The 72,089-nt window shown below is 40.2% G+C and overlaps 1 long non-coding RNA gene across 1 annotated transcript; it reads right to left on the bottom strand.

Moving 5' to 3' along the window:
- Positions 1-19,483: 19,483 nt before the first annotated feature.
- On the bottom strand, positions 19,484-41,611 carry LOC134297177 (uncharacterized). The gene is made up of 3 exons (XR_010003939.1): positions 41,453-41,611; positions 37,450-37,578; positions 19,484-19,703 (listed from the first exon to the last, which is right to left on the bottom strand). It is a non-coding gene; the product is annotated as an uncharacterized LOC134297177 (long non-coding RNA).
- Between the last annotated feature and the right edge of the window lie 30,478 nt (positions 41,612-72,089).

Raw genomic sequence — 72,089 nt, 5'->3', positions numbered from 1 at the left:
GTATTATAGAAGAACCCCACAGAACTCTTCCTCTCTCTCTTTTGACCACCCACATTTGTGCATCGTCTCTGTGATATAAAGAGAAACCTCTTGCCAAAATCCCCAATCCAAAGCACATTGGCCAGGATCAATTCTTCTCTTGAGAAGAAATGTGATATAATGCGGCAATGGAATGAAGCTAATTAATGAAAATTCAGGTATTTGCTGCAGTGATTTAAAGTTTTGCTGAATTTGAGGTTTTCTGCCAATGCTTTCTGGGTCAGAGATTTAGATAAATTAAAGGCATAAATCAACTCGAAGTCGGTTGATAAATAAAATCTTTTTATTCCTGCTTTGTTTGGTGGATTCAGCCCTTATTACATTAAGATTATTTCTTAACATAATAAGAGCTGCCTAATTCATCTTATTCTAGAATCCCTCACTACATCAAATCATAATGTTGATGTTTGATACCCACATGATAATTTGTGCTTTGAAATAGATGATATGATGAATGCACAGTCCCTGCAATCATCCTATGTCCTCTATTACAACATGATTTTCTTACAGCAGGAGTGGGAAATGTGGTCTTCTAGATTTCAATTCCTTTGGGATTCCACATTAATTCCCACTGGAAAGCCATATGATTCATATATTTGGTTTGGAGATAAGAGTTTTGGCAAGCAGAGGTGCAAATTTAACCTGTAGTTACATGTCAATGAACCTAAGCCTGGCTTGACAGCAGTACGTGTGAAAAAGATCTTGGAGTCCTTGTGGACAACAAGTTAAACATGAGCCAATAATGTGATGCGGCAGCTTAAAAAGCCAATGGGATTTTGGCCTACATAAATAGGAGTATAGTTTCTAGATCCAGGGAAGTCATGCTACCCCTCTATTTTGCCTTGGTCAGACCACACCTGAAATACTGTGTCACATTCTGGGCACCACAATATAAAGGTGATTTTGACAAGCTGGAATGTGTTCAGAGGAGGGTGACTAAAATGGTCAAGGGTCTGGAGAACAAACCTTATGAGGAGCAATTTACAGAACTGGGTATGTTTAGCCTGCAGAAGAGAAGGCTGAGAGGAGACATGATAGCCATGTATAAATATGTGAGGGGAAGTCATAGGGAAGAGGGAGCAAGCTTGTTTCTGCTGCCCTGGAGACTAGGATGCGGAACAATGGCTTTAAACTACAGGAAAAGAGATTCCACCTGAACATTAGGAAGAACTTCCTCACTGTGAGAGCTGTTCAGCAGTGGAACTCTCTGCCCTGGGGTGTGATGGAGGCTCCTTCTTTGGAAGCTTTTAAGCAGAGGCTGGATGGCCCTCTGTCGGGGGTGCATGAAATGCAATTTTCCTGCTTCTTGGCAAGAGGTTGGACTGGATGGTCTGTGAGGTCTCTTCCAACTCTATGATTCTATGATTCTATTCTATACATAAAACAGAAATACTGGAATGCAAAATGTAGAAAGGAGGGATAGCATGACAACCAGAAGTTTTGCTCCAGTTAAGGAGGCTTGGTTTCCAAATGACATGTAGTTTGATCCTGGAGAATCCAACACTCTGTTATTCCACAGTTCACTCTACCAAAATTCATCTTCTTTCTCAGAAGCTTCAAATTCCTGATCATATCAATGCTGTTTTAGATGGCATTGCCAGAAAAAGAGAGAAAAACGGTGGATGCAGAACAATGCTATAATTAAGTGAACAAAAATACCGGGTAATTCTTGAAAACCCTAAAATATATAAATCAGTGTAAAATGCTTTGATTGCTACCATTTTCAGGAAACATCTGTGAGAAGATGAGTAAGCTTACTCAAAGCTCCCCAGGGACACTATAAGCTTCTCCTAAAAATGAGCCGCCGCACAGGGCTTGTCTTGCCAATAGTGTTGTTTTTGGCACGGTTACATTGTGAAATGTTCCATACCACAGGGGGACTGTTGAGCACTGGTCATTACAGCTGACAAGGCTGGTGGAAAGGAGGCATAAAATTAAATACTGTACAAATGCAGATGTGACTAACAGCCTTCTAAAACATTTAATTGGCTATGAGGATCGGTGAAAAAAAATGCCTGCTGTCAACACTGCATCTGCTTCTCATCGTTTGTTTGTTAAATAGGGAGTGCGGATTTGACGGCAATTGCACAGACAGAATGTTTGCATGTTTGTGCAAAAATGTCATTCTGAGCAGCAGTAATCCTGTCATCAACAAAGAGGAACATCTGCAGTGTGAGCCTTTTTGTTTGCCTCAAGACCACTCTGACTAGGGCAGCGGGTTTTGTTCTTCAGGAAGCCATGTCCATAATGATTTTGCCAACCCCCAAACCCCTGGAAGTTATGAAGGAGACTTGGAGAGAGGTGCGTAGGGCACATGTTCACCCAATACAAGGTGTTAACCAGACTTGCTGTATTTCACCATGATCACACAAAATAAAAATGTGCATACAAAACTCCCCAAGGAAGACTGGAAAGGATAGGCCAGCTGTCTGATAAGGCAACATGGCTGTTGTGGTGGGAAAATGTATCAGGGGCCATCTATACTGAAGAATTAATGCTGTTTGACACCACTTTAATTGACATGTTGTACAATGTCTTCTTAGTCTTCTCTGCCAAAGAGTGCTGGTGCCTTATCCAACTAAAAATCCCAGAATTCCATAACATTGAGCCATGGCTGTTCAAGTGATGTCAAATGGCATTTATTCTACAGTGTATATGTACCTTCAGTTTGAGTTCATCATGTTTCTCAGAATCCCTCCCACATTCTCACCCTGTCCCAACTTCCTATCAAGTTGTAATACTTTTCTCCATTTCCTGCACAGAAATATATTTTTTCAAATGTTCCTTTTTAATACACATTTCACCTAGCGTATGCCATTTTTTCCCATTGACAGAAGCAAGCTAATGCACATTTTTCAAAGATACACATTTTACTCCTGCACATTTTTCAGAGGTACTCATGGTATTGTGCCCATTTTTTCTTTACCAGAAAGAAATACATTGCGAGCTTCCGAAATATATGGATGTTGGGGACAAGATGCACTTTGTCCTGTTGCCAGTCTTGCGATGGATATTCCCAAAGGACAATGAGAAGTCAACATATTTCTTTTCCATCCTTATTTGGATGCTACAGATCTTCTTGCTGAGGAATTTTTAATAGGCTTTGCTGGAGAGTAGGACTCCCAGTCCTACAGTCGGAAAGGCATGATGTGAGGAAAAAGAATAAGGAAAGAGATTTGTGGTGAATAACTCAAAGCAGCAGCAAATCTATGCAAGAGATTTCTGGATGAAGTGGGAAAGGTAATAAAAATGGCAATATTGTACAATATGAGCTCCTTATCCACAGGGGATAAGTTACAAGACATACACATCATAGATACCTGAAAAAGTGAATAATAGTGAAGCCCATATTTTGAAGATGTTTGAGGTGAAATTGGACCGGAGGACTGAGGGCCCTTCCACACAGCCATATAACTCAGAATATCAAGGCCACAATATTTTCTTTGAACTGGAATATCTGAATCCACACTCCCAGTTCAAAGCATATAATGTGGGATTTTATTCATCTGTGTGGAAGGGGCCTTAGGGAGGCCCTGGATGGGAATATTTTTGGAGCATGACTAAATGAAGCCGTGGATATCAAATCTATGAGTAAGAGGCCATACTGCAGACTGACTTAAACATCTATGGTAAAACCACATTTGGAAGACTGCATACAATTCCAATAGCTCCACCTTTCTCTCTTTCCCCAATATATATCATAAAGCTGGAAACCTTGAAATGGCATTGCTGGTGGAGTCCTTTTTCTGCAAGAACAGGCTAAACCTTGGGAATTATTAATTTAGAAAAGGGAAAAATAGTGGTAGGAAAGCATAATGACCCATTATAAAAATAAGGGCAGCATATAAAGTTAAGAGAAAGAGTGGACATCATGATTTCCCATCACCATCCTATCAATAAACTAGGGGGCCTTCCACACAACCCTATATCCCACAATATCAAGGCAGAAAATCCCATAATATCTGTTTTGAACTGGGTTATCTGAGTCCACACTGCCATGTATTCCAGTTCAAAGCAGAAAATGTGGGATTTTATTCTGTTGTGTGGAAAGGGCCTTGGATTCCTCCACTAAAAATTATCAGCAGCAATGAAACATATGTTGATTGTATACTTTTTGGGAGATAAAGATGTATTTATTATGATTATTATGATTATTATGATTATTATGATTATTATGATTATTATGATTATTATGATTTATTGGAATCTATATGGTCACAGTATCTTAAAAATGAAGAAAATAATAGCGTAAATTGAGTGTAATGTACAACCAAACTATTCATTTGAGAAACACTCTCCTCATCTCTATCTTTGATGGCAACAATGAAAAGCATTTGCATACAAATCTTATCTCTATTTTTGAGAGTTGCCTGGAAGGAAATTGCAAAATTTGGGAAAACTTTGCAACACATTAAGATGTCAGCTTTACAGTGTTTGGTTTATTGCGCCACGTGAAAAATTAACTTACATTTCACAACTGATAAAGGGAAAATAAATAAAGATTGTGTTGTCGAAGGCTTTCATGGCCGGGATCACAGGGTTGTTGTATGTTTTCCAGGCTGTATGGACATGTTCTAGAAGTATTCTCTCCTGACGTTTCACCCACATCTATGGCAGTCATCCTCAGAGGTTGTGAGGTATGGAGAAACTCATACCTCACAACCTCTGAGGATGCCTGCCATAGATGTGGGTGAAACGTCAGGAGAGAATACTTCTAGAACATGGCCATACAGCCCGGAAAACATACAACAACCCTAAATAAAGATTTTGAGTAAAAATCTGGTCATCATTTCTCCTCTAAAATACAGATCAGATTTCAACAACTGGGTCACCAATAAATCAGCTGAAGTTTGGGAACACTACTTTTTGACACAATGATTTACAATTGGTAAGGAAGCCCGCTGTGTTTGGATTTTATATAAACATGTTAGGTGTAAGGTGTGAAAGACTACATGATAGTTGATTTATTAGGTTCATTAATTGTGGGAAGAGAAAGATGCATTGATGTTTGAAAATGTACAGAAAATCTAAATATTTTTAAAGAAAATAATTAGCAACATATTCAGCTAGATAAGAGAAAATACTGGTTTAAAAAGACTGGTGTTCACAGAATCATAGATTTGGAAGAGATCACAAGGGCCATTGAGTTCAAGAACATGACATGCAGAAATACACAAAGTGCTTCCAACCAATGACCATCCTGTTGTTTGCATCCACGTTTTGCAGGCGTATAACAGGGTTGGGAGGATAATAGTTTTATAAATTAGCATCTTGATATCCCTATGAATGTCCCCATTCTCAAACTCTCTTTGCTTCATTTTAAAAAAAGCTGCTCTCACAGAGCTCAGATGGTGCTGTATTTTGGTGTCAATGTTGACTTCTGTGGAGAGGTGGCTGCCAAGGTAGTGGAAATGGTAACATTTTCTAACATTACACCATTAAGCTGTATTTTTGGCATTGCAGAGGGATTGGTTGATTCTTGTTGATAAAAGACTTTGGCTTTCTCAGTGTTTAGTGGGAGGCCAGGCTTTTTGTATGCTTCTGCAAAGAGTGGCTTGTAGGTCTTCTTCTGAATGAGCACAGACAACATTATCACCAGCATATTGGAGTTCTACAAAATACATTATTGTGACCTTGGTTTTGGCTTTCAGTATGCTGAGATCAAATAGTTTTCCATCTGTCTGATAGTAATAATAATAATAATAACAACAACAACAACAACAACAACTTTATTTGCACTCCGCCCTATCTTCTCGAGGGGACTCAGGGCAGATTCCAACATACAATGGCAAATGTTCAATGCCTCCATAAATAAACAAAAACTGACATAAAATCCCAGAGAAACCCCGCATATAAAAATAACATTAAAACTTAACATCAAATCAAAACCCAACATCAGCAAGCCAAACCTAAACATCAATAAAATAAACTACATGCAGTCAATAGATGATTTCCACACCAGTGGGAAGCTTCCCATCAACAAGGTGCTGTATCATAGCAACATATGTTGAGAGAAGGGAAATCAAAATGACAAAAGGTCTGAAAAAAAAACTTTTGAGGCTTAAGGAGCTGAGTTCAGTTTGGAGAAGACAAGATTGAGAGGTGACATGATAGTCATCCAAAGAATCTAAAGGGATGTAATGTAGTTGATGGAGGGAGCTTGTTTACTGCCGCTCTAGAGATTAGAATGAGAACCAGTATACTCAAGTCAAATAAAAGTGGTTCCACTTAAATATTTAAAAAAAACACAAAAAAACCCTCCTGTACTGCAAAAATGGGTCAACAAAGAAAAAAGACAGCATTGGAGTGTGTTGGACCCTCCTTCTTTGGAAGACTTTCAGAAACTGGAAGGGCACCTTTCAAGAGTGCTTTCGTTGTATATTCCTGCATGGTGAGAAGCTGGACGAGATTATCCTGGTGCCCTTCCAATGCCCTATTATTCTAATAAATAAACCACCACTGAAATGTATTGACTGTCAACCTGCCCCTTCAAAAAAACAAAACAAAAAAACAACAACCAGAAAGCAGAGATAAAGCACTGCATTAATGCATTAAGATGCGTGTCTTCCCTGCATAGCAAACACTACATACAGTAGCTAGGCAGGAAAAAGCAGCAGTCATAGAATATTATGAAGCTAAATCTGTCCCCTAAGCTTTGCCATGCATTTAAGACATGGGCAAACTTCCTCACATTTAGCATTATGTAAATTCACCCGTACTGTTGTGTTAGTATTTCAGACTAAGAGACTGGTATAGAGAGCATCAGCTCCTTCCTGTTGCTTTCTGTGGTGCAAATACCCTTCAGTTCCATTAATGCCTCAGAAACGAGGTGGAAGGAGGGCTCAGATCTTGGATGAAGCATGAGATACTGCAAGAGAATGCTAACCTCCTTGAAATCCTATTTTCCTGATCTGACAGTAAAGTGTTAGATCACAGGATCAGGCAATGTGGGGTTAACGTAAGCAATTTTCTGCAGTGGAAAACAAAATTAATGACTTGGATTCCAAGTTTAGCTGTGAAGCCTGCTTCTTAAACATGTTTGGTGATTAATTTTTAATCCTCTGCTGATAAAGTCCTGCACACACAATAATGTGAACATTAAGATCCTACTCATTTTAAGCTATTAATCTGAAGCGCCTTGTTTATATTAATGGGGCTTATTGTGCCTATGAAAAGAAGAGGGAACAATAGTCAAAAAGTCCACCCCCAAACAAGACAAATGCGAAAAGGACAATGCTCAAATGAAAAAGATTCTTGTACTTCTTTTCTTTTTTTCTTTTTGAAAGAATGAGCGCTCTTTTTTTTCCCCTTAGGTAATAACAAAGGCACTTTGGTATTAGTCTCCGGTCTAAAAGGAGCATATTCATGCTGGCCACAAAAAAGACATTAGTTCTGTTGCATTAGAGAAAAACATTTCTTTTCCACTTTGTGTATATTAAGAGGTTTTTAAAAAGCAACCATAAGACTTATGGCTTTTCATCATTGAATCAGCCAAGAACGGGATAAAAAGAAGCCCATTTTATTAATAATTTACCAAAGGATGTTATTTATAGCCTGCATTGTGAGCAAGCAAATTGAAAGTATGCAACAACAAACAAATCATTAAAAGTCCTGAAAAAGCTCTGAATTGACAGTTATTTGTGTGTATCTAATGTGTAAGCATTAAACAAGCAGCAAGAGGAGGAGCAAGAACACTGTTTCCAACATAGGCTTGAACCCCAATCCAATGCTATGGGCATATTTTTGTGTATATGTGTAGAATTTTATAATCCAAGCCTGTGCTTGGACTAAAAACGGGATCTCCAGCTAAAGTATCTCCAGCAAGGAGCTGTCCAAACTCTTTTTGAAGCCATCCAGAGAGGCACTTAGTTCCATGGTCAAAATGCTTCCTTTCAATGTATGTTTATTGAACTGTAGATTTTTACATACACGCATTGATGACTAGAAACAGAACTCTACAGTTCGATACACAACTGTCCTGTGTGCTGCTAAATTCTGTGTGAAGAAGCAGTGTTTAAAAAACGCTGTTTACTTCCTTTTTACCTTTTGCAATTATGTTTCAGTTGCATCTTTTAAAAATTATTGTAAGTCCTTGTGAACCTCATTTTGGGAGAAATATAGGATATAAATTCAATAAATCAATAAAAATAAATGATATTTATAGCTTCCCTTTCATCAGAAGATCTCAGGGCACTGTATAGTAAAGTCAGCTTAGGATAATAAATAACAATGTCAACAATTTTAAAGAACTCACAATAAACCCTTTATCACTTAAACCTAGATGTTTTAAAACTAGTTGAATCAATTAAAATAATACCAAACAGAGAACAGGTGCAAACTATAGCTTGTAATGTGGTGAGACCTTAGAGCTCTATGGCTGATCATTCCAAATGCTTTTCCGTAAACTGCAAATTCCAAGATTGAAGCATGGCTGGCAAAGCAGAATTATAGCAGTATACAGTGGGCCCTTGGTATCATCTTGTTTGGTTCTAAGACCCCACAAGGATACCAAAATCCATGGATGCTCAAGTCCCATTATATACATTGTCATAGTAACATGGCATCCCTTATATAAAATGGTGAACAACTGAAATGAGGGCTGGAAAGAGCCCAAGGATCTGTCATATGGTGGGAAGTTACAGTAGGGTATGCCCACATCTCATTGTAGTACTCAACAAAAGGCAAAATGAAGCTTTGTTTTTTGGATTTCTTTCCTGAATAGTTTTGAACCATGTTCAGTTGAATCCATGGATGCAGAACCCATGAATATGGAAAGTTGACTGAAGTTATGTAAGCTCCAGATTACTTCACTGATTTCTAGGTGCTCAGTGGTGGAGGATACCACAACTCATGCTTTCCTCTGGCCTGAAACCAAACTTATACCATATTTTCCAAACAGGGCAACCGTTTCACACACAAAGATTGTCCTCTGATTTGTAAGATGAAAGGCCCCTTAGTCTCTAAGAATCTGTAATCCGGAACTGCATGTCTTCCGCATGTACACTATTTGATAGAGTTTGTACTAAGATCTATAAAAACAGTTATTTCAGATTAATCTGAGAAGCTGTACATTTTTATCAGTAAGGATGACCTGTCTATTAACCAGCAGCATGAAAATATTTGGATTTATTTTTAAAAGACCAGCTAATTATCATTTTCAAAACTAAAATAAAAATTGTTCAAAGGAAGGTTAAACAATCCTTTAATTACAGATAATCTTTGTTTAGTAGACTAACAGCTGAGATGGCTGAACACATATAACCTAACATTTCCTCTATTTTGGGGAGAATGCATATGATCTGGAGGCAAAGAACTTTAAGGAGTGGCTTTTGGGGCAGCTAAGAGTTGTAACCATTTTCTTATCAAGCCAGATATATTATTTTGGGCATTATATAATAGCAGGCCTCTTGTTTTCTCAGCCCTAGAAGATACCAAGGGACTACTATACTTTTAATTCTTGGCTCCTATTAGAAAACTAGTTTGCACTGATATCTTGCAACGTGCTCAACAACAGAATGATCAATCAGAAACTGTAACAATGGTAACAATCAACTCAATTCATAGCTTATCTCTAATGAAAAGAATGCTTTATTTAACATGGTATTGCATCATGACAATCATGGCTGGTTAAAAATTAACACATAATTTCCACATCGTCATCATCATTTCTCAGATTCCATTCTTGTAATATATAATGTGTAATAATGACACTAATTGTGGTCTCTGTCGCTGTGAAATCACCAGTTTAAAATTTTTCTTCACAGCTTAAAGAGAAAGAAAAAAATTTCTTCACAGCTTAGCAAAAAGTAGAGGAAGGAATGCAAGCTTTATCGAAATTTTCTTTGATTTCTGAGAATTATTGGGGCAGAAAAGCCAGAAAATTACTAGAGATTATAGGAATGAAAACTCTTAAAACTGTACTTTGGAGACACACCTTACTGTGATAGAGGACTCAGGTATGTCAGTAGGGTGAAAGCAATACAATCAGGAAATCGGACTACATATAGGTTTAGCCTTTTGTGGAGTGACTCAGTCAAGGAAGCCACACAGCTCTTAATTTGCACAATATGAACCGGTCTGTTTTTGACTGGTGATCATGGAGGTTTCTCATTTGTAGGGTCACCATAAGTCAAAGCTCAATTGATTACATATATTAACAAAGGCCCTAAGAAGTGTGAGACAGGTAAAGGCATCCTAATCTGCATGGCCTTTTGGAACTTGTATAATGATACAAGTATTAAAGACATAGGTCAAGATATGCAAATATATGGATAGGGACCATTGAGAGCAGCTCATCACACTCTTCACGGCCGTGTCTGAAGCTATTAGCTCTGCCTTTTTCCCCTGAATATTCTAGAGATATCATTACCTATGTTTATCTCCTTTGGGGAGGAGAAATCACTGGAGACTTAGGGGCCTTATCACACGATGGAAATTCAACATCCTAGGATGCTTCTACTCCAGTTGACTCATGAAGCCCACACTGCTCATCACATGACATAGCCTCATTGCTGGCAGGGGTCCATGAGTCAACTGGGTCAAGAGCATCGTGGGGAGCCTCCCCACATTCCATTTGGAACAATGCAGCTACCACGGGGGAAACCATGTGTGATGGGGAACCGTCAGCTGGCAGCGAGACAGGGCATGAGGCATTGGGATTGCTCCCCCCCCCCCCAATTCGCCATGGAAGCTAGTGAATCACAGCACTGGATACCATCAATGTGATGAAGTTCTTGCAGTGCTTAGTAATGTTTATTGGCATGCTTGCAAAAAACCCAGGTTTGAATAGGTTGAAGCTTATTTGTCCCAACCTCACTGCCATGCTCTTTCCAGATCTCTATTTTCTGTTTCCTCTTTTGCTTTCTCCACCCTTGTACACCTTCTATCTATCTATATTAGTTTGCTCAGGTTTAAAATGTTGGGGAATATAAGATACAGCAGTGTATCTCATATTCAAAACAATTGGTATTCACAAGGAGAAGGTCAACAACAAAAATGCCACACCTCAACACACACAAATGGTCTTGTTGGTCTTGTGTACATTTGAGTTATTCATAGGAGGTTTACCAGTGCCTTTCTTTCTCTGAGGCTATGAAAGTATGACATGCCCAATGGGTTTCCGTTCTGAATTGCGATCTCCGGAGTCCTAGTCCAATACCTAAATTATGACAGCACACTGGATCAAGTAGAAAAATAAAGCCAACCTAGGATGCATCTACACTGCAAAATGTAGTTTAACACCACTAACTGCTCAGTGGTATAGCATCCTGAGAATTATAGTTTGGTGAATGACAACAAACTTTGGCAGAGAAGGCTAAAGACTTTGTAAAACTACAATTTATATGATCCCATAGCTTCAATACTTCAAAAACTCAAAAGGACAGAGGTGTGCAGCTCCAAACCTCTGAACTCCCAAGTTCTTCAATTCTCACATTAAAATACAAAAAAGTGGGGTATGTATGAAAAGGGAGAGATGCTCAAATTGAAAATTGTAACATCCCTGCAACTGCGGTAACCTAAATGCACTCTGAGTTTTCTCAAAGTGCTTTCATTAAGGCTTGATATGATAACAAGAGGAGCTAGGTCAGCATAATCCAATCTCAAGCAACACAGGTTTTCAACAGAAGAACCTTTTTTAGGATCCTTGTGTGATAATGTTCTAAGTTATGCTTGGACTCTTAGAGAGACAACTTCTCAGGATAGACAGACATTATAAAGTTGCTATCTTTGACATCAAAACCCTTTGTCCTTCTTCCCTCAATGTTGTTTATCTTCCCTTCTGCTCCACTCTCCCCATTCTAACAAATGGCTTCCCATCACCTAACTCTCTTCCTCGGCCTTATTGGCTTCAAGACATTTCCCTCCCAGGATTGCTACAGTCTAGTTCCCATGGACATAGCCAACATTGCATGTTATTAGAATTATTTGCTCATTATGGAAATTATCTAGTGGGTTATTAAAGGCTTGAGCAGTTTAGGGATGTAAAGGATGCTTGTGAATTTTCTTATTCTCAATAGGAAAAAGATGGGCAACTGCCAGGAGATATTACAAGGTTTCAAGAGGGTTTTCTGAAGTTGCCTTTCTTGTGCAAAGGATAGCATCTATGGGGCAAACAGGATTTTTAAAAACAAGTTCTTTTTTCATGATCTTCTTGTGGAAAGAGAAATCACTGGAGACTGGGTGCTTAGCACAGACAAAACCTTTAGGTTTTACATTCTTGTTCCCAAGATCAAAACAAGCTAAGATTTACATCCTTGCAACAAGAATGCACACAAAGCTAATTTCCCACTTGGAAGCACTTCTTTTAAATTCACTGTACAGAGAGGAGGTTTGATTTCCTTATATTGTTTGCATTTAATGCAAAGACTTTCTGTACCCCTTTGACTCATTTAGTGTTTGACTGTACTCTCTGCTCGTAGGGCTCTTGTACAAGCCTTTAATAATGGCAGGAGATGCAGTTATTCAACGTTTATAGATTTTCTTGGAACGAGAAGTTCTATAATGTTTGGCTTCCTGCTTTTCCTGCTTGATACACCTAAAAATAACACAACTCAGAATTGGCATAGTTAGAATATTGTTTATTTGTATTCTACTCAACCACAGGAATACTATGCTTAGAGTGGGGTACATCAGTGCTTCTCAATGTATCTGATGTGGGAGACCAGCAATTCTTTGTTTTCTAATGTGCAGGAACATGTAACATATCTATGGCCAAACCTTTTTTCTTTCTTTCCAGGACATACCATATGGTTTCTGGACTGGCATGAGTCCAGAGACCACCACTTTGGAAAACACTGGCTAGCAGTAACATTAGAAAAATAAAGATATAAGACTTCCATATAATTCAACAAAAATCATAATTCAAGATTTAAATGATTGAACATTAGGCTAAATATTCTAGGAGCCAGTGTGGTGCAGTGGCTTGAGTGTTGGGCTATGACTCTGGAAACCAGGGGTTGAATCTTGGCTCATCCATGGAAATCCAGTGAGTAAAATCAGGAAAGTCACATTGTCTCAGCCATAGCAATAGCAAATCTCTTCTGGACACATCTTACAAAGTAACTCTATGATACAATAGCCTTAGTATTGGTGTAGGTCAGAAATGTTGTGAAGGAACACAACAACAAAGGCTAAATAATAAACGTATATTCATATTAAAGATCCCACTAATAATTTACACCAAGAGAAAAAGAATTAAATGCTAAAATAAAATCAGAAAAAAATCATGTAATAATTCACACTAAAATCTAAGAAAAAAAGAGATGTTAAACAAGAAATTATGGCCACATTTGCATTTCTGCCAAAATTTGGTTTATTCCCAGTTTAATACTAACCTGTATCCTTTTTCAAGGTTATGCATTTCTGCAATTTTGATGATGTGTCAGGGGAAACTGTACTTCACTGAAATTGAACATTTTGTATGAACCTGTTCCAATGTGACGAGATCTGAAAATGACAACCACATGGAGATTTTTCATAAGTTCCCAATGTGTAGGACATGGCAGAATCCACATTCAGAACAAGATTTCCCATGTGTACAAGGTAGATAAAAACTCAGTCATCTGAGATCCTGTATAAGTTTATGATGATGAAGCTATGCTGCTGACACAATGTGCAATCATCTTAGTGAATTGCTACAATTTACAAGGAAGCATTTTGGAAAATGTCCCGTTGGACATGAAGGATTCCCATTGTGCTGAGCATATTGTGTAATGTAACTCTAATGCAACCTCCACACTGTTGACTCCGCTCATTCAATAGTCACCATGGTGTGCTACATCACTGCTTCTGAATCCACATTGCACACTGGTGTGATTCAAGTGTATTTGATTATGAGTTGATTTCCAATGTCAGCCATCATGTTGCTTTGCCCACATCACTACTGAATTGGAAAAACGAGTCATGGACTCAGAGGCCAGGTGGAGAAGTGGTCATGCATCATTATTATTATTCGATACACAACAAGATTAGTACACAGCAAACAAAATAATTATGCTGGATGTTGTATTGGATCACATGTCGGACACTTCCCAAGTGTCTAGGACTATGTGATGTATCGGCGAATAATGCATGCAAATCCAAGTAGGGTGGCCTTTTGCAGCTGACAGATGGTAATTTTGTCAGTACTGATTGTTTTTTAAGTGCTGGCCAAGGTCTTTAGGCACTGCACCCAGTGTATCACCACTGGGACCACCTTTACTGGTTTGTGCCAGAGTCTTTGCAGTTCAATCTTTAAATCCTCATATCATGTCAGCTTTTCCAGTTCCTTCTCCTCAATCCTGCTGTTGCCTGGGATTGCAACATCGATGACCCATACTTTGTTTTTTTTTCCATGAACTTGAAGTCAGGAGTATTGTGCTCCAAATCTCTGTTAGTCTGAATTATTATTATTATTATTATTATTATTATTATTATTATTATTATTATTATTATTATTATTATTATTATGTATTACGTATTTCTTATCTGCCTCTCACTATGTATAGACTACCTAAATGAATTCTCACTCCAGGAAAACTCCATATTCTTTTCACCCTCTGCCTCTTCCTTCCATTTTAGTTGACTTGATTCCATTGGTACTTTAGGAAGATGAGGAAATCACAACAACATATAGCCGATAAGCCAATTTCCTGGACTAACACTCACAATTTATTTCTCAAAATTACATTATCAGTAAAGCAACTGGCAGCATTAACAACATTTTTGCTCATTAATAAGAAGAGAACTGGAGAAAACTATGCAAAACCGAGTTTATGTAGGAACAGAATGTTATTTAGCATGGCTAATGGTGGTTTCCTGTTGAGTTTTAGAGAAGTACAAGAAAAATGGACATAATTATATTAATCCTATAATTATATTAATTTTTGCATTCTACTTCTGTGTTTGATAAAGTCTTTTGCTAATATAGGCAGAAGTAGCTATTATGGTTGAGCCTTCTGGCTCCGGTACTGGGAGACGGGGTCGTAAGATTCCTCGAGAGTCAGACTCTTTTGAGGAGCGAGAAAGGAAACGGCTCCGGGACTTATTTGCAGAACCAACAGATGAAGATTCCTTTGAGGGTTTTACCGAGGGAATGGAGGAAGAAATGGTTAGCTCAGAGGAGGATGACATGGAATGGACTCGTGTGAGGGAGGATTTGGGTGTCACCGGCAATGTTAGCATGGGAGGCGATTGGCGGGTTGCAGGATCAGACCCATGGACGGGTTGGAGGGATGGAGCGGGATCCACAGCTGGGGATGCTGTGGGGCGTAGTCAAAGGTGTTTTAGCTCTGATGAGGATGATGATGATGAGGCACCTGGAATTAGGATAGCAGCTGACAGCAATGAGGAGTTATGAACTGGGATAAAATGGGGTTTAGGATCAATGGCTAATTGCGTTGGGCAAGGTAATCTGGACGAACGCTTGGGCTCTTGTTGGGGAACTTCCTGAAGACGGGTGTGATTCGTTGCTGGATACGTAAGTTACCAAGGACACTGGGCATAGACGGCGGGAGGAACTGTATGGGGTTTTTCTGTGAAACTTGTGTTTAATCTTGATAGCTTGAACCTCCGTCGTCTTTTTGACGGACATTAATTACCTACTCTGGATTGACGCTGGACTGACTGACTGACTACGACCTTGGACTATCCCTTCTGTGGCTATCGGTGGAACTCGTGGAACTCTAGACGCCCGCACTTGGCTTTCGACCTCGGACCGGACTGGGACCCCGCTGACCGCCGTGATCCTGATTGATGTGCCTGGACCCGGATTTCGCTCGTTGCACGGAGGAGTAACAGCCTGAGTTACTCATCTGTAGCTTTTGGGTAGCAGAGAGGAATCTGCTGCCAGCTTTTGGTGTTCATTTTGACCTTTGTTTACCAACTTTTGTTTGTTTAAATTGCCAGGCTGAAGTAAGCACTTTTGATTTAGTCCGGATTAAACTCCTGTTTAATCCAGTTTATTCCTTCGAACCGTTTTAATTCAAACGGAGCTGTTTCTGTTACTTTTCACACTGAAGACAAGTGTTTGCCTAGTCCTTTGTTTTCTACGGGCATTTTTTAGTTCTGTAACTTCAATAAACTGTGTTGTACTCTACTTGGTGGCGTTCTGTCTATGACAGTAGCCATTAGAGGTATATGCATTTAGAGATAGGTATAACGATAAAACTACTATCAATGGTACCCATAAAACCTTAAGCCATTATAAAGTATACAGCGCTCACTAATTTTTTTATTGCACACATATTGCCTATAATAGAATAAATGTAAATTAGATGTGTTGTTGATGAGCATCTTGCTTATTTATAACAGATTTAGCATGGACAAAAATGTAAACATGTTTTGCACATATGATCTGTATATTTACATCTGCATTAAGTTTCTATGAGCATGTTTATCTGCTTATTAATCTTGGAAATAAAGCCCTAGCAAATGGATCAGGCATTTGAAAATGAATTGAGGAGCTCTGAGAACAGTTCCCTTGAAATAAGATTCAATAAACATGTTGGGTTGTAAATCTAAGCTCTTTTTTCCTGGAAGAATATCTTAAAGAGAGCCGCTATAGAATTGTAAAGAGCATTCTGAAACAGGCATTTAAACATGGAAATATAACTCTGAGCGGTGCTGTTGAAGAAAAGCCATCAAGCTCACAAATCAGGAACAACATCTTTTCTTTAGGTTTTTACATTTTAATTCCTAGAACACGTTACATTAGCTAAATGGCTACTCCTAGCAGCAGATAGCAATTTTCTCATAAATTGCATGGTGTTTTATTACGAGCACAATAAAACCGGGCGAAGAGTGGTTGTGTTAGCATTAGAACCTTTGTTTAACAAAATGTTTGAGATTACTTAAAGGAGGCACAGCCAAGGAGAAAGGTATTGTGCACAGCACACTCATATTATGGGGTGTATTATTTCCAGAAGATAAGGCCGGCTATAGATGCCACTACTAATGTAGTCTTCCATCAATGCCTACTCTGCTAGAACAGTGAATGAAAATGACGGATCTACAATTTGCATCCGCCTTCCAGTCCATCAACAGAACATTATTAAAACCAGCGAGCCAAAAGCCCATTAGAACAGCTCTCACGTATGAAACAATGCATAGGTCTGCTTGTTCCCCATTTTTATGCACTGCTCTAGGACTATAAATATTCATTGTAATGTAACTGAAAATTATTGAAGTGAGAAAAAGAGAAACAGGGAAGCCATTTGCTTCAATTCATAAACAGCATCTGTTGGGAAGTTATTCATAGATTGCTTCAGGGCCTGCTGAGCAGTAAGCCCATGGAAAAGGATGCCATTGCAAGCAAATTGGCCCAAACTGCAATGGAGATGCTATTAAACATGATTCACTGACAGCCAGGGAGAATGATCAGGCAGGGGGTTGTTTTATGTCTTCTTTTATCACTGGGACACAGAAGTAGCCTCCAGCCAAAGTCTCACACAGTTCAAATTAGAAAAGCAACCTTCTAAGTCTATTAAGGCCTAACTAGCGGTTAGAAAAAGTTGCATGAAGTGATATTATGGATTACTATAGTTGTTTATTTGTCTGTACCTGAGGGACATGCAAAATGTTTCCTGTGAAGCAGATCTGACCTTTTTTCTGCTGTGTGTGTGTGTGTGTGTGTGTATGTGTGTGTGTGTTTCTGTTAAAAGAAACTGAAATGATTGCTTAGAAGTAGACAGCAATCTAGTCTGGAATAGATGGCAAGGGAATCGTAATTAATACACTAAATAGTACAGACTCTGGAGCAAAAATGTGAAATTGTGCACAGTGAAAAATATGCAGAGAGAGAACATGGAGAAATAAGATACCTAACCCAATTGAACAGGGGCCTTTCCAAGGGACCTAAGCTCTATTGAGAACTCAGTGCCCCCCAAATCTATTTATTTATTTATTTATTTCAGGAATTTACATGCTGTCTTTCTCCAGTGGACTCAAGGCAGCTCACAACATTAAAACATACACTACAATATAAAACCAATAATTAAAATAACCCAAAAGAGTGAAATGGATGCTCTCTTATACAAAATTGCTATGTATCATCACGTTTGCAGATTACACCAAATTCAGAGGGATAACCAATACTCCAAAAGACAGGAGCACTTTAACTGCAGGAGAGAAGGCTGAGAGGAGAAATGATGACCATGTATAAATACATGAGGGGAATCATAGGGAGGAGGGCGCAAGCTTGTTTTCTGCTGCCATGCAGACTAGGACGCGGAACAATGGCTTCAAACTACATGAAAGGTTATTCCACCTGAATATTAGGAAAAAGTTCCTAACTGTGAGAGCTGGCCAGTGGAACTCGCTGCCTCGGAGTGTGGTGAAGGTTCCTTCTTTGGAGGCTTTTAAATAGAGGCTGGATGGCTATCTGTCAGGGTGCTTTGACTGCAATTTTCCTGCTTCTTGGCAAGTGGTTGGACTGGATGACCCACGAGGTCTCTTCCAACTCTATGATTCTGTGATTCTATGAACCTATGATTCTATGACTTGAATGACATTAAAACAGCTTTAAAATCATGGGTCATGAAGCAAAACCCCATATCTTTCCAAACTGGTTTTGATGCCTGGGTTAAACAATGGCTCAAATGTGTACAAACTGATGGTGACTATGTTGAACAGTTGTTTTGCATAGAGGATAGTTCAGGCTATGATCTGTAGCAAATCCTGCTGTTATATGTTCATTCATAACATTTTTATGACACAGGAGGCAAAGTTTTTTTTTTGGTCCACCCTTGTATATTAAAAAAATACTGCTTCTTTTTGTATTATTGTTGCTTATTTTGCTCTGTTTCTCATTAGCAGTCTGAAGCCACAATGCTTTGGATCAGCACTCCATTTAGGCGCTTCTATAGATGGGCCCTCAATAATGTTAGTGAATATGGGGAAGTTTACTCTTGGTTACAAATCCATAATTGAAATACAGAATCCCACCCCATATCTGTTAATAGAAACAAAACACAGTCTACCACAGTCAGACATGTAACCCTGAAGCCCCCGCAAGCCCCCCACCCCGAAATTCTCAGGGTGGTCTGCGAGAAGGCCTTACATTTATTATTTAAACTGTTATGTTTATTCATATCATGATCTGATCACCATGCTCAATATATCCCATATGCATGGGGGTATTGTGATAACAATACAAAAGGTTTACTAGGATAGATCCTCTCTCTCAGCCTCCCCCCCCCCCCGAACCAAAATCCCAGCCCCCTCCGAATCAAAATCCTGGCTACGGGCCTGACCACGGTACATATACACATGACAAAAAAGACCATTTTGTAATGGAATGATGGTGGAGAGGAAATACTGACATTAACTGGGGGAAAAATATGCAGGTCCCACCCCAAGCCGTCTTGTCTTGGTATAGTATTTGAGATTTCACAGAACAGTTGAAGAAAATACATTCAACATGAAGACAAACAATATTCCCTGGATGAATGTTCCTGTTACTAATTCAGAAGTTATTTACACTTTTAATTAACTTAGGCACAGGCTTGATTCCAAGTATAACTGCAACTGTAATCAAGTTAGCAAATTTCTAGAGGGTTGTGTGCTACGGTAACAGAAATGTATGCCAAGCCACCTGCGTGCATTGTATTATAAACATGATGCAACTGTGTCCCATGGTTCTTTAGACAGACAGGAATGCTTCAGCTCTTCTGGGTATTGCAGTAATTCTGAAAATGAATGGAAAACAACTAATTTGAAGATCTGTTGTAAGAATGATGTTTCTCCCCACCAGCAGCACTGTCAGACATTCCCATCTTATTGTCCACAAATAATTGCAGTTTGTTAGACAGTACATCCATTGATTTGTCTTGAGCACAATGAATTTTTAGAATGCAACCCTATATAATCGAAGGATAACAACAATTTAGAACATTGCGCTGTTGAAGGCTTTAATGGCCACATTCACTGGGTTGTTGTGAGAAGAGAATGCTTCTGGAACATGGCCATGTAGTAGGCTTGAGCGATCCATGAAAAAATTGATTCTAAACTCGTTTCAAAAGCAGGGGGGGCCAGCGTTTCGTTTCTGATGTCATTTCCGAATTTTGCCCCCCCCAAAAAAAATTCGAAATTAACGAAAATTCGTTATTTTCTAAATTAATTCGTTAATGGCGGACGCGCATGCGCAATTCCCAAAAACAGCACAGAGGGAGAGGAATTTACAGGACTCTCCCACCCTCATTTTTTGAGTGATCTTCTTCAAACTTGGTACAGTGGTAGAACACATTTAACACTGATAGCTCACCAAAATTTGGAACGTTTCCCTTATCCTCTGATTTTTGGCGAATTTTCATAGCTTTTATAATAAACCATTTTTTAATAATTGCAGAAATCTGTTCCTGGTTTGAAAGTCTTATTTCCTGTTAAATTGGGTTGTCTTTACTGTGAAAGTCATTGTTCTACTTCAGAAACTTTGTTTTTGTGGCTGAAACTTTGTTAAATTGGTGTGTGTGTGATATATACTGTGTATATATATATATATAGTCCCTGCATATGTGTGTGTGTGTGTGTGTGTGTGTGTGTATAGGTAAAGGTAAAGGTATCCCTTGACGTTAAGTTCAGTCATGTCTGACTCTGGGGGTTGGTGCTCATCTCCATTTCTAAGCCCAAGAGCCAGTGTTGTCCATAGACACCTCCAAGGTCATGTGGCTGGCATGACTACATGGAGTGCCATTACCTTCCTGCCAGAGCGGTACCTATTGATCTACTCACATTGGCATGTTTTCAAGCTGCTAGGTTGGCAGAAGCTGGAGCTAACAGCGGGCACTCACTCTGCTCCCGGGATTTGAACCTGGGACCTTTCGGTCTGCAAGTTCAGCAGCTCAGTGCTTTAACACACTTCGCCATTGGGGCTCATGTATATATAATATACATACACATACACACAATGTGGAGAATATGTGGAAAGGTAGATAGATAAGTTGGGAGCCACAGCGAAGGCACCTTCCTGGGAGCAAGGTCTAATAATAATAATAATAATAATAATAATAATAATAATAATAATAATAATAATAAATCCCTTACAATATCCAAGATGGCTCACTGCTACAGAATCTTGGGAGGTTTAGTTTGGTATGGTACCATTATTGGCAGAGAAAGCTAAGCTGTAGGAGTTGAAATCCAATCATTTATCCTCCCTATAGAATCAATTTTATATGCATTTTTAGCTACAGAAAAGCTAAAATCAGGACAGTAAAAGAACAACACCCAGAAAATGGGAATTCCAGACAGGAAACAATCAGGGCCAGCTAATACCTCCCAACAAAGGATTCCCCCAGGTAGGAAGCAGCCAGGCTTTGAAGCTGCAAGGCTATTCAATGCTAATCAAGGTGACCAATTGCAACATTCACACTTGCCTCCCACAGACAAGAGTTCTTTCTCCCACCCTGGACCTTCCACAGATATATAAACCCCACTTGCCTAGCTTCGCACAGACGTCAAAACCTCTGAGTATGTCTGCCACAGATGTGGGTGAAACGTCAGGAGAGAATGCTTCTGGCACATGGCCATAGAGCCCGGAATACATACCACAACAGTGTGATCCCAGCCATGAAAGCTTGCGACAACACAACCACAGTATCCATTCAAGTTCATGTAGCGTCGTATGGAGACCTGTATTGGGGGGAGGGAGGGTGCGAATCTGGGCCCCTGGGAGTCGTAGTCCTCCCTCCCTCCCCGGGAGCAGCCGAGGACGGGCCTGGCCCACACCCCCTCGCATCCCGGGCCTCTTCCTCCTCACCGCCGGGCCCCTCTCTGTCTCTCTCGGTCTCTCCATTCCCGGCTCCATCCGCCGCCTTCTCGCCTCACAGAGAGACACCAGGCCTGAGCTGAGGCGAGGCGGCGGCGGCCATTTCCCCCCTCCGTCTTCCTTCTCCTCCTCGGCCTCCTTCCCCCTCGCCCCCTCCCATTGGCTGAGCCCGTGACGCCCCTTTTGCTGAGGGGCAAAAGGAAAGGGCCTGAATGGTGGGAGTTTGGGTGATTTGCAAAAGCTTTTTTTTCCTAACGAAAAAAACGACGACATAACAAAAAACGGCCTCTCGCGGTTCGAAACCGCGATATCCAGACGTGTGGACAATCAAGGCCGTATATTGCTTCAAAACTAATGAAAGTAATGAATTAATAACGGGTAATGGGGAAATCGAATTATTTGAGCAAGCCTACCATGTAGCCCGGAAAACTCACAACAATTCAATTTAGAACATTTTGTCCTGTCTGATCTTGGAAGCTAAAAGGGTCACCCCTGATTAGTACTTGGATGGGAGACCATCACCAAATACTAGATGCTGTAGGCTGGATTCCAGAGAAACTGCTAAGACCATCCCTGAGTATTCCTTGCCTAAGACTTACTTACTTACTTAGGCGATCCCTCGTCGTTTGAGGACGATAGTCTTCCAACCTTGGTATCTTGGGTGTGTGTTCTTAGGTGGCTGAAGAGACCGATTCTTGACCCGCATATTCTCCCGCAGTGAGGACATCGGTTTCCAGGTGGAAGGCGGTCCCGGTCGGGGTTAGCTTGACGCTCCTTCCTCTTGGCACGTTTCTCCCTTAAGCCCTCCGTTCGTGCCTCTTCAAACTCCGCAGCACTGCTGGTCACAGCTGACCTCCAATTGGAGCGCTCAAGGGCCAGGGCTTCCCAGTTCTCAGTGTCTATGCCACAGTTTTTAAGGTTGGCTTTGAGCCCATCTTTAAATCTCTTTTCCTGCCCACCAACATTCCGTTTCCCATTCTTGAGTTCGAAGTAGAGGAGCTGCTTAGGGAGACGGTGATCGGGCATTCGGACAACGTGGCCAGTCCAGTGGAGTTGATGGTGTAGGAGCATCGCTTCAATGCTGGTGGTCTTTGCTTCCTCAAGCACGCTGACATTTGTCCGCCTGTCTTCCCAAGAGATTTGCAGGATTTTCCTGAGGCAACGCTGATGGAAACGCTCCAGGAGTTTGGTGTGACGTCTGTACACAGTCCACGTTTCGCAGGTGTAGAGCAGGGTTGGGAGGACAATGGCTTTATAAACAAGCACCTTGGTCTCTCTACGGATGTCCCGGTCATCAAACACTCTCTGCTTCATACGGAAAAATGCTGCACTCGCAGAGCTCAGGCGGTGTTGTATTTCAGTGTCGATGTTGACTTTTGTGGAGAGGTGGCTGCCAAGGTAGCGGAAATGGTCAACATTTTCTAATGTTACACCGTTAAGCTGTATTCCTGGCTTTGCAGAGGGATTCGCTGGTGCCTGTTGAAAGAGCACTTTGGTTTTCTCGATGTTCAGTGAGAGGCCGAGCTTCTCGTATGCTTCTGCGAAGGTGTTTAGAGTGGCTTCTGAATGCGCACAGACTACGTTGTCATCGGCATATTGGAGTTCTATAACAGATGTTGTGGTGACCTTGGTTTTGGCTCTCAGTCTGCTGAGGTTAAATAGCTTGCCATCTGTCCGATAGATGATTTCCACTCTGGTGGGAAGTTTCCCATCAACAAGGTGAAGTATCATAGCGATGAAGATGGAAAATAAGATGGGGGCAATAACACATCCCTGCTTGACACCTGATTCCACCTTAAATGGGTCACTTTGGGAGCCATTGCTGTCCAAGACTGTTGCCATCATGTCATCATGGAGGAGCCGCAGGATGCTCACAAATTTGTCAGGGCACCCGATTTTTTGGAGGATGGTCCAGAGAGCGCTGCGGTTCACTGTGTCAAATGCCTTTGCAAGGTCAATGAATGCCATGTACAGAGGTTGGTTTTGTTCCCTGCATTTTTCTTGGAGCTGTCGAGCAGTGAAGATCATGTCCACTGTTCCTCTGGAGGGGCGGAAGCCATTCTGGGAGGGTGTCTTCTGAGACAGGGAGAAGGCGGTTTGCAAGAATTCTTGCAAGGATTTTCCCGGCAGAGGTTAGAAGGGAGATACCACGATAGTTCCCGCAGTCTGTTCTGTCCCCTTTCTTGAAAAGAGTGATGATGGTGGCATCCTTGAAGTCTGCTGGGATTTTCTCGGTCATCCACACCTTTTCAATGAGCGGATGGAGTTGTTGTATCAGCTCAGGTCCACCCTCTTTGAAGATTTCAGCAGGAATCCCATCAGGTCCGCTGGCTTTGTTGTTTTTTTGTTGGCTGATGGCATTGCTGACTTCTTCCAAACTAGGCAGTGCTGCAAGCTCATCCCTGGTTTGTTGTTGCGGGATTTGTGAGAGGGTCTCTTCGGCCACATTGGAGCTGCGATTCAGCAGGTTCTGGTAGTTGTGATGACTCATGGGCCATGTAGTCCCGTTCCTAACGCTGTTGTGACAGATGAAGAGGAAAACTTGGGTTTTCCACCATTTCAGCCAGAATTGTAACTTTCCCAGCCTGAATTGGAGCCCTTGCACCTGCAAGAGGTTTGTCTTCCAGAAATCTGCCAAACAAGCCCTGAGTCAGAATCTCCCCCATTTTCTCGCCGTAGTTATTATCAACAACAAAAAGGAGTTCAACAGGCTAATCGCAGAAGCCTGAGAATCGCAGCCAGGCATTCAGCTGATTAAGACTGCTTCCATGAGAAATTCTAGGGAGTCATGCATCTGGACACAGAGATTGACTTTCGGTTCTGGTTCCCCAGAGAAGTGTTCTTTGGTGGGAAAACGAGACCCTATTTAGGTTCCTTGCCCCGAAGGAATCTTGCGGAGTCAATTCGTCAGCAACTGGAGTAGGTTGTGTGTGGACAGCGCTACTCCCGTTTCCAAGCCTTCGTTCCTGTTTCCAAGCCTTCGTTCCCGTTTCCAAGCCTTCGTTCACGTTTCCAGCCTTGTCTTGCTTCACGAACCTTGCCTTGCTTTTCAGGACCTTGCCAAGTATTTACCACGGATCTTGTCCCTGTTCCTCGTACCTTGTTGCCTTGTATCAAGCCTTGTGTTCCAAGAATCAAGTTTACTTCCTAGCTTTACATCAAGTTCCTTGGACTAAGAACCTTGTCATCTCCCCTCACTTTGCCTGGCAAAGTGGGTGTTTCGGTTATTGGATTACAACTTTGGACCTTAATATTTCATATTGGACATTGTTTCTTTGGACTAATTTTGACCTTTCCTGAAAGGTCTACTTCTGAACTATTCCCTACATTTGCTTTTATTAACTTTATATATTTCCTTAATAAAGATATTAGATAGATTCTGGCCTCTGTGTTTGGTTATTGGTGCCCTGCAGCCTGGGTCGTGACAGTAGTGCTCTTTCCAACGTAGTGCAATTGATGTTTTGTCCTTCAGAATTTTGGTTCCATCTGATGAGCGTAGGGGCTGTATGCCATGGTTTCTTGGTCCATAAATTATCTTTGTGGCTTTGAAAAATCCCTGAGCGTCATGGGTATCTTCAAGGTGTTGGATTTCTTCAGCCTTCTTTGTCCACCAGATGTTCTTGAATTCTCTGGTCCTTCTTTGGACCTCAGCTTTTGCACTGGCATAGATCTTTTTCTTGGCAGCACAGTTGGTGTCTCTCTGCCATGTTTGGAAGGCTTTCCTTTTGTTATCAATCAGCTGTTGGATCTCTTTGTCATTATCATCAAACCAGTCTTGATGTTTCTTAGTTAGGTATCCAATGTTTTCTTCGCAGGCTGTGATGATGGAGGTCTTCAGTTTATCCAATGTTCCTCAACATTTTCGGGGTGTTCTGTGGGTAGATGATCATTGAGTGTTGTTTGGAGAAGGGCTCGTTTGGAGGGCTCCTGAAGGGCTTGGGTGTTCATTTTGCGCCTTGTTTTTCTTCCTTGGAGTCTGCGTTTGGGGACGATCTTGATAGTCATCGTGGATCGGATTAACCTGTGGTCTGTCCAGCAGTCATCAGTACCTGTCATGGCTCTTGTGAGAAGCACATCGCGGCGGTCTCTGGCACGTGTGATAACATAGTCCAAGAGGTGCCAATGCTTTGACCGAGGGTGCTTCCATGATGTCTTGAGCTTGTTTTTCTGGCGGAAGTGTGTGTTGGTGATGACAAGGTTGTGCTCTCCGCATTTGGTGAGAAGCAAGATGCCATTTGAGTTGCTGTTTCCGATCCCGTCTTTTCCTATGATCCCTAGCCACAGGTCAGAGTCCTTTCCGACTCTTGCATTAAAGTCCCCCAGGAGGATGATTTTGTCCTCCTTAGGTATCTCCGATAGGATGGTGTCCAGCTGACAGTAAACTTTTTCCTTGATGTCTTCATCAGCATCTAGAGTTGGTGCATAGGCGCATATGACGGTTGCCTGTTGGTTTTTGGCAAGGTTAATTCGGAGGGTTGAAAGTCGTTCATTGATGCCAGTGGGTGCTTCAGTCAGGTGCTTCACCAGGTCGTTTCTGATCGCAAAGCCAACTCCGTGTATTCTTCGCTCTTCTTCAGGCAGTCCCTTCCAGAAGAAGGTGTAGCCTCCCTTTTCTTCCTTCAGCTGTCCCTCTCCTGCTCTCCGGGTCTCCTGAAGGGCTGGTATGTCGATCTTAAAGTGTCCCAGCTCCCTTGCAATGATAGCAGTCCTGCGTTCGGGGCGTTCGCTGTCAGTGTTATCTAACAATGTCCGTACGTTCCTTGTTCCAAAGTTCATTTTTCTTTTTTGGCCGCAGAGTGGTGACCCCTCTGGACGCGGCAGTCCAGTCAGGGTAGGAGAGGCAGACTATGTTTAGGGCACCTTTTCTAGCCCCTTCCCCGTGTGGGGTGAGCAGAGCGGATCCTAAAAAGGGCTGCTCAGTCATGGATACAGCTGCCAGACTACTCAACTGCCTCGGTCCTTGAGGTAGAACGACTGAGTACATATCCACCGTCCATGTGCCAGTCTGTGACTAGGGGCTTCCAGATTTCACAGTCCTGCCCCCGTCGCCACTCGCTGATCGCCATGGGACTTTTGTAGGTTTGTTTTTTATTTTTGTTGGAAGACTCCTGTGCTTGATTTTTTTTAATGTGTGGAGATCGGTGCACGGCCGGTCAACACACAGTCTTCACAGAGTGAGGTTCCAGCAGTGGTGTGGTTAACACAACGAAGAGTGGCTTCTCAGTCTGTTGCAGCCTTCTTCCGCCTTCACAGCCATTGTAACATGTACCATGTTATCCTCCGCCTGCTCCGCCGTTGAGGTCTTTGGGTCTTCGGATTGTGCTTGGTCTGGAACCTCCCCTGTGGCCACTCCTGGGAGTGCATCACTCCAGTGGTTGTGCCCACAGGTTCATCAGAACACGCAAGCCCCCTCACCACGGCAAGGTGACAATCCATCGAGCGGGAAAGCCCTATGAAATTAACATGGATGCCATAGCTTGACCAGGAACTTGAAGGCACATATAAAGAGATAGACAGAATGGTTTGGGAACAACTGAATTCCACCCTCAGCACAGCCCCTTTTGATGCGCACACATGTGTGCACACACACTGTAAATTGTGTGCATCCCTATGTGAAAACATCTCCACAGTAGATTTAATGCAGTTTGGTACTGCTTTAACCACTATGGCTCAATGCAATGGAATCTTGGGACTTGTATTTTAGGAAGGCACCAGTGCTCTTTGGCACAGAAGACTGAAGATTCCATAGCATTGAGCCATAGCTTTTAAAGTGGTATCAAACTGCATTAATTCTATAGTGGAGATGTACCCACCCTTAAATCCAGTTGTTAGTCCAAACTTGAATATTCCCATTGAACCAAAGGGTCTTGGTAAATCAGCATATGGGATTAACAATTAGATTTAGGTTTCATCAATAATTCTTTACAATGTCAAATATACCAAGATAGATGGAAGAATGATCTGACTCAGAAAAAGGCAACTCTCTATGGAAAGATGTCTAGATATAATGCAGAACATGCCTCTAGGCTTATACGAAGGGTGAGAAGGGGGGCATGGGGACAGTAAGCAAATCTGTGTGGTATTTCATTGCAAAGTTACATAAATGTTGGAAGATCTGGTGGGATGTCCACTGAGGGGGAGAGTTCTGGAAGAGGAACAACTAGAGAGGAGTCATGGCTGAGCAGATGGAACCCAATCACTTAAGTAGGAAATGTATTCTCCAAGTAATATCTGTGATGCTATGGAATGAAAGCTGAGCAAGGACCAAAGCTGACTCTTCCAGTATAAGTAGGATCATTATGTTCCCATGATTTCTGATGGGAGGCACCCAGCCCAAACTCCCATCTAGTAAATGTCCTGGTATATATTCACCAGTCAAGGATGCCAATCTTGTAGGCACTGAACAGGTTAAAACTATGGGTTAATACCTGACAGCCAACAGTGTCAAATTGATCAGCCACAAAATACCAATGATACCATAATTATCCTGGCTTAATAAACTGGTTTCGTTTGAGTTCATAAGATTATTTCTTCTGGAGCAACAAAAATAGAACTATGCACCACTTTCTGCATGGCAGTCATCCAACTATTTGTCTGTTTTATCACCTTTCCTTTAGTGCGCCAAGAAAGACAACTGTTGCATTGGCAGACGTCTGGTGCCAACTCAGGTTATGAGGAAAGCATTCTTGGCCCCAACACCATTTCTGAGCGAATGGTGTTTTTAAAGGGACCAAAGAGCCCAAAGATCTATCTACAATGCAGTTCTGTGCACATTCACATGGGAAGAAGCCCAACTGAAGTTAGTTGAGTTTTCTTTTTAATAAGCATACAGAGGCTTAATCATTCTTGAAGCTTCAGTTTTAGCTTTTTCTGGAAAATACTACAAAGAAGCAGAAAGATTCAAAGAAATAAAATGGACAAGATTAGCATTATTAGAATAACTCTGCTATATGCAAAAGTTTAGAATTAAGCTAACAGCTGATCAAATTCATGAGCTGAGGGATCAGAGCTTGAAAAAGTTACTTATTTCAATTGCAGCTCCCCAAATCCCCAAACCAGTGTGTGCAAATTCGGGAAAAAACAGTTGAAGAGCTTTTGAGTTCTGCTACTTCCAAACTGTTGTAAAACATCACATGATATTACTAGTGATGCTGGTTATTGTTATCCTTCATACTTTTGGTTGGAACATTAAGACAGGACACATATTGTAGGTAATGCCTTCCAAATGTCCCAACACTGGCACTCCTGATTAAACCTCTGCCTTCCCATTTTTTCAGGGTTTTTTTTTTAATCTCAGGCTTTCTCTCTTCCACTTTCCCCTTTGTTCTCAGCTTCTTTCAATTGTTTCAGACTGAACTAAAAGTACAAAGATTGTTTGAACTCCATTACATCAATTGAGGAAGAGGAGAAGGAGAGCAGAATCTTGCCCTTCCCAGTAGGCTTTAGCAAAAGTGAACTGCTGCACTGTTTGTGTATTCTTTATCATTAATTATGTTAATTTTAACCACACTCTCAATCAGTGTTTCTCATCCTGGGGAGGTCACAAGGGTCACCAAAGACCATCAGAAAACACACAGTGCTCTCCAAAGGTAGGTGAACTATGTCCCTCCTAAATCACTATCAATTCCTCCCAAATCCCTCCAGTATTTTCTTTTGGAAATGGTGGTTCTGTGTGGGAAGTTTGGCCCAATTCTATTGTTGATAGGGTTCAAAGGGCTCTTTGATTGTAGGTGAACTATAAATCCCAGCAATTACAACTCCCAAAGGTCAAGGTCTATTTTCCTTAACCTCCACCAGTGTTCCCATTTGGGCATATTGAGTATTCATGCCATGTTTGGTCCAAATCCATCATTGTTTGAGTCCACACAGTGCTCTGTGGATGTAGATGAACTACAACTCCAAAACTCAAAGTCAATGCCCACCTAACCCTTCCAGTGTTTTCTGTTGGCCATGGGAATTGTGTGTGCCAGGTTTGGTTCAATTCCATCACTGGTGGCATTCAGAATGCTCTTTAATTGTAGGTTAACTATAAATCCCAGCAACTACAACTCTCAAATGACAAAATCAATCCCCCTCACAACCCCACTAGTATTCAAATTTGGGTGTATTGGGTATTTGTGCCAAATTTAGTCCAGTGAATGAAAATAAATCCTGCATATCAGATATTTATTTATATTACGATTCATAACAATAGCAAAATTACAGTTATGAAGTAGCAATGAAAACAATTTTATGATTGGGGGACACCACAACATGAGGAACTGTATTAGGGGGTTGCGGCATTAGGAAGCTTGAGAACCACTGCTCTAGATGTTGTTTGTCAATGTGTGTCATTGTTTTCATCTGTGAAATGATGGATGATATACTTGATGAGACTATATAGTCATCCCTCTGTATTTACTGGGATTAGGGGCACAGAACTCCCATGAAAGTGAAACACAGCAAATAAAAATTGCAAAATTTTATTTGGAAGAACATCTCTCTAGGAATTTTGAGGTCTCCCAGCATGATTTTACGGTCAACACTAAATCACACTGGAACACCTAGAGATTTCCAAAGATGTCTTCTCTCTATAAATCTCAAAGTTCTTTCCCATGAGTGGAGGAAGTTGACCACAGATATTTGTAGACAGAACATATTTAACCATCATTCACAAAACTGCAAATGTTGAGGGTTGACTGTAGACTGCTTAGCTCCATCACAGAGCATGGGTTCTATGCCTTCAGTATCAGGATGTTTGATGATGATGGTTGAATACCAAAGACGTGGTTGCTAGGGAAATGCCTGACTGAGATTTGTGTTCACAATCACTTTAATATTTGCTGGCAGAGTTCTTTGTAAGAGGCATGTATCAAAACTGAATGGTAACTTCCTAAGCAGGCCACAGATGGAATTAATACCATCTGGCTTATCACATCAGTCTCAAATAAGCAACAGATCACACATTGACAGTTTGCAAGCAATCAAGAAACTAAATAAAAAAGAACAAAAAGAACACAGGATTAACTTATTGATACACAGGCAATCAACATTTCTGTAAACTAAAACTCAGACACTGGAAATTTTACAAGAAGGAAAGATGCTGAGTTCAGAGGTATTTTTATCCATAAGCCCAGACATGTTAGCTCAATTTTCATCAGCTACTAGGAGTCTGCACCAGATATAACTTTCTCAAAGGCCAAGGGGCATCCCACATAATTGCAAAATGAGTGGGCAGTCCTTTACCTTGACCTATTAGAACAGAAGAAGATTGGGACTGAATGAGATCAAAGACCTCTTGGACAGCATTTTATCCTTACAGGGCCCTATAGGAAAGACATAGCAGAAGGTGGGAAAGTACTACCTTTGATGCCATTTTCAGATCCCACAGGCCTCAGGATTCCTTGCAATCCCAGTGCTATTAGGACCCAAATGGTCCCAAGCCCTTTAGAGAGAATGAGAATGAAACAATTTTACCACATTTTGAACCAACACGAGCCATTGTAGACCTAGAAGAGATAATTAATTAAAGGATATAATATAAATTAATATTTTATTGTGTAATGTTTATTTTAACATGTATCATTTTTAATATGTTATTAGCCACCTCCTGCCATTATTAGGAGAAAGCAGGAAATAATGAACACACTACTACTAACAACAACAACAACAACAATGGTGATGCAAGGGAACTGGAAGTTTACTTCAAATCTTTGAATGAGACCTCTTGTGAGCCTAAGTTGGCCCAACCTCCCCAAAGCATGGCAAAAATGCCGATGTTGAAGAAAGACCCATCTGCCAACCTGGGAGACTTTTTTTATAGCATGAAGAGAGGGCACCATCCTTGACCTCCATCAGTAAAACATCTTGGGCCTCTTCTACACTTCCATATAAATTCCCAATTACCTGCTTTGAACTGAATTATATGGCAGTGTAGACTCATATAATCCAGTTCAAAGTAGATAATGTGGATTATCTGCTTTGATAACCTGGATTGTATGGCAGTGTAGAAGGGGCCTTGGACTGGTCTGGATGACAATTTTTTGTGCTTTCTGCTATAATGGTCACCTGTTATTTGCCTTAGGGATTTGAAATAATTTGAAATGTGCTCTGAAGTTTCTAAAGTTTTTTTTTCCCACAAGGAGTACATATGCTAGTCTGTTTACAAAAACCATATGAATCTAGCTTACACTTCTTTGCAGGCTTTCATTCATTGACATGCACTCCCCCCCCCCCCCAATTACCTATGAATAAGCTCCATAGCAACCCTTTGTCACGAATTCTATATTAATGCAGAATATGGTCTATCAGTCTTCTTTGGCTTTCATTTCACTGCATCCTGTCTATAGAGAGGCTTCAATCTGGAAAATGTACTGAGTTTAACACGTTGTTGTCAAAACATATCTGAACATTCCCTTTAGACTCAACTCCCTGAGTTACTTGATTTGGCCTGAACCAAAATCAATTCATATAGAAAACACCACTTTTTCATGAAGCACTTGGCTCATGTCATGTTTTAGTTTCTAAGCCTTATCAGCCAAAGTTTGTAGTGGAGAAGGGCTCATTGACTTCTGCAACATCTGCATGATTCTGTAACTCTACTTGTAAATAATATCTATATGAAACTATTGTGGAAGGCTACACAGAAATTTGGGGATAAAATATTATTAGTATGCACAAAGCTATTCCTCACATTTCCTTCTTTAAACCTGTTGAAGTTCTATTGAACAGGTTTTTGGGGGCACTTATGAGTTGATTAAGATGCAGTTTAATCCAAACATGTTGGAATTAGCAACTCCATCAGTCATGCCGGCCACATGACCTTGGAAGTGTCTACGGACAACGCCGGCTCTTCGGCTTAGAAATGGAGATGAGCACCAACCCTCAGAGTCAGTCACGACTGGACTTAATGTCAGGGGAAAACCTTTACCTTTACCTTATCATGTATAGACTCAATAACAGCTAGCCTTCATGTCTGCAGTCTTCCTGTTTGTTTGACAACTGCTGTCTTCCTGCCTCAGTCTAACCTTTCTCTTCTCTCTGTCTCCTCTGTTAGACTATGTAATTGATGATGCACATTTGTTGATAAGTATAATAACTTTACTTGCCTGTCAAGAATACTAACTTTTTTTGTTCCTCTGCGGGTGGATATGTGTCTGATTGCTGTTCAGCTTCTGCCTTGTCAGTTTGCTTACTCTGCTAGAGAGATTTACTATTTCTCACATTTTCTGACAAATTTAATGGGGATAGGAGCCTTAAATCAACATGCAAGAAACTTGTTGGCTTGATGATTCTCAGAGTTCCAGTAAACTAACATTTACAAATTCTAGAGTTAGCATACTGTCCTCTATTGTTGGAGGAGAGCACCAGTTTGAATGGAAAAACCTCCTCAAGGACATGTACATATGGAAAACATTAAAAATGGCCAAGGGCAGCCAGGATCCTTGTGACATGTGTTTTATTAACTCTAGAGATACATTCTTGAACTGGGTTAGGGAAAGCTGCTAATCTGGATAGACTGGTGTTGCCAATATTGCATAGGGGATTCTATTACTTCCCCAGCATACCTATATATAAAGTGTTCAGAGCATGTGAAATCATCTGCCTTTATCTACATGGTTACAAGTAGCATGGCTATTAAGGTATGAGTGAATAGTTCAATATGAATAAAAATGAATATTGTGAAGAAACTTCCCATTTTGACAACTGTTTTGATGTGGGTTGAAATCATGTGGAACCCACATAGTGTAATGGGGGCTTCAGCCATAGAGGGCCTCCACCATCTTGCTCCCTGGGGGAGCAAGGAGGGTATATAAAGAGGGGTTGAAACTCTATGGAGAGGGGAATGGTGGTGGGGAAGAGAAGGGATCAAGTTAATTGCTGTAATAACATGTTTCATGGATATGTCTATGTTTGATGTTTTTATAGTTTTAATGGTTTTAATCTATAGTTGTATGTTTTTGATTTAGATATGTGCTATATATATGTGTGTGTGTGTGTGTGTGTGTGTAAGGCATTGAATTTTGCCATTTATTATGTTGTAAACCACTTTGAGTGCCCCCAGGGGTGAGAAAAGTGGTATAGAAATGCAAATAATAATAATAATAATAATAATAATAATAATAATAATAATAATAATAATAATGGTTTGAGTGTTGGTCTATGACTCTGGAGACCAAGGTTTGAATCCCTGCTTAGACATAAAACCAACTGAGTGATCTTGGGCGTGTCTTATGCATGTCAGACCTAGACTTAGGCTCCTTCCACACAGCTGAATGAAATCCCACGTTTTCTGCTTTTAACTGGAGAATATGGCAGTGTGAACTCGATAAACCAGTTCAAAGCAGATATTGTGTGATTTTCTGCCTTGATATTCTGGGTTATATAACTGTGTGGAAGTACTCTCAGAGGCAAAGGGCAAACATCTTCTGAACAAATCTTGCTAAGATAATACTGCAGTGTTACCATATGTCAGAAATGACTTAGTCACACAACAAGAATCAAGTTACCCTCAAGCTGGACTTCAAATTTCATCAGCCCTAGAAAGGGATCCTAAGAGATGTAGTCCAGCAATATCTAGACAGCTGCATGATTCCGTGTCCTATAATAATACAACATTATGTATATAGTTTTACATATTTTATATAATTTATAAAATTAGTAAGTTATTAACATAAAAAGGAAATTCATCAATTAGTGCTGTCTTAAAAGTTCCTAAATAGTGATAGAAGAAATTTCTTGTTGTGACACTGCGACTCTATAATCAATGTACAGCCATATACTCCCACTTGTCAAATGGTGTTGGAGAAGAGCCAAGCTATTATACCTGCATGTCAAAATACAGTAAACTCACTTTGTGTATTTATTGCACAGAAAAAAGGCGTGCCCTGCACCTCAGCTACTTGTGCACCATGCAGAACAGCAAGTGGTAATTAAAACCTATCATATGCCCAAAACTAAAATCCTAAGCAAAATATCCTAAGCAGAACAAAAGACAGATGTTACATATGAACCATTGAATAGAATTCAGAAAGATTATTTCTGTGAACAATTGAATATTTGGGCCATTGTATAAGATAATAGCAATCTCCATATAGCACAATCTTTTGCACAGGGGACGTAACGAACCTTAAGATCCCAGATCCTTATTAATCCTGGAAGTGAGATAGGGTCAGTCCTGGTTAGTAATTGGATGAGAGATAGTCAACAAATGCCACATGCTGTAGGCTTTTTCAGAGAAAGGCACCAGCACTATTCAGAAGAGAAGTTGAAAGCCTTAATGAAACTTCATCTGCCATGATTCTATAACATGGCAGTCAAAGAGGTGACAAACTGCATTAATGTATATGCAGCCTTAGTGTATATGCAGCCTTAGTTACTGACACATCTCAGTGAAATCAGCCATGTGGTCTTTATAGAAGAGCAACCACATTTCCCATTGTGTTCTTATCTGCAATGGCGGTGATTTAAAATAATTCCCCAAAGCAAGGGAAAAGGCCAAAATGACAGCTGCCGTAATGCCCCCCAGTTTGGTGTTTTCTTTTCAAGACTCTTGCTTTTGGTCATAACAAAGGTGGGGAAAAACATTTTTGTCATGGGGATGTTAAATTATGTGGATCAAATAGTTCACTGTATTTCTATTACTTTGGCTCTGTGCCTCTGTCATAAAAAAGTAGCATGTGGTTTACTAGCCCACAGCAAATATCACATCAAGCTAAAGATTAAAGAAAGGGTGTAAGGGATGATAAACCCTGTTGTCATGCAATCCCACACCACTGTCGCTCTTTGGGCAGCCTACACTCTGTAACCTTATCTCCATTGAATTGGCAGCTTTTGGCTTTCTCTCATTGTATAAAATATGAACGTGGAGGTGGGGAATATGTCTAAATTTGAGGAGTGCTAATTTGAGGCAGCTGTACTTTGCCTTTGCATCTGACATATCCATGCATCACATTGAGCAAAGTGTTGGCACAAGAGAGCGAGTACCTGATTCAGACCCCCACACAACTCCCAAACTGGGGTGACCTTAAGCCAGTGACTCACCTAGCTGATCCCAAGCTAACTTCCATCACAAGTAAGATAAAAATGTCAAGATGTCAGTGAAAATGTCAATGTCAGGATGACAGGTCACATATGCTATCCTGGGTGCCATGGAACGGCAGTGAGCTAAAAGGATCATCAAATCTGAACGGTTTTGTTCACTACTTGCTTCCACTGATAAAATATGAAAAATACCTAAACCCACTTCATATAAGGCATACATTTTCTCCAGTTGTTCATAGACACATTTTTTAAAAAATATCAAGAAACACATTCAAGAATAGGTGTGTTGGCTGTGCAGCAAAATTAAATAAACTCCAAAATCTTTGAAAGAAGGGCCCTTTTTTTGGGCTAACCAAAATGCATAAAATACATGATGCAAGCTTTTGAAGTTCTATTGGTTTCTTAAATAGGCAGGTCATATTGTTTATTGTATGCTTTTCACTGTGATTGTTAGATTATTGTTGTTAATAACTATTTTTATTTGAGTGGGTTTTATTTTTAAATGGAATGTATGGGATCTTGTAAAACCATACTGGATTTTCCTGCCAGCTGCCTCTGGATTTTCTTAAAAGCAAAGAGGCAGACTACAAATGTGGCATTGAAATAAATAGATATGCACATGTGGAGTGCTCATTTAGAAGCATCTGTTGGGGTATACTGTGGCATGCTTTGGCTCAAGTGAAGCATTGTGCATACATTTATTATAACGTTATATACTTACAAGCCAACCAAGAAAGGGAGAATAGATGTTCCTAAGACACAAAACATTTTTGAAGTAAAACTTGATTTTAAATAAATAAATGCCACTTTAAAAAATAATTTCAATCTTAAGCAACAGACTCTCAGTTTGCTGGAACACAATAACTGGAATTCTCAAGCAACCTGCTAAAACAGCAAAGAAATAATATTTAAAATTAAAATTAAAATACATGTATAATACAGTAAAACTGTGTTGCGTTGTTAGGTTTGTCTTTATTTGTCTGAATTTACTATTACTATTTTTCAATATTATTATTATCAAATCAATTTACAGTTTATCGTATGTTATAGTCAGGGCTCTTGTATTAGTTAGGCCTATTTTTAATAACAACTCTCAAGAAACCAGAAAATTCATTTATTCACCATCTACCAATCTCTTTGTGTGCTGATTAACTTAGAGTCTACATAACATTTAAAGCAAATAGATCAATACATAAAACAAACAAACAAACAAACAAAAATGTTTAGATATTTAAACATATCGTAGCTAGCAAAGCCTCTGAAAAGGAAGCTCCTAGCCATATTCTTTCCATATTATTTCTGGTTCTGGTACCCAGTTATCTGTTAAAGAAACCATAGCCAGGAATACACAGACTTAATTAATGGAGGTATGTATATAAAATATAGACAAATGCATACCTCGTGTAATATTGTCCTAGCACTGTGCTCTTCCACATCGCATTCAGTGTTTGAAATTGGTATTTTAAGCATTTCAAAAAGGAATTCTATGGTTCTTTTTTGGGTGGGGGGGGGGAAGCAGGGGGAATCATCTTCTCACCATAGCGTTTTGTATTGTTCCATTTATAAGGAAAACTGATAATATGCTCACCCCCTTCACATGCAATGTCTGCACTCTGAGCTATCAAATGGACAAGTGTACTACTTACACATTCCACATTCCACACTCCTCTTATTCTCCTTCTTCTCCTTCTTCTTCAAGGAAAGTTTGCCAGAAGTCTGAAATCTAGGTCTAAAAAGGTTCAGTGAAGTGGTGATATGTTGAAATTGTGCAATTCCTGAAAAATAAATTATTTCAAAAATTACCATAAAGGTTTCATGCAAGAGGATTACTGGTGCGAAAAGTAGCATTGAGGCTCATTTTGATACCACTCTCAAAAACGTCATTAAAATGATCTAACATGAGGGAATCTGACAGTTCCCATCCCATGTGTGAATAAATAAGCACCTTTACACATTTCTGCGTGAATTGGGAGCTCTGAAGACTATTGCTACCTGTCATGTATCATGTTCCACAGTTGATGGTTTGTTTGTTTTTTTCTCGTGTCAGGAGCAACTTGAGTCACTTCTGGAGTGAGAGAATTGGCTGTCTGCAAGGACGTTGCCCAGAGGACGCCTGGATGTTTTGATGTTCTTACCATCCTTGTGGGAGGCTTCTCTCATGTCCCTGCATGGAGCTGGAGGTGATAGAGGGAGATCATCCACACTCTCCCTGGGAGGGATTCGAACCTGGCAGCTTTCAGGTCAGCAACCCAACCTTCAAGTCACTTAGTCCACTACGTCATCTGGGGGCTCCACAGTTGATGGTGGTTGGTCGTGTCAGGTCTAGCAGTTGGTGATGGAAGGGGCTAATGTAAGTCTTAGTTTTAAAAGGGTGAGTAATCTGTAAGTAAAAGTTACAGATGAAAGCAATTAAGGGCGGAGGCATGTAAGAGATAGGTTGCAGATGGGTTTTACTGGTTATAAAGAGCTAGCTTGGAGACTTATATTTGGGTGAAAAGTATTTGTCCTATTTTGGCTGTGGATGCTGCTGGTTTGTAGATTTTTGATATTCTGACCAATCTCCTGAACTTTTGGAACCTTGAATCTCTGGACTGGCTATTGACTATGTTATAGATTCTTGATCCTTGGACTTCAGTCATTGATCTCTTGACATTTGACTACTGGACTGGCCTTTTTTGACTATGGTGTTTTCTCGAACCTGCATTGGCATTTGCTATCAGTCTGTATTTTATATTCTGTGGCTGAGTGCTAACTTTATGTTTTACATTATGAAAACAGTTAGACAGTAAGTGCTGCTTTAATTAAACTCACAACCTTTGAGGATGCCTGCCATAGATGTGGGCGAAACGTCAGAAGAGAATACTTCTAGAACATGGCCATACAGCCCGGAAAACATACAGCAACCCTTTAATTAAACTGTTTGACACAAGCTGGGTGTTTGTTTTGGTTCACCTCGGTCTGCATACTGGCAGAGCCCTGGCATTGGTGACACTATCAGACTCCTGAAACCTCTGTTTCTACACACTCTAAATACATTTTTAGACAAAGTCCTATGGGAAATGGCCAGAAGTAGTTTTGTGTTATATGAGGGGCCCTGTGGGAAGCTGTCTTTAAAATGTTTTTAAAGTGTGTAAAAATGGGTGGGGGGGGGGGGTCCCTGCGTCTGATGAGGTCCTTAGTCTACTTTTGGTGTTTTAACACGTTTTTAACATTTAAAAAATATTTGTATTGTTTGAATTCTTTTGTATTTGCTGATAGTCTCATGAGCTCTTGTGGGCTGGGAGGTAATACAGAAATATATTAAATAAATACATAAATTTAGCTCTTTTGGGGCTGAAAGTTTATTAATTATGCAAATGAATGACTTCACTTCCCCTCCCCCAAACTTAGATTGTTTCAGATGTGGCTACACTAAGAACTCACACTTCATATTGATTTTGTTTGTAGGAGATGCATGGCATGCTTTGAGGCCATCTGAACAAAGCATGTAATACTCCTTCATTAAATGTGTTCATTTAATGGCATCACTAATTTCATGCCAGTTAATTGCGCCACAATCCTTATAGTTTTCCTTTTTCTTTCAAGGAGCGGACACAAAGCCGTAAAATATGCAGTGCCATTTTATATCAGCAAAAGAACTGGAGAGCAATTCCAAATGATTAGGCTTCAGAAAGAAACATAGCTGGGGAAAAATAAAAATATCTCATCCAATTGCCCTCTTTTTCTCTGTGATTCCCTTCACCTTGTTGTTAAACAGCTTTCTAGCTTTCTTTTCTCCCTCTGGGACAGCTTGATTTACAGTGCACCCGGCCTGTAGTTATACAATGAATCATGTATCTGTAACCCTCCAAGCTCTGCACGTATAAGCTTTTTAATATATATCTTTGCCTTCACATAATCAGAGCTTTCAGAATGTGAAAACATGGGGCCCCTTTGTTAAAACTTTCAAATGCACACCATCAACACTAGGAGGTTAAACTTTAAATTGCTTAGCTTTATGCTTTCCATGCTTGGGGGTGGCAAAGCAAAATAAGAGGAACCCAGCCCTTTTTGACTTCCAGAGGAAGCTGCCTGCTCAAGAAATGCAATCAGCACAAATGTAAGGAGTTCCTAAACAATGGGGTTGACAATTGCTAATCAGGAGAAGCAGGCCAATGGGAGGATCTGGTGAACCCATTAGCAAAAGCCTTCAAATATCAAGTATCAAAAGCCTTTTACAGAGATTGTGGGAGCCTTGCGTTTTCCCAACCCACAGAAAAAAAGTTGATAAAATCCAGAAGAAACAATAAAAATATTTGACCAGGAAACAATTCAGTTTCATTATTATACAAAAAGGTAAGGCTACCACAGCCTTCCTATGTCAGGTGGTTTGGCACCACTGTAACTGGTGTTCCACAGCTCAGTGCTGTAGAATCATGCTAGTTGTAGTATTAGAAGGTCTTTCATCTTCTGTGTTAAAGAGTGTTGTTGCCTCATGAAGCTACAACTCCTAGAATCCTATAACATTCAGCCATGGCTGTTGAAGTGGTGTCAAATTGTATTACTCCCACAGTGAAGAGCCAGCCTGTGTTTCCTATTGGTCAGCATATTGTTTGAGCAAATGGAAAAGAGTCTTCTCAGTTTTGACATTCTACTTATGGAATTTCTTCTCTTTGGAGGCCCAATCGGCACCAATAGTGATGTTACTGAGGCACCCTGTTAGGTATTTATATGTTGAATGGACTGAATAAATTGTATGATTGGGGTCTGGTTGGGGCCTATTAAGGTCTCGCAAGAGTGAAGGCACCATCCTGAAAATAGAACCTGGAAAACTGCATTATGGAGAACAAAGGAGTGAAGATTTTTTTTAACTTTGGCATGAAATGTGGTAATGAGAAAGATGCTAATGGGAACTGAGAACGTTGGGTGCAAACATCACATGTTTACATAGTCAAAACAATAGCTAAACAACTTATCTGTGCTGAAATTGATGAGACTCCAGCAAGTATGATCTGAATGACAGATTATCCAAATAACCAAATGATGATAAACAAAAACCCTACATGAGAGAGCCTTTTCCTTTTTGATGGTGTGCCAGATCTTCAGGGATAGAGCATCTGTCCACCCACTTCTCTTCGCCCAGCAGCAGGTCTGAATGGAGAAGGGATGGTGAGTATAGCTGTTGAATGTATGTGAGTGAATGTTGAGTACATGTGATGTTTCCTTTCTGTCTGTGTAACCAATATATAGCTATTATAAAACCAGTACTGGGTCTGTGTCTCTTCTTCTTTCTCTGAAAGTGTCTGATGTATTTTGTCCCACTGAAAATGAATTAAACAACATTTTAAGGTTCAAAAAGAATGCATAACATTTATGCTATTGTAAACTAACTTACCGCCATGTAAAGATAAGTCACAATGGTGCACAATTCCAATATGCACCTTGCTCAGAACCTCTTTTGGTACAGAGCAGTGGTTCTCAACCTGGAGCCCCTAGATGTTTTTGGCCTTCAACTCCCAGAAGTCCTAACAGCTGGTAAACCGGCTGGGATTTCTGGGAATGGTAGGCCAAAAACATCTCTGGACTCCAGGTTGAGAACCACTGGTACAGAGGCAACCCTTCAGCTTAGAGCTATATTTGTCTTATTCTGGTAGATATTGGTTGACATACTCTCATCAATTGGACAATCCATGATTGGAGTGCTTCCTGAGATGAAAAGGGAAGTCTCTTTCTTCAGTAGAGAGGTAGAAGTATGTTGGTTTGCTTGCCTTCTGCACCAAGGAGACACTGAACACAAAAACACCCTTCAACAAAGTTGAGAAAAGAGATCTCATTTCTTCTGCTCTGATAGGAAGAAATGAGACACAGGCCTTTTATGACTCATGAAGACTGATCATGGATGGGTCATGAGAAATGAGACTATGGACTATATAACATGCAATAAAATCAGCATTTCTACAAATTTAAGAAACAGCTTCCTATGAAGCCGATCACATGATGAAAGCTCATACTGTGGGTTCCAGGTATTTCGCTGTTTCTAAAGTGTGTGGTTGTTTGTTTGTTTTTTTACACTTCCTAGGTCAATTGGCAATCAGCTTCTTTTTAAATTGCCCACATAGAGATGTGTAAAAATGTGAAATTTAACGTGTGATGGGAATTCCCTATTGTCCGCTTGTAACGATAATGATGACATCATTCTGGAGGGAGGAGTCAAGATGGGTAGTATAGAATCCTTAATCTTTAGAACTGAGGAGGAAGGAATGGTAATTTATATCTTTTTAAACCATGTAAATTCAATAGTTACCTTTTGAACTGAGAGGTATCTGTACTTATAAATTGTAATATAGAATAACAAAGAATAGAAGAAATCCCATTTAATGATCTTGCATTAAAAAGTACTTCCATGAGTACAAACACAGAGGACTTCTTCAAGTAAAAGAAAACGGGAGGAGACAGTGAGAGGAGAATGTCTCCTGTGTCTTAGGAAGGCAAACAGATAATTTGAAAAAAGGCTGAATGAAGGAAAACATATGATGTCAGTAGGAAAATCATTTGTTTAATTTCCAAAAAGGTCATTGTGAAATTTAAGGGAAAAACAACTATTCCCAATGCTTTACTTATTACGTGAGATGAAATCCCAAGTTACATGTTTGTACAGAGTTGAGAAAAAGATGCTAGGACTGTGATCAGAAAATATAAGGCTGTTAGGTATACTCATTGGTGAAACTGCATTTTCCTCTTCTATAAATTGGAGGAAGTTTGGTATTTCTTATTTTTATAGTCTCCATTCTACAATTCAGCTCAGATTTCCCAGTTTACCCAATCTGATAATCCTTTGTTCAATTTGAGCAAATTTGCTGAATAGTACGTAATGATAAGGGAGTTCATTTATAGGCCAGCAGTGAGGGACCTTTGCTCTACAATTTCCACAGTCCATTACTACTGGTCATAATAGCTGGGACTTCTGGGAGTTTGAAATCCAAACCTATCAAAGTTTCCTCATCATGATTGTCACACATTTAAGGTTTTTGGAGATCCTTAGAGAAAGGTAGGCATGTAAATAAATAAATAGTCAGCAAAATAAGTAACGGCTTTCAGGTAACATCTTAGGTGAAATATTAAATTGGATTTGTAAGGTTTTTATATAAGAGTACTGAGAAACATTTTAAAATAATTAAGAATTAAACCAAAGCTGATGCTGTGTGTTGTAGCATCCTCAATTTATTTATTCCTGTCCTGGAGGCAAAAATAGCACTTAACTGGGAAGGGCTGGAAGATATATAAGTATTGTCTCAGTGCCTTTTGCTTATTGCTGTGTCATCATAAGCATCTGTGCCATACTTCGCTGATCTAGTCTAGAGGCAGGATGAGGCCAAGAACTTGAAGAAAGGTGTCATCTCTTATGAAACATTTCCCTTCAAGTGATGGGGAACTATAAAGGGAGCTGTTTTCCCAACAATGCCAGAAGGCAAAGCTTTCAAGGTATCAAGATGCAGACTGTACGAAGGCGTTGACAGTGATGAATACAGGCTTGTGACGTTGTTTGATCAAAACTTTGAAAAGAAAGTCCAAATCCTGTTTGCTAACTGTGCAGACATTGAAAAGAGGCCATTTAGAATGAGTAATGGCTCTTTTCCATTTTATTTATCAGTCTCTTGCTTTGGCAGCTGAAGCTGGCTTCCCCCTCTCTATTTTTTTAACAAATGTATAAAGATTTGAAAGTGGACTTCTCAAGCACTTTAGCCACAATTTCTTCCATATGATGGATTAGTTAATGTTTTCTATATAGTGGTTCAGCATGGGGCAGCCACCTTGCTTACTGGAAATGATGGCTAGTTAATACCAGAGAGAGGGAAAACTGGAAATGCATTTTGGTATAGTAAAAACGAACACAAAACGTAATGCATTTTGCTAATTAGCTGCTCCTTGCATGTTTTGAGCAATGACTTATCATTACTATTTTCTCCAGTCATAGAGTACTACGTTTTTTGAAAAATTTAAAACTAAATGGTATGTCCAGAGAAACAATTTAAAGCACAGGGGTAGAAAACAAATTGGAAAGGAGGAGGCGAAGTGCAAAAACACATAGAAAAAGAGGAAGAAGCCAGTCCAGACAGCTGGGTTGTACTCATCACTACTTGATGACTGCTTGAAGAAGAGGAAGGAAAGGAGGAGATAATCATGTGGCATCTTGACTGTAAGATGAATAAACTGATTCATCTCAGCATAAGCTTCTGTGAGCAACAGCATGGCTAAGCTCAGCAATGCATGCAGCCTGAAATGACTTGCTTAGCCTTCAAGGTGCTACAAGACTACTATTACTGATCTTTTGTTTATACTGAATCAGATTAATACAGCTATCTCGTTGGAAAATGCTGAATAAGAAAGTCATAAGAAAGGCATTTAGTGGGCTGGGGAATGTGCTTCTTCCAAATTTTGAACTTAAGTTCCTGTTGTTCCCTCATCACTGAATGTACTGATAAGTGCTGATGGGAGCTGCAATTCAGCAATATCTGGAAGGCTATTCATTATTCATATCTTATGAAGGCAACCCAACTATGTCTATTTTACACTATGTCTATGAGAAGTAGCCATACTAGATTTGCTAGCAGAATCTTTGTGGTCATCTTTAGTGTCTTAACTCCCTTGGGATGCCACTCTATTGCTGGCATATAATAAAAACAGAGCAAGGATTAAAACAGCAATACTAATAAAATGTAGTTTTAAAATTCATAGATTAAAATTGACTGGGTAAATCTGTTGGAAAAGATCTTTAATTAATATTCAGGTGTAAATTAACCTCACATATATGTGCTTCTTTGGGTCAGCATGGAGGTTGTTATGCCTTTCCTTCTCCCACAGCAACCATTTTTCTCCCTTCAGGGTTACTTTAGAGTTGTCTTCCTCCCATGGCCATTGCATGCCTCGAGGAGAGGGGGATCAGAGAAGCATATGGCTATGTCCTCATAGTCATACGTGAATGATTAGCTGAGACCTGCACAACATCCCAGTGGATGTTATAATAATTTCACATCTAGTTATGGGGATATAGCCTGACAGTTTTCTAACACCTCCCCCCCAACTCGATCATGCACAGAATAAGAAGTCCAGGAATGGTTAATGGCCAGTTCTAGTATAGTTAAACTACTATTCTGTGCCTTGCAGCTTTTTAACTGTAGTCCATCTGCATGGCTACCAAGGAGTTCATCTATGCCAAGATGTCTTTCTCATTTTACAACAGCTGTTTAAGGGGGCCCAGTAAGATCCTATAGACACCTTTTCCATTACCATTTACTCCAAAGCAATTTATGTACAACATCAACCAACTGAGGCTATACTCCATGCATCTGTGGAAGTGGTGTGCAGTTTAACAAATCTTATTCCAAATAAAACTGGCTACTCCTTAAAACACCACAAGATTGCTCACTAGCTTCAATAGTTTTCTCTATGATCATTATTTTTTAACATTTTTTAGCCCTTTGAGCAGGTTCTACCCTGCAAACCTATGGTTCCAAAGATAGATTCCCATGAAGAAATACAAAGAATCAGAGCTTGTTGATTTCTATAATTGATTCCTTTCAAAATCAGGAAGTTGTTGAAAACATTCTTTTTGGTTTTGTTGTCTAAAGCTGGGACCCCCAAAAGGGTTGAGGTTTAGGAATGACTCAGCTTCAGAAGATGGAAAATACCCCCCCCCCCCCCCAGCACAGACCATTTCCCCGTTTTCTGTCCTAACATACAATGGAGCTTCATTCAAGCCCCAGGCAGACGACAGAGACTGGAATGCAGATAAATTCTGATCTCATGAAGATGTACAGAGATACTTGCAGGAACACTTCAACAAGTGAGAGTCCAAAAATGTCAGGTAAAAACCTTGAACCTCAGTCAGTGGCTGATACCGGGTGAGAAACTCCCTCCTGGTCACACAGAAGATTGGGCAACTTGGAAGGGGCTGAGCAAACTGCGCTCTGGCACCACAAGATGCAGAGTCAACCTTCAGAAATGAGGCTATAAAGTGGAGTCCATGACATGCGAGTGTGAAGAAGAGCAAACCACAGTCCACTTACTGCAATGCAGCCTGAGCCCTGCCACATGCACAGTAGAGGGCTTTCTTACAGCAACACTAGGAGCACTCCAAGTGGCCAAAATTTGTTCAAAGGAAATTTAGAATAATGCCATGTTTTTAACTTTGTGTTTTTTATACATTATAGCTGTATTCCCAATTTGCTTCTGACATGATAAATAAAATGAAGACACAATGCATGTACCCCAAGTAATTTCCAAACCCATCAACCAGGGATTACTATTGTTTATTAATCAAGGAGTCTTTCCCTTCCCAGTCCTGATATCCATGAACAAACATTATTTCTCCTGAAACAATCACTTCCTATGTTAATGAGCTCCCACAGGTGGAAAGGGGCACCACAGATACAGAATACAGACTCACGAATTCTTCTAATGAAAGAATCTATTAAGTTTTCTGACATACTGTATGCCACTCACAAACTGTAAACCTTACAAAATGATTGTACTGTAAAGTAATAAGACTGCAGATCATAATTTGTACCAATCACAGCAATTTCTATTCTTCTCAAATGTCTACAAAATGTACATATCTGTAAATGCACAGCATGTCATACCTGGGAGAATTCCCTTGACATCCTTCTTTGGGCAGTGGAGCAATGAAGTGATCTCTATTGCTGACTCTGCCCTCGAACTCTGCGTGTCTTTGTTGGATCAGTTGGTGCTTTTGGACATCAGTTAGACTTATGGTTTAAGAATACCTAGTTCTTGTAATATGCAGGATAGTGTATGATCCTGACAATCTTAAAAATTCCTTTTTGAAAGGGTGGAAGTTTTAGGCTGAGATCCTTGAGGAAAACCTTATCTTGAACATACACAACTGCACATCCTTCCCCTGCAAAGTAGCTGTCACATCTGAAAGCCTCTGCTTACTATTAAGGGTTGGGGAGTGGAGCCCAGGAACAATGAGGCTGATGTTGGGATGGTGGCCTGTTGTGTCTCACAAACCTATCAGTAATAAGCCTTGGAAGGTTGGTTGCTGAGTTTCTCCTTGCATAAATACTGACAACAGCCTTATTCCCATGTAATCTCAAATTAGATGAGCATCTATAGCCATGAAGATGCTAGCCTTAGTGAATTTATTCAATCAAATCAAATCCTTCCTGAAAATTAGTTGAAAGTGGTTTTATTATATTACTCCAAAAGGGAATTGCCTAAATTTGCTGTGATTATGGAACAATAAGCTTAATGAGCCATTTGTTTGAAGTTTTCTTAAAACTAAAGCATGGCAGCATTTATAAGAAGTGTGAAAAAAAGAGTAGGAGACAAGCTACTTGGTTTTGAAGATAATTTGAATTGTAAAAACATTATTGCATATGTACATACCTTTAAAAAGATGTTGTGACATGAGTGTGGATATTTATGCAGATTCTATTTATGAGAAAGCTTTTCGATAAAGTCTGACACAGCCAATTCATGGGGTTGCTAGTGAACATAAGTCTTGAGTCAAGAAATATATATATAATTGGCTGTCTGTATTGTCAACAAAAAACTCTTAAGCAAATATTGAAGATGAGATATTAGACATAGAAATGCCTGCATGATAATGATATATATCTATCCTTACTGCTTTTTAATTTTTACTCTGAAAACATCTTGAAAGGCACACCTACTAATTCAAATAATAGTTGATCATTAATGTCTCATATGAAGATGACACTGCATTACTAATGACTGAAATGATTTGTAAAGATTAATTGAAGTAAGCATTTGAATATGGTGTAAAAATTAAGTTTAAGAAAACTGATAGTAGAATACAAATTGCCAAGGAAAAGCTGTTTGAGATCTAAACTGAAAGTATGAAATGTGTTGACAAATATGAATAGTTTAGAATTTGGATAGATGAACAGTTGGATTATAGACAAAAAATAGATGTTCAAACAGTTCTGGTTCACAGGAGCTTCTTTAAGACAGAAACTATAATTCACAATAAACACTAAAAACTGGCCTTGAGTATGGGTTTTATACAATGTTGCATTCTACTGTATTTATGGCATAGAATCTTGGATTTCAGCTCAGATTTTACAGAAATAGAAAGCTTTGAAATGTTGTCTCATTGTGGGAAATTAATTTTTTTGGAGGGGGGACCAAGAAGAAGAACAATAAAGAAGTATGAATATGAATGCATAAAATCATGCAAACAAGAGAACAAAGAAAATTAGAATATGTCATACATATACTAAAAAATCAAAATGTAAATTGTTACAGTTAATTATTCTAAACAAAAGAAATGGGGAAAGGCATGTTAGTAGGGGAAGAATTTCTTGGCTGAAAAACATTAGAGAATGATTTGGATTCAACTTAATATAAGGGTTTAGAGCTTACACATTCAAAGTCAAAATAGCCATGGTAACAGCCATGGTAATGACCAAACCTTGTAACTGATAACTAAAAATTGGAGAGGAATTAAAAAGAAGGGACAGTCTAACCTAGGTTAGACTGGGTTGCTGCTTTTACATGAATAAGCCCTGAATATCTTTGAAAATATTAATATGTCCACACATATCACAGAATCAAAGAGCTGGAAGAGATCACAAGGGTCATCCAGTCTAACTTCATTCTGCCATGCAGTAATTCACTGTGGAACAGCTCTTACCATCAGGAAGTTCTTCCTAATGTTTAGGTGGGATCTTCAATTTAAACCTATTGCTCTGGGTTTTAGCAGATTGTCACATTAGAATTTAAAGGGTTGACGTCCCACTTTAAATCCTGTGGCCACCTCCTGCAGAATTCTGGGATTTGTAGTTTAATGAATTGCAGGACTTCTCTGTCTTAGAATTTTAAAGGCTCCCTGCAGGTCCCAGGAATCAACAGGAGGCAGACAACAAATTTGAAGATCCACACAGTACCTAAAGTTTGTGCCCTCCCGTGTTTTCATGTTGGGTATCCAAACGATGCCCCACATAAAAACAAATGGTTTCAGGACAAAGCAGGAAAACCCTGCTTTGTTCCAAAATAATTTGTTAGCTGGAAAGACCCAGATCTTCTTGAAAGATGCGGGTCTTTCCAGCTGTGGGTGGTGTCTGGACACCCTCCTTAGAAGTCCTGGGACTTCTGCGGAGGGGGGGGGGGCGTCCGCAGAGTTCTCTTGCATTTTCTGGACTCCACACCAGGAGAGCTCCAGAAAAGGAGGAATGGTGGTCTGGTAAATTCTTTTACTTTTTAAAGGCTTTTCTGAAGGACATGTAGAACATTCCCCCCCCCCCCCAAGAAACGCACATGCTTTCTGGGGCATGTGTGGACTTTTACCCAGGAGCAATCATATTTAACAAACCTGATTGCTCCCGGGTTGAAGGGCAACCTGGAACTACCCTGGGATACTACATAACCAGTGTAGTGTAATAATCTACTTAGTCTCAAGAGCAACAGAAGACAAGCTTGTTCCCTCTTCAACACAACATCCTTTCCACATGTTTCCATGTGTTTCTCATGTCCCCCTTTTTTTCTTCTCCAATCTAAACATACTTAGCTCCTGAATCCACTCCTCAAAGGCTTCTCAATTTTTTACCATTTTGGTAATTAGGTACTCTGGAAGCCATGCTTGCAATGGCTTCTTTATGGGACTTCCGGCAAGCAGCATTACCTGTGTCTTTCCAACTGCAAGCACTGTGTAGATGGGACCTGGAATTGTGCTGAGTCCAGAAAAAGGGGAATGGTGGCCAGGTAAGCTATTTATTTTTAAAAGGCTTTTCTGAGAGCTTTTGTTTCATGTATCGGTGCCCTACTGGAAAGTTCCACAGGGCATATGCCCCCCCCCCCAAGAAAAGCACACACTTTCTGTGTGGACTTTAAACCGGGTGCAATCATGTTTAACAACTCCAATTGCTCCTGGGTCAAAGGGCTGTGTGGAAATGCCCAGAGAGGGGCCTTATAGGGAGATGCAGTCTAATAAAATGGCCATTAAGGAGCAGCAAAACTGAGTCCTGCAGGTGGAGGGCTTTGATAACTGCAGATGATGGAAGAGCATACCAACCCCTAAGGTGGACTTACATTTATGTTTGCCAGTAACAGACTGCCAGCCTGTGAGTGATAGTCCTAGAGCTGCTGTAACAAGTCTGAACAAATACAATGCTGTTATCTTTTAATGACTGTCACTACATTGGCCTAATGAAATATATGGGACTAATCAAGAAATGATTTGAGTTTAGAGACTGTAATGGTTTGGAAATCACAATGATGTATTCAATTGCATTAATGTAAAACTCACCAAAACAACCATATGTATTTTCATGTTATCAAGTGCTGACTAAACCACATTTTTAAAGAAATGCTCCTAATGTTACCTGAATTAGTATTTTCATTTCAGGTCTGGTGTACAGAATTCTATGTCTCCATTTGTGTGTTATGGGCTGGGGAGAAACTGATTAAAACATTGCCCAATGTACTGTAACTGATGTCACATCAATGCTTGTCCATTGTACTTGTTCACATTGTATTGATGTGAAACTGAAAGCTATTTTCAGCTCTTGTCCAACTCCTACACTTGCAGCTTGACAATAGGTGTAGAACAGGCAGTCTCTGCACAGAGCCTATTGTTTGACATGCCGGAGCAAAGTGCTTACCCTGTACTTTGTCAAACATGAAAAAAACAGAGCTGCAGAAGTTAGCCTTGGGGCTATAACTTCCAGAATTCACCAATCAGGTTAATTTTCAAAGTTCTGTAAGAGGATATATTTAATGACACGAGAACTGTGGTTGTCAGATGTAAATTTAGACAACTGGAAGTGTGATCTATGCCAGAATATTGCTTCACTGTGTTATAGATAAAGTAATTTGCTATCACATAACTTCTGAGCTCCTATTGGTTTATTCAAACACTTGTGTTCCATACTTCATTATGGGATCACAGGATGGAATCCAATATGAGACATTACTACTTGGAAGTTGCTGTCCTTTGGCCTTCCTACAACTTGGAATAGTGGCTATTTACTGGCGTTATGTTTCCTCTTATCACATAGCTGCTGGCATTAAGTGATTGTGACACCTTACAGGTGGGTGGCATAACCCCACTATACTACTTCACCCCCTTTGTATTTTTTCAAACAAGGCACTTTGCAAGTATTAAGTGCTGTGTAAAACAAATGTAAAAAAAATTAGCAAGGGGATGGGAGAGCATGTTGCCACATAAGTGCCCAGACCTCATTGCACAAGGCAAATCCTGGGACCATTAATAGCCAATGATGGCTTTATTGTGGGGAGGCTATCTACGATTATCACACAACATTGTGTGAGAGAGACTGTCATCAAAAATGATGGTCCTGCTTCTGTGAAATTTTCCACCAGTGTGCAATAAAATCCTTAACCAATTTAAAATACTTTCAGATTGGAACCATAAATAATTTACATGAGATTAAACATATTAAACCCAGCAACAGCTAAAGCCACTTTTAAAAGCTACCAAAGTTTAAAATCATGTATATGTACACTTTGAAATAAGTAAGTCCCAAAGGATTTAAGAAAAAGTCATGTTTTTGCTTCTTGGGACTGAAAACAAACTAACATTTGGTTCAATCTGGATGCCAAGAGGCAATCACTCCACCACTGGGGTGTTACAGCCAAAAAGGCTCTCTTTGTTGCATTCCACAGGCAGGCATATAAAGAGGGATGCACCCCATCAAGTATCAAGGTCCCAAATTTATGAGGAATTAAATGCTTTCACCAGCATCTTGGATTCAATGTGGAAGCAGTATATTGATATCTTCTAACATTCGATAGGACTATAATTATAATGGGACAATCATTGTGAGCTATGTGATTATCTATCTGATGAAAAACAAATGATGTAGCCCCTGTGGCATCAAATGATGCCTAGTGACTGAGCTTGCAGCCAGCTGTGAGTATTTTGTCACATTCTCAACTAGATTATTTACACATAGATCTCCTTTATGCAATCACAGCCATTTGCATGTGCAGATCAAAATCCTAGATTTCTGTGCACAGTTTTCAACATTCGACAAAAATATTACCAGTCTATAGGTGTAATGACCCATGGGTCTTGTAGTCCTGCTCCCAGTGCCACCGTGGCTGACGAAGATGAAAACATGGGGTTTTCGCCGGCTCAGCAAGAGTTGGAATTTTTCCAGATGCCTGATGTTGATGTTTTTGCCCAAGAACCCATTAAAACAGACCTTGAGCAGTTCTCACCCCCTTTTGTTAGGAGACAGTCCTATGCTGCGGGAAGGGGAGAGAAGGAGCAGGTTCGGAGGAGTTTGAGACTTGCAGCTAAACAAGACACTGATTAGCCATGTTCCCCTGGGGAAATCTAGGGAGTCTCACATCTGGAGAGAGCTGTGTTTCGTTTCCTGTTCCCTAGGGAAAGGAAACGCTGGACACCTGCTTTGCAGGAAAACGAGACCTAGTTAAATGTGCCTGGCACGGTAGGTTCCGTGCGGAGTCAACAGAGCAGCTTCAGGAGTGATTTCGTGTTTCTAGCCTAGTGTGGACTTCGCAAAGTCCGCAATTCCATTTTCCTTGCTTTGCCTATCCAAGTATTCAAGAATTGCCTTGCCTTGTTCCTAGTCACGGACCTTGTTCCTAGAATCAAGTTTTATTTCCAGCCTTGTTGTGGATTTACCTTGGACCTTGAAAGACCCTGGACATTTCCCCACACTATTGCTTGGCAATAGTGTGTGTTTCGGTTTGTTGGATTCTACTTTGGACTCTAATATCATTTATTGGACAAAACATTTCTGGATTATATTTGACCTTATCTGATACGTCTGCTTCTGGACTATATTCTCTACTTGTTTTTATTATTTTTATATATTTCCTTAATAAAGATATTAGATAGTTATTGGCCTCTGTGTTCTGTTCTTAGTGCTCCGTTGCCCAGGGCGTGACAATAGGGACATTAAAAACAATAACAAGGACTTCTTTGCTTACGTCAGTAGAAAAAAGAACAAGAAGGAGATAGGGCCTCTGTGAGGAGAAGGTGGAGGGATGCTGACGGGATAGGGAAAAAGCAGAACTCCTTTATGTCTTCTTTGTCTTAGTCTTCTCATAAAAAGAAAGCTATTCTCAACCTCCGCGACATGGAATAGATGAAAGATTAGGGGAAATCCAGAAATAGAATAACAAATCATCCAGGAATACCTGGCCACTCTAAATGAATTCAAGTCCCCAGGGCCAGATCAACTACATCCAAGAGTACTGGATTGAGGGCCTCCACCATCTTGAACCCTGGGGGAGCAGGGAGGGTATATAAGGAAAGGGTGAAACTCAATGGAGAGGGAAATGGGGGATGGTAGTGGGGGAAGAGAAGGGATCTATGTTAATTGCTGTAATAACATGTTTCATGGATATGTCTATGTTTGATGTTTTTATAGTTTTAATGGTTTTAATCTACAGTTGTATGTATTTTATTTAGATATGTGATATATTTTTATATATATGTAAGGCATTGAATTTTGCCATTTATTATGTTGTAAACCGCTTTGAGTCCCCCCAGGGATGAGAAAAGCGGTATAGAAATCCAGTTAATAATAATACTGAAGGAACTAGCGGAAGTTATTTCAGAACCACTGGCAATCATCTTTGAGACTTCTTGGAGAACGGGAGAAGTCCCAGCAGATTGGAGGAGAGCGAATATGGTCCCTATCTTCAAGAAGGGAAAAAGGATGACCCAAACAATTACTGTCCGGTCAGCCTCACATTGATACCAGGCAAGATTATGGAAAAGATAATTAAGGATGTGGTCTGCAAACACTTAGAAGGGAATGTGGCTGTTGCTAATAGTCAACACAGATTTATCAAGAACAAGTCATGCCAGACTAATCTGATATCTTTTTTTTTTTTTTGATAGAGTTACAAGCTGAGTAGATGCAGGGAGAGCCATGGCTATAGTGTATCTGGATTTCAGTAAGGCCTTTGACAAGGTCCCCCACAACCTTCTGGCAAACAAACTAGTCCAAACTAGTGGGCTAGGCAAAACTACGGTTAGGTGGATCTGTAATTGGTTAAGTGAACAAACCCAGAGGGTGCTCACAGTGGAACTCTCTGCCCCGGGGTGTGGTGGAGGCTCCTTCTTTTGAGGCTTTTAAGCAGAGTCTGTCTTTGAATGCAATTTTTCTGATTCTTGGCAGGGGATTGGACTGGATGGTCTCTTCCAACTCTTTGATTTTATGATTCACTTGATAAATTTTAACAGTCAGAGTGGATATACCAGTAGAATATCTTGCAAAGAACAATGTTGTTTCCTGAGTTCCAGTTACCATATATATATTTGAGTATAAGAGCACCGTGCTCTAACTGCATGTTTAAATGTCACACCCCTTATCATAGAAATCTAGAACATAGTGTTCCTTGCTATCGCATGATACCCCTTACTGTGATCTTTAAATACAGATCACACTATCTAATAAACCACTCTTGAGATACCCTTGAGAGCCAGTGCAGTATATTGGATTTGAGTGTCGGACTCTGAAGATCCCTGCTTATCCACAGAAATCCAGTGGATGGCCTTGGGCAAATCACACTCTCTCAGCCTCATAGGAGGGCAATGGCAAATCTCCTCTGAACAAATTTTGACAAGGAAACCCCATGATAGTTCATTTTAGGCCCCATCTACACTGCCATATAATGCAGTTTGAACTGCATTGAACTGGGTTATATAAGTCTACACCGCCATATAACCCAGTTAAATTTGCATTATAATGGCAGTGTAGATGGGGCTTTGGATCACCATAAGTCATAAATTAATCTTCCCTTGGAAATGGTTACATTAAAACATAACTTTATTATTGTGAGGAACAAACACAATCAAAATGAGATAACAGGAGGCTTTGCTTTCCATTTATGGTGATGGTCTTACAGTGCAAATAGTACCTTTCCATCTATAATACTTATTCTAGTTCATAAACATCACAGAAAAATAGGTGTATTTTTACTTGGGCAACTATAATTCTTGAAAATGACTGTGTTAGTGGATGTGATGATGAATTTATGAACAAACAGGGTAAATAACTTACTTTTGTCTTATCCTCTGCTTCAGATTGTTATGGCAAGGAAACAAATCTCTATGTCTAACTAAAAATCTGTCATACCAAACAAATAGTGGCCAGCTGGCAATTGAAAGGGTTCTCTCCTGACTAAAATGGCATTACAGACAATTGATTGTCATATTTTAATCCCAAAGCAATGAAAACTAGGATAAGAGCCAGAGACACTCCAAGTGTGCTTACTCAGGGCCCTTCTACATTGCCATGTAAAATTCAGATTATCTGCTTTGAGCTGGATCATAGGGCAGTGTAGACTCATATAATCCAGTTCAAATCAGATAATCTGGATTATTTGTTTTGATAATCTGGATTATATGGCAGTGTAGAAGGGGTCTCAGAGGTGAGTCCCATTATATTCAGTAGAACTTACTTCCAGGTCAGATTAGACCTTTGGACTGGTGTGTAGAAAAGTGAACCTATTGTCTCAATGACAAACAAATGAAAATTATCTGATGAAGAATTAAAAACCTACTGTTTGCTTTCCAAAACCCAAGAGTTACTTAGGGATAAAAAGAAATTATATTTAGGATGAGTGTTGCTTTATAAATATATCAGACTTTATACATTCATTCTGTTTGATGGACAGGCTTCAAATGAAATTATAATGCCATCAGCCGTTCATATTCATTGACGTTAGGAGCACAGGACCCCTGCAAAATAAATATGAAAACACTACTTTTCACCCAAGAGAACTCCTCTCTAGGAAAGTATCAGTTTCCATAGTTATTCTATGGTTCAGTTTATCTGGAAGTGGACCACAGAGTTGGAGAACCTGGAGAACACATCTAGGAATCACTACATCCTCCAATTCAACTCTATGGTCAACTTCCACAGAAGGACATAGAGATACCTTGAGAAACCATATTAATCAAATCCACAAACAATGAATTCCACAATACCTAAACCTACCAGTATGTAGTGCTGACTATATTTCATGGGATTTGTTTAAAATTAGAGGTGCCCTTCTGAGATGGAGGTAAGGAGAATACAAGAATGGCACCCTGTCCTGAGATCCTATGATAAGGCAGCATAGGAATGCTTTAATGAATAAATAAATATATGAGGATTGTTCATCTTTCTCTGGATCTCTAGGCTAGGTAGCACTAAGGCCTCCCTCCACTATGTAGATCAAAAAATATGAGATCACACATTGAACCCTCTTGTATGCAGTCCCTCACAAATAAAGAATGAAACAGTTCCTGGAGTTGCGTAAAGTATGCACATGCTAATGTATATGCATAGCTCCAAAGTCAGAAAATGCAATAAACTTGGAGCTGGTTGACCATTATGAATGCTTGGTCTGCTATCCAAGTGTGTCTTCAAGACCCCTGTTGTTCTCTCTTATTTTTATAACTTTAAACTGGACTTAGACTGGTCAATCCTTTCAATATGGAGCACTTCTAAACAGAAGGCTACCCACCATAGGGAACATAAGATCACTCTGTTTGATCGTAATTGGAGTACAGAGATTAGTTTTGTTTTGGTTTTTTTTAAGGGTGGGAATTGCATAGTCTTCCAGGTCTGGGCTGGCTAGAGCTGTTGCAACTAAAAGACCAGCAATATCTGGAGCATGATTCACACCTCTACCATTAAAGCAGTTGTGTGAGAGCTAGGGAGATCAAAGCTAGCCCATTTCTAGGATTTCCAACCCATGCTATTGAGCTTCTGCTTTTAAACAAAGCTCAAATGGCAGGTATTTGCTGGTGAGAAGACAGACTGTATTACCTACTTCTATGCCAGGAGGCCCTGGCCATGGTTTCCTGCAGATCAAGCTGACTTTAAAGCACAGAACAAGTTCCCCTGGGCTGTCAAGACCCAGGCTGCAGAGCACCAATAACCATGCGCAGAGACCAGAATCTATCTAATATCTTTATTAAAGGAATATATAAAGTCAATAAAAACAAGTGAAGAATAAAGTTCAGAAGTAGACCTTTCAGGAAAGGTCAAATATAGTCCAGGAAATCAATGTCCAATATGAGATATTAGAGTCCAAAGTTATAATCCAATAACCGAAACACACACTTGCCGAGCAAGTGTGGGGAAATGACAGGGTCCTTTAATCCAATGGAGCTTGACAACAAGGCTGGAAAACAAACTAGATTCTTGGCAAACAAGACTTGATACGTGGCAACAAGAAGCAAGAAGCAAGAACGAGGTCCGAGGCGAGGTCCGGGGAACAAGGCAGGCTTGGAATTAGAACAAGGTCCGTGGCAAGGTCCTGGAAACAAGGAACTGGAGTAGCATAGTCCACACACGATCTCACTCCTGAAGCTGACGAATTGACTCCACAAGGATCTCCTTGCGGGTAAACACCTATATAGGATCTTGTTTTCCCGCCAAAGAACACTTTCCCTGGGGAACAAGAAGTGAAACCCATACTGTGTCCAGATGCATGACTCCTTAAGATTTCCCAAGGGAAACAGGCTTAATCAGCTAATTGTCTGGCAGCGATTCTGGCGCTTCGGCGATTCGCCTCCCTAGCGCCTCTATCTCGATTATAATTATCCTTACGAGAGAACGGGGGAGAATTCTGCCCAAGGCTTGTTTGGCTGACTTCTGGAGGGCAAACATCCTGCAGGTGCAAGGGCTCCAATTCCGGCTGAAACGGTGGGAAACCAAAGTTTTCCTCTTCGTCTGCCACAATAGTACTAGGAACGGGACTACATGGCCCATGAGACATCACATGGGCCCACAGTTCTGTTTCACAGCCAGATGGACACCCAGAGGGTGAATTCCATGAATCTTGAATAGCCTTTTTAAAATTTGTATTGCAATATCCACCCCCCCCCCCCCAATTCCTCATTATTAAATTACATGAAATTCTCGATTTTGTTCTGCAAGCCCCCATATGGCTGATCCACAAAGAAAAACCCAAACATACCTTAAGATGAGATTTTTATTAGATCACTATGTTTTATATGTTCAATTTGACTGTTAACTACCAAGGTATTTCTTAGCTGATGGCTATGTCCACTTAGCAAGATGATGGTGCTTTAAATATATTCATGGTGTGGCTTGAGGCAGCAACAGCCTTACATATTAATTTGAGAGGGAAATATTTTACTACAGTGCAATAAAGGTCTTTAAAATCACAACCTTCTTCACAACATTATTTGGTTATTAAAAAGCAAGGGCTCATTTGAATGCCTTAAGTTACGAACATGTCACCTAAGCTTGCCTCCAAAAGTGTTCAAAGCACTTAAAATATTAAAATTGACTGTTCCGAATAATCAGCTGCACCTTTCTTAATCCTTGGAAAGGTTTAAATCAAGTATGCTAACCAATTAACTATTTTAAACATTTAAATCCTTTTTATAACAAGGTATCAGTCAGGTGTATGTTGCCCCATGATTTTCTCATCCTCCTTCTCCTTCCTCCTCAATGGTTAAGGGTGGCAATAGTGCTATTAGTACTCCTCCTCCTTTGAAAGAAAGAGGAGAATGTCCTCCTAATGGAATGTTTTGAATCATGAAGCCCTTTGAACTCTTATGTTAACCTTTTCTGTTAAACCATGATAGGAAGCAGAGCTGGCCCACAAATACTATCTAGCTTCCTCATTCCTTGCTTTGGTATGGGCTCCCGTTGTCACTCAAGTCCCTGTGCTATCATCACAACCATTATTCACAGTCACTGGGTTATGCATCAACCATCTGCAAGCCCTTGTTCAGGACTCCTCTTAGCATCATTTACACTTCTAATCAAGACATGTTATTCTGGAATGTCAGTATGCAAATGGATTTGATGGCATCTCAGAGCCTAACAGAGAAAAATAAGTTGGGAGCATAAACAGAGTGTGAGGACATAGACTCAGTCTACACAAGCTGCTAGGGTGCAAAACTTCTAGGGTGGCATAACTATGTGGCAGAATAGCAAGGCTGGATCTCACAGTTGTACAACCAATTGCACAGTTGATGCCAAGAACGTGAGTTTATCCATTTCATAACAGTTGTATACCCCCTTCTAACCAAGTCTAAAGTAAGAGAGAAAGATCTGTGTGTGTACACTTGTGGAAGTGACTGAGCTTGGAACTGTGTTAAGACAACCTCTGAGAAAGTACATCTACTTTGATATTTCTTTTCTACATGCCCCCCCCCCCCCCAAAAAAAGCCAGAATCACCATGAATGCATGGCTGGCAATTTGCACGAAACACAGTGACTGCTGGTAAGTACCCTATTTTGTGGGCTTTAATCTAATTTTATTTTAAGTCAGGGGATACTCCAGAATTTTGATACTCCAGACTTCGGGGCAGTCTGAACAGCTGGATTGGGTACAATAAGGACTAATCCCATGTCCAAATGGACACCACTGTCATCACGCTTTTCCTGCGGGGTGGTTCAATCATTAGGCGAGCTAGGCAGTTGCCTGAGGCACCATCCTCTAGGGGGGTGCCGTTGAGGCAACTCCGCCCAAGCGTGGCCTTCCTGCCACCGCAGCCATGGCCTGGCCTGCCTCCGTGGCAACCACAGCCAAGCCGCGGCTGCAGGAAGGCCATGCCTGGGTGGAGGTGCCTCAACGGTGCCTCCTAGAGGATGGCGCCTTGAGCAAACGTTGAGGCACCTCCGCCCTGGCATGGCCTTCCTGCCTCCATGGCCTGGCCTGGCCTCCAACCAGCTGCCCCTTTAAGGACAGGGAAGCGATCCTGGCCTGCGACTGGAGTCCTGTTTTAATGCAAAATATCTGGGTATTCACTTAACTGGTCAAAGTCAGACATACTATTACTGGGAGACAAGATGGTCTCTAGTGAATATAAAGCATAACAGTTTCAGTATTTCCCAAATTCTATTACTTATGTAAGTATGATTATCCCTAGGGATTTATCTGAGATTATTGCTATTAATATAAGTAAGCTGATAAAAGATGTTGCACAAGTTTTAAAGAAATGGGCAGGCTTAAAGTGGGGTAAGGAAGATTATACCTAGAGTTTATGTTATTCACTATATTTTGAAAACAAAACAAATTTTTCAGGATATTTGTGGGGGCATTTCCTTCTAGAATGTCCGTGCAAAAGATGCACATTTCAATAAAATAAGGAGGATTCAGCTTCCGGATTTTCTTACATATCATTGGGGCATATATATTATCTTGGACATAGCCACTTAAACTAAATAATCCACTAAAATGAGCCTTAGAGTCTTTATTTCTGGCATCTCTGTTCAAATGGACAGCACTTGGTTCTCATTTTATTTAAAAAAGGTACTATTTTGCAAGCAATTTCAGCAGTTAGAGGTATGTCGCAAATATAGTCTCAATTGCAATTGGACCCACATGCTCATTCCAAATTGACTTTATGGCGGAATTCAGATTTGAAAATTGTCAAGGAACAATTTTTATGGATGGTATGGGCCAATAATCAATAGCTTAAATTGGATACTTGTTGTTGGTGATGAGTTTTTGCCTTTTTCAATTTCATCTAAATGGCAGTATTTAGAGCTTAAGTGTTTGTTTCAATCCAGATTTGGCCCTGCAGCTTAAAGGACATCCAAGGTTCCCTCAATATTGGACACATTAATTGAGAACAACCAAATATCCAAATCAACAATTCATACTCATATATTTATGTTACCTATAAATAAATAGGACATGTGAAGTTTACAGCAAAAATGGAATAGACTAATTGAATACCCACTTCTGACTAATCAATGGCCATCTGTTTTAACATCTTTAACTAGTGCAACTATAGAGCTCCAACTACATCTTACATAATGAAATTGCTCTTTTTGGCATATTGGTCACACCAACATCTGTATTTTATAAAGGCTTTCTAATCAACAAATGACTGGAGATGTAACACAGTGCTAGTTCTTCTCAATGCATATGTTTTTGAGTTAGTAGCTATATTTAGGGAGGAAATAATCACACTAATAAATGTGTCTTGATTATCCACTTTAAAATTATGTAAATAATTTATGATCATTATTTTTGTCTTCTTAATATTCAAATGTAACCTAGTTTTTGCACTTTTTTCTTTGAATACTATCAATATTGATTCCAAATATGTGGTATTTTCTTCTGGTAACATTGTTGACTTTTTTGTGGGTTTGCCATAAGTTGACTTGATGACACTTAACAACAACTGTAACAGCAGCACTGTATTATGTCACTATCTTAAATTGTTCCATGTTATTTTCCCTGATTCTCACACTTCCTTAACCTAAAGGTTATGCATCTGCTCAGTCCATATAAGTGTCATTTCACACATGCTTAACATACCTTCTGTACACGAGAGTGAAAAACTACATAAAAAGGGACAGTTCCATTTTCCAGATGTTGCTGATCTTGCAGCTCACAACAAACCTGACCAGCTTAGCTAATGGAGAGTGATGCTGGGAACTGCTGTTCAACAGTGTTAGTATAGCTGCATATTGTCCTCATCCCTGATACAAAGGAAACTACTAAATAATAAGTGCATCAAACTTTTTACTATAAAAAGAAGCAGAAGGACAACACTGAATGGACATATTACAGGATAACGTAAGTGGTGAAATGAACATTAAAGAAAATCAATATTTGATAACACCATCAAATGAATGGGAAGGCCCAACTGCTAATAACTATCCAAAGATCATTGAAAGTGGTGAGAGGTTATAATACCAGCAGTTACAGCAGTCGAGAATGTCATCAAATATTATGTGGAGAGGAAGCCTCTCTAACTGTTAGGAATAGAACTGTTAGGAAGTGGGGAAAGTTGTGTGACTAAGCATTAGTGGATGTTAGAAGGCACAGGAAAGAAAAGGAATGTGGAAAAAAGTGCTATCCAGGTACCATCACATAAAATTAGGAGATGAACGTAGTTAGAACTTCCACTTGCAACTTTACAGTTAGCCCCTTTTGCTCCACTCTTTTGCTGAGCATCAGAAATTAATCAGCAATGAAATCATAGAATGTGTTCATCACAGATTCTTGCTCCTGTATATTGCTTGGGGAAAGTTAGTAAGGGTGTGCATAGTTGCCTTTTTAATTAGTATTTCGGATCAAATTATTTAAATTTGTGCATACGAATCAATATTAGAAACATGCAGGAAAGGTGGGGGGGATTTAGAAATTGAAACACTCAACAATCATTTTTGTTAAACTTCTGTAACATTCAGTTTAATTTTCAGTATAAGCATTAAGCAACTTTGGTAAAGCCAAATAACATAAAGTGCTTTAAAAAACCAATCCTCTTTTTCTTTGGCCTGAGCACTATAAGGAAGCCACTGTGGGCAGGTCTAGCAAAGTTAATGTGAGAACACAGCCATCTGAAATGTAGTGTGGAATGGTGAGGGCCCGTGTGGCAGGGAAGTGTTCAACTTGTGATTTTGTGATACGAAATCCAGCATATCTATCTTGTTTGCTGTATCAGACTATGTTGTTGTGTCAATAATAATAATAATAATAATAATAATAATAATAATTTATTTTTAGCCCACCCTCCCTCCCCAGAGGGACTCAGGGCAGCTAGAATGCAGTGCTCAGCACCTGAAGGCCCTAAAGAGGGCTGCAGCAGCCAGCCGTTTAGAGTCAGTCTAATAATAGTAATACAATTATTGAATCTGCAAAAAGGACTAAAGTAAGTAATAGTATAAATCTGTCCTAAGTTGAAGTTTTAGGGTTAATTGTCTGCCAAGGAGATTGTGGTTGTGGCTTTTTTAAGGAGGGATAAATGTTTTTTTTAAATCCCAAAAACCAGTATATGTGTGAATCTTTCTGAAATGTATGGGGATTGATGCCCTGGTTATCTTGTGCATTTTATATAAAATTCAAGTAGATAGCTCTTGTCATTTCTTTAAAAAATGGTTTTTATGAAAACTTTGAAAATTTCTCAAAATCTGTGGATAAGTGAAGTGTTCTGAAATTAACTAACAGTGGTAAATGGTACCAATGTAGCAAGTTTCACTCCACCAGCTTTAAAAATGAGGGAGAAAGGGCCCCTGAAGTTTCCCAAATTATAGAAATTATGCACAATTATTATAATATAATAGTAATGAAAAATGTGTTACTGTCATTATAGTAATGACATTGTTGCCAGGTACAATTTAGAAAAAAAAAATTAGACCCCCCCCCTGTGTTTTGTAATGAATTTAGAATCATTTTTAATTGATCTCACATCCCAAAAAGGTAGCCCCACCTTCTTCTCTGGGCAACTACTTGGACCTCTGACCTTCACTGTTCCTGCTGGTCAAGTGTTTTTTAGGGGGGGGGAGTGAAAGTTACAACTGGGGTGGATCCCTTGAACCTACAATCTTTTCAAGTGAGAAAGAAAGAGAGAGAGAGAGAGAGAGAGAGATTATAAAATTTTGAAATGTGATAACTATTCATCTACTTTTTTTGGTTATAGACAGTATTTTCATATCACTAGATTGTTTATGTCTTTAAAGAAAGAACCAACTTACCTTGGGTGTGTTCTCATTTATCTTATTCCTCCCCTTCCCCTTCCCACCCCCACCCCCCCCCCCCCCAGTGAGCTAAAGGAATATGTGTACATCAAGTCCAAAGTTACCTAAGAAGCTGTATTTAATAACTATTACTGGTGCAAATTGTCTTAGTAGAGACACATTATGTTGGCCATGTTCTGTACTTTTCATCACTGGCTCTGTCATATTTAGAAAGTCTCAAAATGAATGATACACAAAAAGTAATTTACTGAATTATGGTTTGGAAAAGGATTAAGCACTGTACACTCATATTTTATCAATGCTATCTAGCTTATTTGAAGAAGCCTTTCTAGATCAGAGGATGTGATTAAAATTTAAACTAAAGATGAATTCTAAGTCTTTCCTGATCAAATTACCACTTTCTTTTGTCTACGGAAAACAGGCACAGAGAGATTGTCACACCCTTATCTTGCTCACCAATTTCAGATTTGAAAATTTTGTTATGGTACGAAAAGATGGCTTTTCTGTTCTTCTGTACTGAACTGCAGTTTATGATATGACTGCTTCCCTCCCAGTAAAGAAATAACACAACTGCATTTACCAGCATGTTGATTCACTCTTCAAGAACTGATTACTAAAATTGGGGTCAATAGGATTCAGGCTAATAGCTGTTGTTTTTGCTGTGTGTCTTCATTTCCAACTTACGATGCCCCTAAGCAGGTCCACAGCAAGGATTTTGGTTCGGGAGGGGCTGGGATTTTGGTTCGGGGGGGGGGGGTTGAGTTTGAGTGAGAGAGGATCTGCCCTAGCAAACCTTTTGTATCATTATCCCAATACACCCATGCATATGGGATATATTGAGCATGGTGATCAGATCATGATATGAATAAACATAATAGTTTAAATAATAAATGTAAGGCCTTCTCGCAGACCACCCTGAGAATTTAGAGGGGGGGCTGAAGCCCCTCAAGCCCCCCCCCCCGCTACATGCTTGCCCCTAAGGCAAAACTGTTAGGGCAAGGTTGATTCAGAGGGGATTTGTCTTCCTTTGATGCTGAGACAGTGTGGCGCCCAAAACCACAAAGTCAGTTTCCAAGTATTGATTCAAATCCTCATCTGGAATCCAACACTCATCATAACCTCTTGAGATACATCTGAACTCTGGAATAGGGATGCAAAACCTCTTTCAGAGAAGAATATTACCTCTCAAATGCCAATTTTAAATGTCAATTTAAATTCTGGATTCATTGCCCCACTAAAATGGAAACTATGAGCTACTGTCCCAATGATCTGCTATTTCTATTATCTATGAGAGGCACTCTCTGGATACACAATCCCCATACACAATAAGAATCTAGAAAATATCTCCCTCTATTTGAGCAACCTACGTTACAGACAAATTCTCATGAGAAAAATTGTAAACTGAGAATATAGATTAAGTGGATCAATGTGGATGTTAAATGTGATGGAATCTTTCTCTTCTTAAAATGTATGACGGACCACTATTCATAGTTTCTGACTTGTGTCAAAACATACATATTTCTTCAATTGTTTAGTCAGATTCTATTTCTTGGGACATATGAAGAACATATGTAATTTGTGTATACTTTTGTTTTATTGATGTTCAACATTTAGTGATCTATGCTAGATCACTAATATCTATCTATAGTCTTTAAATCAGAGATAGGAATCACATGGCTCTGCTGGTGTAGCTATAGGACTATATCTTCCATCAGTTGTATCCAGCATAACCAGCGGTAAAGAATGTGAAGGGTTACATCAAAGTCTTCTGTTTGAGATGACTACACTCTGCCTATCATAGAATCATAGAATCATAGAATCATAGAATAGTAGAGTTGGAAGAGACCACATGGGCCATCCAGTCCAACCCCCTGCTAAGAAGCAGGAAATCGCATTCAAAGCACCCCCGACAGATGGCCATCCAGCCTCTGCTTAAAAGCCTCCAAAGAAGGAGCCTCCACCAAGGCCCCGGGGAGAGAGTTCCACTGTCGAACAGCCCTCACAGTGAGGAAGTTCTTCCTGATGTTCAGGTGGAATCTCCTTTCCTGTAGTTTGAAGCCATTGTTCCGTGTCCTAGTCTGCAGGGCAGCAGAAAACAAGCTTGCTCCCTCCTCCCTATGACTTCCCCTCACGTATTTGTACATGGCTATCATGTCTCCTCTCAGCCTTCTCTTCTGCAGGCTAAACATGCCCAGCTCTTTAAGCCGCTCCTCATAGGGCTTGTTCTCCAGACCCTTAATCATTTTAGTCGCCCTCCTCTGGACGCTTTCCAGCTTGTCAACATCTCCCTTCAACTGTGGTGCCCAAAATTGGACACAGTATTCCAGGTGTGGTCTGACCAAGGCAGAATAGAGGGGGAGCATAACTTCCCTGGATCTAGACGCTATTCCCCTATTGATGCAGGCCAGAATCCCATTGGCTTTTTTAGCAGCCGCATCACATTGTTGGCTCATGTTTAACTTGTTGTCCACAAGGACTCCAAGGTCTTTTTCGCACACACTGCTGTCAAGCCAGGCGTCCCCCATTCTGTATCTTTGATTTCCATTTTTTCTGCCGAAGTGAAGTATCTTGCATTTGTCCCTGTTGAACTTCATTTTGTTAGTTTTGGCCCATCTCTCTAGTCTGTCAAGATCGTTTTGAATTCTGCTCCTATCTTCTGGAGTGTTAGCTATCCCTCCCAGTTTTGTGTCGTCTGCAAACTTGATGATCGTGCCTTCTAACCCTTCGTCTAAGTCATTAATAAAGATGTTGAACAGAACCGGGCCCAGGACAGAGCCCTGCGGCACTCCACTTGTCACTTCTTTCCATGATGAAGACGACGCATTGGTGAGCACCCTTTGGGTTCGTTCGCTTAGCCAATTACAGATCCACCTAACCGTAGTTTTGTCTAGCCTACATTTTACTAGTTTGTTTGCCAGAAGGTCGTGGGGGACTTTGTCGAAGGCCTTACTGAAATCCAGGTATGCTACATCCACAGCATTCCCTGTATCGACCCAACTCGTAACTCTATCGAAAAAAGAGATCAGATTAGTCTGGCATGACTTGTTTTTGGTAAATCCGTGTTGACTATTAGCAATGACCGCATTTGTTTCTAAGTGTTCGCAGACCACTTCCTTAATGATCTTTTCCAGAATTTTGCCTGGTATTGATGTGAGGCTGACCGGACGGTAATTGTTTGGGTCGTTCTTTTTTGCCTTCTTGAAGATAGGGACCACATTCGCCCTCCTCCAATCTGCTGGGACTTCTCCCGTTCTCCAAGAACTCTCGAAGATAATTGCCAGTGGTTCTGAAATAACTTCCGCTAGTTCCTTCAGTACTCTTGGATGTAGCTGATCTGGCCCTAGGGACTTGAATTCGTTTAGAGTGGCCAGGTGTTCCTGGACAACTTGTTTCCCTATTTGGGGTTGGATTTCCCCCAATCCTTCGTCCATTCCATGTTGCTGAGGTTGAAGATGGCTTTCTTTTTGTGAGAAGACGGAGGCAAAGAAGGCATTAAGCAGTTCTGCCTTTTCCCTGTCCCCTGTCGCCATCACCCCATCTTCTCTTTGCAATGGCCCTATCGTCTCCTTTTTCTTCCTTTTTCTACCAACGTAAGCAAAAAAGCCTTTTTTGTTGTTTTTTATGTCCCTGGCAAGCCTGAGCTCATTTTGCGCTTTAGCCTTGCGAACCTTTTCCCTACAGGTGTTGGCTATACGTTTGAATTCTTCTTTGGTGATTTCTCCCCTTTTCCACTTCTTGTGCATGTCACTTTTGAGCTTTAGCTCAGTTAGAAGTTCTTTGGACATCCATTCTGGCTTCTTTGCACTTGTCTTATTTTTCTTCTTTGTTGGCACTGTTTGCATTTGCGCCTTGAGTATTTCACTTTTGAAAAACTCCCATCCATCCTTAGCTCCCTTGTTTTTTAATATCGGCGTCCATGGAATGCCGCTCAGTAATTCCTTCATTTTTTGGAAGTCAGCTCTCTTAAAGTCGAGAATGCGTGTTTGACTTGTCTTAGTTTCAGCATTCCTTTGTATTGCAAACTGCAGGAGCACATGGTCACTTGCCCCTAAGGATCCAACCACTTCAACTGTATTGATCAGGTCTTCCACATTTGTTAAGATTAGATCAAGAGTTGCTGATCCCCTTGTTGCCTCTTCTACCTTCTGGACCATAAAATTATCTGCAAGGCAAGTGAGGAATTTGTTGGACTTTGTACTCTTGGCCGAGTTTGTTTTCCAGCAGATATCGGGATAATTGAAATCGCCCATGACTACTATATCTCTTCTTTGTGCCTGTTTGGTCAGCTGTTGACAGAAGGCTTCATCAAGTCCTTCATCCTGACTCGGAGGTCTGTAGTAGACACCCACGACAAGATCTTTTTGAGTCCCGGTTCCCTTGATTCTTATCCAGATGCTTTCAAGCTGGTTTCCCGGATTACAGTCTTGCATTTCTTCTGCAACGTAACTGTTTTTGACATATAAAGCTACTCCCCCTCCTCTCCCCTTTGTTCTATTTCTGTGAAAGAGGTTATAGCCCTCAATGGTTAAATTCCAGTGATGGGAGTCATCCCACCAGGTTTCAGTGATGCCTATGACATCGTATGTGTGGTGCTGTGCTAGGAGTTGGAGTTCGTCTTGCTTATTTCCCATGCTCTGAGCATTAGTGTAAAGACATGTAAGCCCCTGTGACCTCCCCTTGAGCTGTTTATTTGGGATTATTGTGCTCTCTGTACTTGGTCCTTGCTGTGTTTGTGCAGCCCTCCGTTTAGCCTATCAGCAGGAAAGATATTGCAAATTTGAGTGTTTTGGGAGACATAAGTAATAAAGAAACAACCCAATTACACTAGGTAGAGGATTTCAGATCGAACATTAGTTAACCAGCACAAGGTATGTTTTCTAATCAGATATATAGAAATGGTAATCATTTCTCAGAATCTTAATCGCTCGATATCTTGACTAGATAGATTTTTCACAGGGTGGTTTATGGGAGGAGAAATAAGACAAACTAATTATGTGGAGAAGAATAAAAATAACTTAGGCCATTGAAAGAGAGCACATGTTCTGCATGTGAACAAATCCTTGTTCAGTCCTAGCATAATTAGCTGAAAGGTTGGAGGACTAGAAAGGAGGGTTTTCTTGAGACTGTAGAGAGATGAGAAAGATTAGAGTAGCCAGACTAGATTGACCCTATCCCAGTTTGAGTGAGATCTTCATACAATCTGAGACTTAAGTATTCAGATCTAAGGAGCACTTCTAGCAATTCTTATTTCCCAGCCTAGGAAACTGTAGACCAGTGGCTCTCAAAACTTTTCAGTCATGGAACCCACTAGAAGTCTGTGGAACCTTAATTCTGTCCTTGATTTTTTACTAAGCAGAATTACATATAAATATGTGAGGGAAAGTCATAGGGAGGAGGGAGCAAGCTTGTTTTCTGCTGCCCTGGAGACTAGGACACATAACAATGGCTTTAAACTACAGGAAAGGAGATGCCACCAAAACATCAGGAAGAACCTCTTCACTGTGAGAGCTGTTTGGCACTGGAACTCCCTGCCCTGGAGTGTGGTGTCAGCTCCTTCTTTGGAGGCATTTAAGCAGAAACTGGATGGCCATCTGTCGGGGGTGCTTTGAATGTGATTTCCGGCTTCTCGGCAGGGGGTTGGACTGGATGGCCCATGAGGTCTCTTCCAACTCTGCTGCTGTTCAATCTATTTGCCAGTTATCAATAGGTGTAGTTGCCATGATCTTGGTTTTCTTGATGTTTAACTGCAACACAGCTCTTGCACTTTCTTCTTTCACCTTGGTGATAAGGCTCCTCAGCTCTTCCTCACTTTCGGCCATCAGAGTGGTATCATCTGCATACCTAAGGTTGTTAATGTTTCTTCCAGAAATTTTAACTCCGGCCTTGGAATTGTCAAGCCCCACACGTTGCATGATGTGTTCTGCGCACAAGTTGAATAGGTAGGGTGAGAGAATGCAGCCCTGCCGTACTCCTTTCCCAATCTTGAACGAGTCTGTTGTCCCGTGGTCTGTTCTTACTGTGGCTACTTGGTCTTTATACAGATTTCTCAGGAGACAGACAAGGTGACTTGGTATCCCCATACCACCAAGAATATGCCATAGTTTATTATGATCCACACAGTTGAAGGCTTTAGAATAGTCAATAAAGCAGAAGTAGATGTTTTTCTGAAACTCCCTGGCTTCCTCCATTATCCAGCGGATATTGGCAATTTGGTTTCTCGTTCCTCTGCCTTTTCTGAACCCAACTTGTACATCTGGCAACTCTCGCTCCATGTATTGCTGGAGTCTGCCTTGCAGGATCTTGAGCATTACCTTGCTGGCATGGGAAATAAGTGCCACTGTACAGAAGTTGAGCATTCTTTAGTGTTTCCCCTTTTTGGGTATGGGGATATAAATTGATTTTTTCCAATCTGATGGCCAATCTTGTGTTTTCCATATTTGCTGGCATATGGCATGCATCACCTTGACAGCATCACCTTCCAAGATTTTAAACAACTCAGCTGGGATCCCTGCTGCTGCCTTGTTATTAACAATGCTTCTTAAGGCCCATTCAACCTCACTCCTCAGAATGTCTGATTCTAATTCACTCACCATGCCATCAAAGCTAGCCTCTATATTATTATCCTTCCTATACAGATCTTCTATATAGTCCTGCCACCTTTTCTTGATCTCTTCAGCTTCTGTTAGGTCGTCGCCATCTTTGTTTTTGATCATGCCCATTTTTGCCTGAAATTTGCCTCCTATGTTTCTGATTTTCTGGAAGAGGTATCTTGTCCTTCCTATTCTATGCATTGCTTGTTTAAAAAATAGTTCTTTGTCTCTTCTGGCTAGCCTCTGGAATTGTGCATTTAATCGGGCATATCTCCCCCTATCGCTGTTTCCTTTCACCTTCCTTCTTTCTTGGGCTACTTCCATCTTGCCTTCTTGGTTTTCTTTTTCTTTGGGACGTACTTTGTTGCTGCCTCCTGAACAATGTTGTGGACTTCTGTCCATAGTTCTTCTGGGATGCTATTTATTAAATCTAGTCCCTGAAATCTATTCTTCACCTCCACTGCATGTTCACTAGGAATGTTTGTGAGATCATATCTAATTGGTCTGTGTATTTTCCCCATTCTCTTTAGTCTGATTCTAAATTTTGCAATGAGAAGTTCGTGATCTGAACAACAGTCAGCTCCAGGTCTTGTTTTCACTAACTGAATGGATGTCCGCCACCTTTGCCTGCAAACGATGTAGTCCATCTGATTTGGGTGTTGACCATCTGGTGAAGTCCATGTGTAAAGCCGTCTTTTAGGTTGTTGGAAGCGAGTGTTTGTTATGCACAGTGAGTTTTCCTGGCAAAATTCTATCAGCCTACATCCTGCTTTGTTTGGTTGTCCCAGACCATGCTTGCCTGTGATCCCGGATATCATTTGACTGCCCACCTTAGCATTCCAATCTCCTGTATTGAGAATAATGTCTCTTTTGGGTGTATCATCCAGTAGGTGCTGCAGATCCTCATAGAACTTATCTAATTCTGCTTCTTCGGCAGTTGTGGTTGGGGCGTATATTTGGATCACTGTGATGTTAAACGGCTTGCCTTGAACTCGAATTGAGATCATTCTATCATTTTTTGGGTTGTATCCAATCACTGCTTTTGCAACTTTATTATTAATTATGAAGGCTATTCCATTTCTTCTGTGTTCCTCTTGTCCGCAGTAGTAGATCTGGTGGTCATCTTTTGTGAAGTGGCCCATTCCAGTCCATTCTGACTCCCAGAATGTCTATCTTTAATCTTGACATCTCACCGATAACCACGTCCAGTTTGCCCTGGCTCATAGATCTTACATTCCAGGTTCCTATAGTGTGTTGATCTTTAGAACATCTGATTTGACATTCACCTCCAGCACCGTCGGCCGTTAGCCTTCCTTTCAGCTTTGAGCTAACTGTGTCATCACATCTGGGGCTAGTTGGACTAGTCCTCTGCTCCTCCCCAGTAGCATTTTGACCATCTTCCGACCTGGGAGTCCTATCTTCCAACTCTATGATTCTATGATTCTATGATTCTATAATTCTTCCTTCTTTCATCTATTCCTATTTCCTGAGTGCTTTGTATAATGTAGTAGGTTTGGAAATAAAGAGAAAACATTTAAAATATAACCAGAACCCTTTATTTGGTAGAAGAAAATATTGGCTTTACATCTAATGTAAGAAATGAAAATGTTTCATTTTTGTACTTAAATAGTTTTGAAATTGGGCTTTATGTTCGACAGTTGAATATGTAAATCCAGGGTGGCAGCCAACTTACTCTTCAATTTATTTTTTGTGTAGGCATAAGCTGGAAAACCTGATTTGCATTGATAGGTGGCGCAGAGCTCAGATAAGCTTTACAGTTACTGATGGGTTTATGTCTATCAGTCCTTACCAAAAGTCATTCCATGCACTTTCCCTTGAGAGGTTCCACAGGTTTGAGACTCTGGGCTGTGATAAAACAACTTCCATTGACAAATAGATGTTCCTTTTTCTTTCACATTAGAGACAATCAAATAGTTGCCATTGTGTGTGGTTTTATTTTGAAATCCATTGTTCGCAGAACCTCTGAGATACTTTTGAGGAACCCTAGAGTTCCACGGAACATGGTTTTAGTTTTCAGTTATTGTAGGCTTCTACTCCTAGAAGTTTCAGCAGACATGGCCATTTGTCAGGAAGTTGAAGTCCAACATATCTGGAGGGCCAGAGGGTGAAAAGAAATATTTTTAAAAAAAGAAAATGGGTAATGTGCATAACTCCAAATGTACATACATATTTGGTGAAATGAATAAAATTGTGCAAATTTCAATATTAGAAAAAACATAGTCTTGTAATGTGATATAATAC

Source organism: Anolis carolinensis, chromosome 2, assembly GCF_035594765.1.
Source record: "Anolis carolinensis isolate JA03-04 chromosome 2, rAnoCar3.1.pri, whole genome shotgun sequence".
Taxonomy (NCBI): Eukaryota; Metazoa; Chordata; class Lepidosauria; order Squamata; family Dactyloidae; genus Anolis; species Anolis carolinensis.
Note: the sequence above shows the minus strand (reverse complement) of the source record. Positions and strands in the feature narration are given on the sequence as shown.